General features: G+C 45.5%; 1 protein-coding gene across 1 annotated transcript; it reads right to left on the bottom strand.

The window, feature by feature from the left end:
- Positions 1 to 14,257: 14,257 nt before the first annotated feature.
- Positions 14,258 to 41,714, bottom strand: Ctr9 (CTR9 homolog, Paf1/RNA polymerase II complex component). The gene is made up of 25 exons (XM_051149234.1): positions 41,463 to 41,714; positions 40,312 to 40,410; positions 36,466 to 36,705; positions 35,939 to 36,056; positions 34,888 to 34,977; positions 31,789 to 31,937; positions 29,479 to 29,586; positions 27,138 to 27,245; positions 26,809 to 27,045; positions 26,515 to 26,604; positions 26,284 to 26,412; positions 26,006 to 26,189; positions 24,104 to 24,192; positions 23,340 to 23,525; positions 23,178 to 23,265; positions 22,883 to 23,031; positions 20,577 to 20,693; positions 20,345 to 20,490; positions 19,403 to 19,474; positions 18,855 to 18,990; positions 18,608 to 18,751; positions 17,762 to 17,919; positions 16,755 to 16,851; positions 16,421 to 16,533; positions 14,258 to 15,221 (listed from the first exon to the last, which is right to left on the bottom strand). Exons 1-25 carry the CDS (start codon positions 41,505 to 41,507, stop codon positions 14,801 to 14,803), a joined length of 3,513 nt encoding a protein of 1,170 aa, XP_051005191.1. The 5' UTR covers positions 41,508 to 41,714; the 3' UTR covers positions 14,258 to 14,800.
- Positions 41,715 to 51,189: the final 9,475 nt, after the last annotated feature.

Below are 51,189 nucleotides of genomic sequence, written 5' to 3'. Positions count from 1 at the left end.
GAAGACAGAGAAAGCGGACATGGCCTGATGGAGCAGATCCAGCCCAGACAGGATGACTCACTGGCAGATAACTTGAGGAATATAAGTGGTAAGTGGCCAGACTAGCATAGAAAATTAGTTCGAATCATACCTGCCCAGTTATTGTGCTAAAGCTGTTTTAATAAATTGATAGGTCTTGATTGTTGGGGGTTGGGGAGGCTAGCCGGGTCATAGAATAGCCTTTTAGAATTAATAAATAGTCCACAACAGCTGCTGGCATAAACAAACCAAAAGTAATGGTGTGTGTGAATGAACAAGGGTGCTTTATTTAGTTCTCAGAAGAATTCTTTGAAGAAACTTACAAGTCATCCGTTTTAGCAATGAAAAATTAGAAAAAAAAATTATGTTAACAATATCTATAACTTGGTGGGGAATAACCTTTTAAAGAAGCTTAAGGTTTTGTGAAGCTTAAGGTTTTGTGGAGCTTAAAGTTTATATAAGCTATAAGATTATAAAATCAGACAGATGGAGGGCCTTCAAGGAGCCTTTGTGAAACCCATGTTGGGGGGCTGGAGAGATGGCTTAGAGGTTAAAGGCACTGACTGCTCATCCAGAGGTCCTGAGTTCAATTACCAGAAATCACATGGTGGCTTACAACCATTATAATGTGATCTGATGCCTTCTTCTGGCCTGCAGATGTATATGCAGGCAGAGCACTGTATGCATAATAGTCAATAAATCTTTTTTTTTTTTTAAGATTTATTTATTTACTTATTTACTTGTTATTTATACCGTGTTCTGCTTGCATGTACCCCTGCACACCAGAAGAGGGCACCAGATCTCATTATTGTCTCATATTGTGAGCCACCATGTGGCTGCTGGGAATTGAACTCAGGACCTTTGGAAGAACAGACAGTGCTCTTAACCTCTAAGCCATCTCTCCAACCCCCAAGAAATTAAAAAAAAAAAAAAAAAAAGCCGGGCACAGTGGCACATGCCTTTAATCCCAGCACTCGGGAGGCAGAGGCAGGTGGATCTCTGTGAGTTCAAGGCCAGCCTGGTCTACAAAGTGAGTTCAGGACAGGCAAGGCTACACAGAGAAACCCTGTCTCAAAAAAAAAAGAAAAGAAAAAGAGAAAAAAAGAAAAAAGAAAAAAGAAAGAAAGAAAAGGAAAAAGAAAAAGAAAAGAGAAGAAAAAAAGAAAAAGAAAACCATGTCAGTATGAAAATCCATAAAAGAAAATGGCAGCGTGGGGCAAGGGGGTGTTGCCAATATGTTTGTTTCAAACATGTATAAATTAATGGTAAACTAAGAAAAAAAAACAAAACAAACAAACAAAACAAAAGGAAAAAACATGCCATAGACACCTCAGGAGCTGACTTCAAATAGGTCTTTAAAGCCCTGAGATAGAGACATCATTTATTTTAATTCAGTCAGTAGAAAAACACAGCTGTTTGAAAGTCATGTCTGCCAGGAGCCTAGGAACAAAAACTCTAAATCCCATGTTTTCTTCTTTCTTCTCCCTCTCTCTCCCTCCCCCCTTTGTTTTTTGAGACAGGGTTTCTCTGTTTATCCTTGACTGTCCTAAACTCACTTTGTAGACCAGGCTGGCCTCGAACTCACAGAGATCCACCTGCTTCTGCCTCCTGAGTGCCATGCCCAGCTATGTTTTCTTTTCTTAATGCAGCAGTTAAAATTGGAGTTTATGCTGGGCAGTGGTGCCACATACCTTTAATCCCAGTATTCAGGAGACAGAGGCTGGTAAATCTCTGTGAATTTGAGGCCCGCCTGGTATATAGAGTAAGTTCCAGGAGAGCCAGGGCTACACTGAAAAACCTTGTCTTAAAAAACAAAACAAAACAAAAAAAACTGGAGTTTATTTCCAAACACAATGAGAAAAAAACCCAGATACAACCGCCTATGCTAACCATTTTGTGGTATTTTGCTTGTTTGTAATGCTGGAGAGGAAACGGGGCCTCACACATGCCAGGCAAGACTTTTACTGCTAAGCTACAACCCCTGCCTTAGCCCTTCAATTTTTAATTTTTAAATTACTCTACAGAAAAGAATGAAAACCCAGCCCTCACCATTTCTTTCCAGTCACACAAGGCCCTTGCAGCCACTTGTTTTGAACAACAGTGTTCTGTTTGGGGATGACACATCCCTCTGAAATCCTTCCGACCACTGCTGGTTTGTCCTGTCCACAAAGGCCCTTGGAAGAGTTGGTTTTTAAAGGACTTGGACAGATTTAGGCACTGTTCTGGCAACTTGACTGTACAGTCTCAAGAGGCATCAGAAGCCAAAACAAGCATTTTAAAGGAACACTTTAAAATATCTATGTATTTGCTTTTTTTGTGTGTATGTGTGAATTTGTACGCACCCTTTGCTTTCAGTACCTGTGGGAGCCAGGAGAGGGCATCATCCCCTGGAGCTGAAGTTACAGGTGGTTATGCGCTGTACCGTGGGTGTCAGGAATTGAATTTACATCCTCTTCACCACTGAGCCGTCTCTCCAGGCCAGGACATATTTCTTTCTTGTTGTTGGGTTTGTTTGTTTGCTTGCTTTTGTGTGTTTGTTTGTTTTTGAGACAGGGTTTCTCTATGTAGCCTTAGCTATGGTGGCACTCACTTTGTAGACCATGCTGGCCTTGAACTCAGAGATCCACTTTCCTATGCATCCTGAGTGCTGGGATTAAAGGTGTGCACCATTACCACCTAGCTCATATTTTTTTCTTTCTTTCTTTTTTAAGGTTTATTTATTTATTATTTATATAGTGTTCTGCTTGCATGTACACCTGCACACCAGAAGAGGGCGTGAGATCTCATTATAGATGGTTGTGAGCCACCATGTGGTTGCTGGAAATTGAACTCAAGACCTTTGGAAGAGCAGACAATGCTCTTAACCTCAGACCCATGTCTCCAGCCCCTCATACTTTTCTTTAAGATTTATTTTTATTTAATAATCTTAAATCTTAATTATAAATAAATCTTTAAGATTTATTACTTTTTTTTTTTATTCGTTTATTTGAGACAGTCTTTCTCTGTATAGCCTTGGCTGTCCTAGAACTCTCTTTGTAGACCAGGCTGACCTCAAGCCCAGAGATCCACCTGCCTCTGCCTCCCCTAGTGCTGGGATTAAAGGTGTGTGCCACCACTGCCAGGGTACTTTTATCACTTTTTTGTTGGTTGTTTCAAAATAGGGTTACTCTGTGTAGCCTTAGCTATCCTGGACTTGCTTTGTAGACTAGGCTGGCCTCAAACTCACAGAGATCCTCCTGCCTCTGCCTTCCAGAGTGCTGGGATTACAGGCATATACTACCACGCTTGGGTACTTTTGTTTCTTTTAATTATGTTTACAAGTATGCATCTGTGTGGGATTATGCGCATGGGTGAAGGTGCCCATGGAGACAAGAGGTATCAGCTCTCTCTCGAGTTGGAGTTACAGGAGCTTGTGAGTTGCCCAGCATGGGTGCTGGGGACTGAACTTGGGTCCTCTGGAAGGGCAAACAGTATGAGCTCTTACCCACTGAGCCATCTCTCCAGCTCCAAGCACTTTTGAAAGAAGTACAGTGAATGAAGAGAGTCCCCACCTGCTGGGAAAATGGGAAGGCTAGCTGTCCTGGTGCGAGGCCTGGAGCTCAGGATAATGTTTACAGCTGAATAGGGACACGGATTCCCAAGGCCTGGACTTCATTTAAGCAACACAACGGTGATGGTCCCTGAAAAACCACGAGAGCAAGCCACTGGCCAGAGATTTTGTGTAGAGTTTGAGTGAAATTATTTTATGAAATGTGAACAGATGAAAATACTAGTTATTAATATATATTAGTATAATATATGCTTTTAAATGTACACTTTAACATAACAATAAATGAAATATTTGTAGCAGAATTATTTCACATACCTTCCCCAAAGGCTTATACATTTGAGTTAATAAAAATTATGTTAATTATGGATTATTTCACATGCCTGTGTGTTCATATATATGGGTATGTGCAAGCCATGGTGTGTGTGTGTGGAAACCAGAAGACAGCTTGAGGGTTCTCTCCTTCTGCCATTTGGGTTCCAGGGTCAGGCTTGTTGGCAAGCAAGTGCTTTGCCTGCTAAGTCATCTCTCTGACCCTCAAAATACTTCTGAGCAGAGAAGGGACCTTCATGCTGTTGCTTCATGCCACATGGCTACTGTTTTACAGCTCACACGACTACAGTGAGTCCAAAGAAGTAAATTTGCTAGGAGAATTCATGGTAGAGGAGAGGAGGAAAGTACTACAAAGGCCCACACTATTGGGAGCCACGGGTCAAATTCCTTCCAGAGATTCCATCTTTAGATAAGTGTTGTTTTGTTTAGTTTGAGTCTTACCATATAGTCCTGGCTGGCTTTTGATTCTTCTGCCTTCTGATGATAAATCCCAGGTGACTGGGATTAGCCACCAGTCTTAATGACTGGGGGACCTTGGAAAATAGATATAAAAGATACAAAATCTGTTCTTTGCTGTGGCTGGGCCCTGGAAACCTGACTGGGAGCAACAGTTGATTAAGCAAGACAGGCCAAGCACAGAAAGCCGTGATGAGGTAGGCCTGGGAGCAGGTGGAGAAGAGCCAGCAGCCTGGATCCTCAGTGCACCCATGAGGATGGTAGGTTGCTCTCACTGGAGTGTCTCTGTAGGGGACAGAATCAGGGGAAGCCTCATCAGTTTAAACACATTGACAGTAAACTCAGAGTTGCCGGTAAAGTGCTGGTTGGTGCTGCACTGGGGGCAGAAACCAAAGCACTTCCTCTTGGTGTTGTCACTTAGCCAAAAGTGGAGCCAGACTTGAACTCTCCACTTTGCTCTCCCCGTCGTTCCTGTCTCTCCGCTGTATTCATCTGAACCCGCGTCTGTCTACGTGCTGTCCTTTGAAGCCGTCTGTCCTCGTCTGTGTGTCTGAGTGTGTCTGTCCCTAACAAAGGGCTTTGCTCTCTCTTTTTAAAAATTGAGGGGCCGGGCGTGGTGGCGCACGCCTTTAATCCCAGCACTCGGGAGGCAGAGGCAGGTGGATCACTGTGAGTTCGAGGCCAGCCTGGTCTACAAAATGAGTCCAGGATGGCCAAGACTATACAGAGGAAACCCTGTCTCGAAAAACCAAAAAAAAAAAAAAAAATAAAATAAAATAAAATAAAATAAAAATTGAACAGTACCATGAGCATCACATGGGGAAGGAGTCAGGGATACTGTGCAGTTTTATAAGGGATGAAGTCACTGACTAACGGATTCGCCACTGACAAGTAAATGCTATCAAGTAATGTCCAAATGCTGCCCTCGGCTTTTATGGTGGCCATTCATTTTATAAGACCACTTTCAGCCTCTTTCCAACAAATGCTTGTCATAACACACATACAAACATGCATGCATTACTATTGGGTCAGGGGCATGGAAGGTACATATCTTAAAATTGCAGCTCAGCATTAGTTTCAATGTGAAAACTGATTATGTGGGAAATCCAAGGCAAGAAAGACTGTCTTAAAGGCAGGTTAAGCAATCAAGCTGAGGACACAATAGGATGGTAGTCTTTTTTTTTTTTTTTTTTTAATTTATTCATATTACATCTCGATTGTTAGCCCTTCCCTTGTTTCCTCCTATTCCTCCCTCCCTCCCACTTCCCCCCTTCTCCCCTCCCCTATGTCTGTGATTGAGGGAGACCTCCTCCCCCTATATATGCTCTTAGAATATCCGGTCTCTTCTTGGTAACTTGCTATCCTTCCTCTGAGTGCCGCCAGGCCTCCCCGTCCAGGGGACGTGGTCAGAAAAGGGGCACCAGAGTTCGTGTGAGAGTCAGATCTCACTCCACTCAACGGTGGAGAATATCCTCTTTGTCAGCTAGGTCTTGGTAGGGGTTCGAGTTTACTACCTATATTTTCCTTGGCTGGTGCCTTAGTTTGAGGAGGACCCCAGAACCCAGATCTGCCTGTCATAAGGTTCTTCCTGTAGGTTTCCAGGACCCTGTGGATCCTACTATTTCCCCATTCTTCCATGCTACTCTTGCCTAAAGTCTCAATAGGATGTCCTCTCCTCTGACCCACTTTCCTGGTAAGTAAAGTTTTTCATGGGATATATCCCTTGAACTAGTGTCTTGATATAAGTGAGTATATACCGTTTGTCTCTTTTTGCTTCTGGGTGAACTCACTCATTATGATAATTTCTAGATCAATCCCTTTGTCCACAAATTTTGGGAATTCCTTGTTTTTAATAGCTGAGTAGTATTCCATAGTGTAAATGTACCACAGTTTCTTAGTCCATTCTTCTACTGAGGGACACTTAGGCTGTTTCCATGTTCTGGCTATTACATATAAAGCAGCTATGAACATGGTTGAGCATATGTCCCTGTTGTGTGGCAGGGCATTTTCTGGGTATATTTCAAGGAGTGGGATAGCTGGGTCTTGAGGAAGCCCTATTCCCATTTTTCTGAGAAAGCGCCAGATAGCTTTCCAAAGTGGTTGTACTAGTTTGCATTCCCACCAGCAATGAAGGAGTGTTAGGATGGTAGTCTTATGTGACCTCAAGGTATATAACGAACTTCGGCTGTGAGGTCCAGCAAAAGTCTCATTATCTTAAAACATAGGGCATATTTCAGGATAACTCTTCACACGAAGTGTGAGTGCACAGACATCCAGGACGAGAAAGATGGCAGCTGGTTTTTTTTTTTTGCACATACTGTTCACTGAAAAGTCATCCTTTTGTCAGCATCCATCCAGAGGAAGGTCTTACCATTACCCTGAGCCTGACCAAGGCCATTGGTGTCCTTGACATGACATGAATGCTCATTCATACAGAGGTACACTCACTCCCCACCGTTATTAAATTCTCTGTCTGGTGGGGACTTACCAACAGACCATTTCCATTAGTAGTGTGAGGATCTGTAGGGCCACACCAGAAAGCCACACATACCATAGTTTCTAGTATCACGTGACAAAGACCAATATCCAAGTTAATAACCCTGTGCTGGCCAAAGAGGACCAATTTAAGTTTATATACTGTGCACAGAAGTCTAGTCTGGGGTGTGTGTGTGTGTGTGTGTGTGTGTGTGTGTGTGTGTGTGTGTTTGCCACCAAGATGACGTAAGTTTCATCTTAGGGACTCAACAGGGTAGAGGGAACGAACCAGCTCCTGCAAGTTGTTCTCTGCCCTCTCCACATGTGTTTTGTGGCACACAGGTACCCTTTACCTCCAATTCTGTGACAAATGAGAGCAGTGCAATTGAGAGAGAGAGAGAGAGAGAGAGAGAGAGAGAGAGAGAGAGAGAGAGAGAGAGAGATTGAGAGATTGTCAAAGCCTCATGCTGGGAATTCAGTCCCCAGGCACCATACAGTATTTGGAGAGAACCACCTCGCACACGGTTTCCTCTGACGTGTGCACTATGGCATACATGATGCCCCTTCTTCCCCACAAAGAAACTGGAGATGTAGTTCAGTGACAGAGAAAAATTGTTGCTTTCCCAGAGGACCTGAGTCTAGTTCCCAGCACCCACGCATGTTAGGTGGCTTGCAACAGCTATAACTCCAGCTCTGGGGTATCCGATGTCTCTGGCCTCTACAGGCACTTACACTCATGTGCACCACTCATCCCCATAGACAGACAGACAGACAGACAGACAGACAGACACACACACACACACACACACACACACACACACACACACACACACACAGGATTAGAATAAAATGAATCTTAAAAACAATAAGGAATTTCCGGAGCAAGGCAAGTGCACCACCCGCTTTGTGTTTTGTATCTTGTATTTGGCACTGGGATTTTCCTGCTTGTCCAGGAGAGGCTGGTTTGTTTTGTTTTGTTTTTTTTTGTTTTTTTGAGGTAGGGTCTCACAACGCACCCCAGGCTCATCAGGACCTCACTATTTAGCACAGACTGGCCTTAAACGGACAGAGATCCTTCTGCCTCAACCTCTGGAGTGCAGCCTACAGCCACTACACCTGGCAACACTGGGCCTTCTAGGTGAGGCACAGTTTCCTCTCACCAGCCTCCCATGAGTGCAACGCCACTCTATGTACAATCAATCCAAGCTCTTGCTAAATTAGTTTAAAATGGGGTTTCTGTGATTTGCCACCAAAAGCTTTGCTAATCGTACAGGACTATAGAATGTGGCATTTTCACAACTTGTCTGTGGCTTCCTTCCTTTCTCTCTCTCTCTCTCTCTCTCTCTCTCTCTCTCTCTCTCTCTCTCTCTCTCTCTCTTTCTTCTGGTGTTTCAAGGCAGGGTTTCTCTGTGTAGGCCTGGCTATCCTGAAACTCACTGTGTAGACCAAGCTGTCCTTGAACTCACAGAGTTCTGCCTGCCTTTCAAGTACTGGGATTAAAGGTGTGCATCATCACCTGGCAATCTGTAGACGACTTCTTCTTCCTCTTCTTCTTCTTCTTCTTCTTCTTCTTCTTCTTCTTCTTCTTCTTCTTCTTCTTCTTGCTCCTCCTCCTCCTCCTCCTTTTCCTCCTCCTCTTCCCTCTCCTTCTGTTCATTTGAGACAGGGTTTCTCTGTGTAGCCTTGGCTGTCCTAGACTCACTTTATAGACCAGGCTGGCCTTGAACTCACAGAGATCTGTCTGCCTCCACCTCCCAGAGTGCTGGGATTATAACCATGTACCACAGTGCCCAGCTTGTCTGTAGACTTCTAAAAGTAGGCTTTGTATGCCATGGAAAAGACTCATTGGTTTAAAGATCTATTTGAAAGACAAGGTGGATGAGAAGGTGAGCTCAAATTCAGCAATAAAATATCTGAAAATCTGGTCTCTTAGGGCTGGCACATGCCTTTAATCCCAGAACTTGGAAGGCAGAGGCAGGCAGATCACGGAGAAACTCTGTCTCAAAAAGCCAAAACAAACAAACAAACAAACAAACAAAAAAAACTGATCTCTGGAAGCCTCATGCCTACCTAGTTAATTGTGGCTTTCTTTTTTTTGTTTGTTTTTTGTTTTTTCTTTTGTTTTGTTTTGTTTTTTCGAGACAGGGTTTCTCTGTGTAGCCTTGGCCATTCTGGACTCACTTTGTAGACCAGGCTGGCCTCGAACTCACAGCGATCCACCTGCCTCTGCCTCCCGAGTGCTGGGATTAAAGGCGTGCGCCACCATGCCCGGCTATAATTGTGGCTTTCACAACTAAATACAGATTAGTTTCTGGAGAAACAACAGTATCGAGGTTGGATCAGCTTCAGCATACATAAGCACACAAAAGTAGATAGATAATTAACATAAAAATTTTTGATTAGCTCAGAGTCAAAGCCTCTACCAAGAATAAATATTTAAAAGCAGAAAATATTACCAGAAGCTTTTCTTCTACAGAGCAGAAAAAAAGCAAGAAAAACGAGAGCCAAATACATATATTTATAGGCAAAGTTGCAGCGCATTTATCTATAGTTATGAGATTTTAGGACTGAGATAATAAATACCATTTTTAAAAAGATTTATTTATTTATTATGTATACAGTGCTTTACCTCCATGACAGAAGAGGGCATTAGATCACATTATAGATGTTTGTGAGCCTCCATGTGGGTGCTGGGAATTGAACTCAGGACCTCTGGAAGAGCAGTCAGTGCTCTTAACCTCTGAGCCATCTCTCCAACCCCATAAATACCATTTTTAATTATTCAGAAACATCTCAAACACTTCAACTGCAGCAGCTTACACATATTACAAATATCAATGGACACTGGGGTTCTGAGAATTCCTTCCCTGGAGAGTCAACAGCATCTATTTCCTCCTTCTCAGATCCTCAGAACCTGGGAAAGCAACAAGTTCGTTGGGCTTACAGAGCATGGGGGAGGTGCTAGTGGCAGGAGTGTGGGGTCCCCAAAGCAGTCTTACCCAAAAGTCTTCACCCAGCGTGGATTGACGGTTCCCTCATAGCACGCTTCGGATCTTCCACAGCGTGTTCACTCAGGCAGCTCCGGAGACCATGAGACAGTGTGCAATGAGGTCAGAACCGCCTCCACATGGCTGAGAGGAACAGCAGGAACCTCAGAGGGGGGTCCCTGATCCTCTCCACCACCCTTCTTTCTTTCTTTCTTTTTGCTTTTTTGAGACAGGGTTTCTCTGTGTAGCCTTGGCTGTCCTGGCCTCGCTTTATAGACCAGGTTGGCCTCGAACTCACAGAGGTCTACCACTCTCTGCCTCCTGAGTGCTGGGATTAAAGGCATGTGCCACCACACCCGGCTTCCACCGCCTCTTTCTTTGAGGGATGTTAACAGTTTATAAGCCCAGTAATGACAGAGTCACAGCTGATCCAATGAAGGTGGTGCCTGTCGTGCTCAGAGGTCTAAGTGGTACAGAGAGGAGGAGGAAGGAAGAGATTTTAAAAGGATAGCCTATGAAGGAGTGTCTGAACTTGCCCCAGTGGTCCAGACAAGTTGTGCGGGAGGATCAGGACCAAGCATTCACCTGGTCATTGTTCTGGGATTTCACATCCTCATCCCTTAATCTGCGTATAATCCTCCCAAGCCTTCTGGGAGTCCAGTGTGCTCTCCCGCTGTACGGAAGAGCTGGCTGCTTACCACATTTGACAGCAGTAACTTTGGGAGAGGTGGTTAAAGCTCTGGGTGTAGAATAAAATATTCTTTCTTTCTTTCTTTCTTTTTTTAAAGACAGGGTTTCTCTGTGTAGCCTTGGCTGTCCTGGACTTGAAAATATTTTTTCTTGCATTAAATGACAACACAATTTATTTTTCAGTCCAGCAGTTCTGGTTTTATGGTTGTTGCTGGTCTAGTTCTGACTGACCAACAAAAGACAATGAAAACTTGTTTCCTCAAATGAGGGTTTCTCAGATAGATCTCTTGGTAGAAGAAACGTTTTGATGCCGATAGGCCAAGAAGTCAGCTGGGAAGATGAACGTGCCTGAGGTCACACAGCTTCTGAGCAGCCAGGAGTGAGATTCTTACCCCAGATTCCTGGAGTCTTGTAGCCCAGGCAAGCCTTGGCCTTCATGCATGCCAAAGACCCAAGCAACTTACCTGGCCCCCACCCCACCCCTCTGTCCCACCTCACCCCCCCTGCCCCCTCCCTACCCACCCACCTCTTCTCCCGCCCTCCCCTCCCTGAGCTTCACTGACTGCTGCTTCTCCACAGCTGCTGACAATCAGCCCTACTAAGGGAGTGGAGCTGACCTGCACCCGGAAGCAGGATCCTAGCCCCAGGGCAAAGGAAGACCAGAGCTTCTGTGAGCCCCACAGGGCAGTAGGAGCCAAGCAGGGCCAGTTAAGTCAGTCATGGGTCTTTTGTCAGAGGGCTTTCCCACTCTGGAACACTCCTGTAAGTGACTGTCCAGGCAAGGAAGGAAGTTGTGCCTGATAGTGTCTTCTGAGGCAGGCAGTGTGGCCAGGGTTATGAGAACATTGCTGTTCTGGTGGTCTGGGGACACAGAAACAGGCTGATGTGGTGTTACCCAGAAGCGCTCTGAGGCCAAATCATCACACAAAGGTGAATGCACCATGCTAGACACGTAGGAACAGAATGTCAGAACTTATTGACAGCGAATTCACAAGGTTTAGTGTTTTAAGTGATAGAAATTTGTCACGTAACTTGTCTACGTTGGTAGCCTGGCTGAGAAAAAGGCAGGCTCTTTTATTCCAATCTAATTTTTATTTATGCTCATATCACAAATAACACAGTAAAGGTATCTGCATATTTTATATTGTCTTAGTTACTTTTCTACTGCTGTGATAAGACATTGTGACTTAGGCAACTTATAGAAGAGAGTGTTTAATTTGGGGGCTCACAAGTCCATGACCATCATGGTGGGAAGCATTGGCAGTAGGCAGGCAAGCATGGTGCTGGAGCAGCAGCTGAGAGCTTACATGTGACCCATAAGCACAAGGGAGGGAGGGAGGAGGGAAAGGGGGAGGGAGGGAGGGGGGGTGAGGTGGGACAGAGGGGTGGTGTGGGGGCCGAGTAAGTTGCCCCCAGAGAGAGAGGCCCACCTTCCCCCAGAAGAAACACACCTCCCCAACAAGGCCACACCTCCTGATCTTTCCCAAACAGTTCCAGCAACTGTGGCTCAAGCATTCAGCTGTATGAGCCCATGGGGGCCATTCTTATCCAAACCACTATCTGCACATAAGGCTTACAGAGTGAGTACAAGTTAAAGGGATCGCAGCAGCGTTTGAGAGAACTGGGAGTCTGTAGTGATGGTGTGCCTGGAGGGAGCTGCTGGAGTCAGGTCTGTGAACAAAGCTGCAGTGTGCAGCTGCTAGGTGAAAGAGCAAACCTGTCTGAAGCAGGATGTAGGTTGGAAGGCAGGAAATGGGTGACCAGGTCCAGGTCCAGCAGGGCAAGCAGGAGGACAGGTGGCAGTCAAGTAGGCCTTGACAACAGCTGGGGACCCAGCCCAGCTGGGGCTCCAGGGACTCAGCGTCCTCAGTCCTTGACCCACACACCTAGCCGGTATCAGACAATAGGTTGATGTGAGGCCATGCTCCATCACCTTGGAGGCCAGGTAAGACAACCACACTCTTTCCTTGGTTGGTGTGTCTCATAAAGTCTTACACCTGGTACCCCTAAATTTCTTCCAGACAGGGTTTCACTATGTAGCCCTGCTGGCCTTGAACTTACAGAGATTTATTTACCTGCCTCTGCCTCCTGATGTGAATTTAATGCTTCCATGTGCCCCTGTAGTCTAAAGTCACTCCAATCCGATTTCAGGGCTTACAGGGTGGCACCCTTTTTTATCCTGGGGAGTAAGTCATTTCATCAGTCTGGGCTGGATGGGTGGTGCCTGGCAAATGGTGTTTCTCAGTCCACCAGAGACTGCTGTCATCTCTCTCCTTCAAGATGGAGCAGGAAACTTTGTTTATAGGGAATTGGAGAAATGGTTAAGTGCTTATGAGTGTTTGCGGCTTTTCCAGAGGGCTGGAGTTTACTTTCCTGCACACACAGCAGGTGCAGCAACCTCTAGCTCCAGCTCAGGGGGCCCAATGTCCTCTTGTGGCCTTCAGGGGCATCTGCATGCATGTGGTGTACATATGTACACAAAGGCACACATACACTTTTTTTCTTTTGTTGTTTTTGAAAGGGAAGTCTCCTAGAGCAAGGAACGGCTTGCCATGCCGGTTTTATTCTATATGGACATGACTTGACCTTAACAGAAGCCACACTCTACATGTTATCTCTGGCTTTCCCAAGGTCTGCCTTCCGGGGGTCTATTTACTACCTAAAGTAAAGGGAATTGCCAAGGATGGATGCTTGTCATTTGGGGACAGATCTGAGTGGAACTGGTGTTTTGGAAAGTGCAGAAAGAAGTGACCAGAGACCTGCCTTCTCATCTGCACTGCACAGAACTAGCTGTGTGACCTGCACCCAGGCAGCTAACCTGAATCGCAGGCATCTGGGGAGTTACTGCCTCACAGGTCGTCCACCAATCAGTGCTGCTTAGTGCCCTCTGCTCTCCTGGAAATCTTGCCTGCTCTGCTTTCTCCTTGGTGTCTCCACGTTCTGTAGACAGTAGCACACTCTACTTCATGCCACAGAGACAAGCTTGTATTTATAAGTTTTTTTTGGAAGAGGGTTATCTTACCTCTGCATTCTCAGCTCATTGTCTTAAGGTGCATTTAATAACTCTTGATTATCAAAGCTTTCTTACAATGGTTACAAAAAAATACATATTACTTTCTTTTCCCCCCCGAGACAGGGTTTCTCTGTGCAGCCTTGGCTATCCTGGACTTGCTTTGTAGACCAGGCTGGCCTTGAACTCACAGCAATCCGCCTGCCTCTGCCTCCCAAATGCTGGGATTAAAGGTGTGCACCACCACCACCCGGCTACATATTACTTATGAAAAATAAAAATACACCGGGGGTGAGGGGTTGGTGGCACATGCCTTTCATCCCAGCACTCAGGAGGATAGCCAAGGCTACAGAGAAACCCTGTCTGGAAAAAACAGAAACAAAAACCTAAATAGCCAGGTGTGGTGGCACATGCCTTTCATTTCAGCACTTGGGAGGCAGATCTCTGTGAGTTTGAGGCCAGCCTAATCTGCATACTGAGTTCCAGGACAGCCAGGACTATGTAGAGACCTTGCCTTAAAAATCCAAAAACAAACATTCATAGCCTTCTTGTGTATTTTAAAAAGCCTCCAGAAATCTGCCACAAAGTACAAAAGCCTTGAGGAAACTGCCTTTGGTTTGGACAGTTTCCCAAATCTTTGTTTAAATGTTACTGAGTTAAACAAGGGACGCAGGGCTGCCCACCACGGTTGGTAAAGGCTTTATTGAGTGGTTGGGGGGTGGGGGGGTGGGGAGGGGGGGGAATTCCCATCCTAACAACAGAAAAGCACTTCCCACACTGTACCTTCCCCAGGGTTAGCAACTCTGCCTCATGGCTGCAGCCTCACACTATGAACACCCTCCTTTCAAGTTCAGTACAGAGACATCTCTTCCTCCAGAAATAAAACTTTCAGTCTCAACTCAAAAGGGAACAAAGGCATATATCTCGGTTTCTGCAACATTTGATACAAGTTTGCAACAAAAACCGTACATAGCAGCATGCTGCCTACCGGAGATCAGGCTAGCCCGGGCAAGCCTGGTGGGAATGCTTTAGCATCTGTGCATTGCTGCAGTTTTCACATATGACAGGTGGAGCTGCCTCGTAATGCAGGTGCTGCACGGCTCCAGTTTCATACACTGGACTCTAGCACAGGAAATGTATTTTGGAGTTTAGCAAATATACAAATAGAAAAAAAAAACTGCCTTAAGAAAAATGTCACAAATGACTAACCATCTGAAATGTTCTTATCACAGCTTTTATATATTATAAAGCCCCCCTCCTCACTGAGTCTTTGATGAAATAACCCTAGTCACTGTCGTCTGACCCATGTTCCGAGCCTCGGTCTGATGCCTCATTGTTTGAGCCTTCTGGTTCCGATTCATTTCCAGAGCCTCGGCCAGAACCCTCATTGTCGGACCCTGGCTCCGATTCGCGCTCCGACTCTGCGCTTGGAGAAGCGGGGCGCGAATCATTCTCGGACCCTCCGGAGGGGCTTCTCCCTGACTGCATAGACTCATTGTCTGACTGCTCAGAGCCGGAGCGCCTTCTCTTTCTGGATGGCTGGTCACTGTCAGAATCCTCATCCGACTCCTGTCTTCCTGACCTCGAAGGGCTGCCTGCCTCGCTGCCAGACTTGTTCTGGTTGTCATCTGAGTCGCTCTCAGATGAGGCGCGTCTATTGGGCCGCTCGTCATCGTCCGAATCGCTGTTGCTATTCCTGGGGTGTCTGGAGGAGAGAGGTGTGGGTGAGACACTAGAGCGGCCAATAGCACTTTCTGTTCTGGGTCATGCCTGATGTCTCACACGGGCTCCTGAGATACTTGTTTTGTGTGCTGTTCTGTAGACGTGGGCTTTTAATTATAAACAGATCAACAATGAGCGAGCACAATGAGGACGTTTAATTGATGCAAACAGCACAATTAAATTGGCCTTGGCTATAGGCACAAGCCTGGCAGCAGCTCGGCCTCACAGACTCGGTCTCTGAAGAGTCTGCATCTCTTCCCCTGGACCTGAAGTCCACTAGCAACAGCCTGGGGGATGCATCGTGCGGACAAGGGCAAAGCAATCCAGAGCTGTGTGAGCCAGTATTTTTAGAGCATCCTCACAGACCTTTCTGTTGCCACCTCTGAGCAGCCAGGACTTCTCCCCGCGCCACTACACTCAAACACCTCTTCTCTTACCAAATGTAGCTACCACTACCAATCCCAGGGTGGGTGTGCTCCCCAGAGCAGTAGATGGGAAGGTAACGTGGCCACATGCAGCCCTCTCAAGGTGCTTGGGGTCTGAGGTAGCCTCATCATCTGCCCTCTCTCAGGAGGGCTATAAGTATTGGCTGAGTGAAGAAGAGATGGCTGTAGGGGACCTCAGGGAGAGAGGTACAGGATGCGCTCTTCCAGGAGGCTAAGGGTGGGTGTGTGAGTAGGCGAGGCAAGCACTAGCCAGGAGTCACTCATCAAGGCTGTGAGCTCAGGGTGAGCTCCCTACAGGCTGGCTATGCTAAGCCCACAAGGAAGGCAGAGGTGCGTCATCAGGCCCACAGGAGAAGAAATGGACACTCAATTCCTCATCTCCACAAGGCCAGGCTACTTGTAGCACTGTTAGCCACTTAGTGCTGGGCAGCAGGATCACAGTCTGCTTAGGGCTGAGTGTGCCACCTGGGGAACGTCAGCTAAGTCAGCTACGGTTTCTTCTAGCTCCAAGACAGCTAGGTATGGAGGGTCATGCAGAGGACAACGCCAGCTTGAGGCTGGTGAGGAGACAGCACACTGACCTCTCCCAGTCATCTCTTCTCCACTTTTGTTTTTCCTAGGGGCCTAGTTAGCAGCCACTGCGGCTTCCCACTGTTAGAATTTACCCTGGGAAATTCTGGCCTTTCTTCAGACTGGGACTTACCCACCATTAGGACTCACCAGGAGGGGTTCTTACCCTTCATCTGCAATTTTCAGTTTATCCTCATCTGAAGAATCATCACTGGACGATATGATGGCTTTGGATTTTATTTTTCCCTTCATTGAAGGCGGCAGGCGCTCTGGCTTGGGCTAGAGAAGGGCAGGCATGACCTGTTAGCTGGGTTCTCACATTATTGGGAATCTTATCAGACCAGGTTTTATTATAGTAATGGAATCCACAGGCACCAGTGAAAACAAGCATTTGTGATGAAGAAGCTGACAAAGTGGCCCCACCCCCTCACAGGCAGGAGAAGAGCACACTGAGCCTTTCACACACACACACAGGGCAGGAAGACAGCTCTAGAACTTACAGGCTTCTTTCTCTCTGTTTTTGGTGGGCGGCGCTTCTTTGGTTTGGGGCCGTTTTCTGTTTCATCGTCATCAGATCCATCTTCTCCCTTTGGAGGTCTTGAACAGCAACAGCAGGAGTTATCAGGAGGCCCAGCCTGCAGGTCTGAGGCTGCACTGCCACCACAGTAGTGTCCCTCTGTACGGACGCTGACCTCAGTTACACTATGCGCTCAAGGGCACAGGGGATACAGTCTGCAAACCAGTGACATCTGCCACTAACTTGTCACTGTGCAGCTCCCTCCGCTATCTGCACTGCAATCGTGTTTGGTGCAGTGGCTGAGGGAGAACCGACCTGGTTTTGGATGTCCGAGTCTCTCCCCTACTCTTCCTCCCTTCCCAGTTGCTACCAAGATCCTCACCACAGCTACACAAGTGATGGTCTGAGTAGATTCACAGGTTCTTTCTCAAAGATAACTGGCCAAGGGATAGGAAGGGCAAGGCTGGGTACCACAGCCGAAAGAAGACTCCTAGGCAGGGAAGAGTGGGGCATCCTGGATCTTACGCAGACAGCACTGGACACTGCCCCAACCATTCACTCACTGCAGAGAGCAACGCTCAGTGGCTGCCAGTACTGCACATGGAGTCAGTGCAGCCTGCCATCCTGGCTGCTCACTTCACATCCCATCTGTGGCCAAAACACATTACAAGAAAAGAGAACTGGGTGTGGTGTGCACACCAATCATCCCAGTGCTCCGGAGGCAGAGACAAGTAGATATCCCTGTTTAAGGTCAACCTGGGCTACATAGTAAATTCAAGGCCAGCATGGGCTACATAAGGCCCCATTTCAAGAAAGAAAATGACAAGGAGGACACGGTGCTTCTCAGCTGCCTCAGGGACGACCTAGAGACACATGCAAATTATATACTTGGGTTTTTGAAATGGATGAAAGCAGGAAGCAGTTGGGGAAGACAGAGTATAAAAGGTCTCTCGCCTTTACAGACACTTAGAATAGTAACGAGGACACTACCTTCTCCTCCTCTTCTTCTTCCTCTCTCCACCGTCCTCCTCGTCACCCTCCTGTTCACTGCCACTGCCCTTCCTTCTCTTCTTCTTTTTGGATAGAGGGAGGTCGTCATCGGTGTCGTCATTGACAAACTCATCAAACTCACCTCCTTTCTTAGAACGCTACAATCCAAGAGACCACAATCAGCCCCTTCCAGGCAGTGAGTGCTGCTCGGCTCAGGAGGCCTCTCACAAGTGAAGACCTTTTACTAAGTCACATGGAAGAGGGGCTTGGCTGGGCCCGCATTTCCAGCACTCGTCCTGAGAAGTCCCATCAACTGCCTGAGAAGTTGGCATAGGTTAAACACATCTTCAACTATAAATGCATTTAACCCACTTAAGCCCCCAGAACCCAGAACGGCATTGGTTGTTTGTGCCCATGACTCTGTGGCTGTCTGGGAGCTGTGGGTCTTTGTAGCAACCAGCACCACAAAAGAATTTCACACCAAATCTCTCAGCTTGGGAGAAGACTGAGACTCAAAGTACAGTTCTACCGAATGGTCGCTTTTAAACCATTAAGTCAAACCACTAGAGAGCAGGGCCCACCTGCTTGCTGAGGTCCGCGGCAGATGAGCTGCAGAGCACGTCCGTGTCAAGCCGTGTTCACCCACAGCACCACATATACCAAAAAGGTAGGGACCACTGCCCACACCAGACATTGCAGCCTGTGTTGGAAGACTATCCAACAGGACTAAGAACTAAGTACTGAGCCAACTGAACCGAGCTCTTCATCTCAGAAAGCCCAAAGGTTGCCTCTGAGGTCAGGGGGGGGGGGGGTGGCGGGGGGGGGGGGGGGGGGGGCAGAGCTTACCCGCCCTCCTCCACCTCTTTTCTTCTCCTTCGTTGCTTCAGTCTCGCCAGTGAACATGAGGATATTTTTGGTCTTCTCCACATACTGGGCCCGCTGCTCCAAAAGTTTCTTTTGCTCTTCCTTTTCTCGCAGGCGTTTCTCTTCCTAGGGGAAGGATAGGGACTGATGAACACGCTCTTATAATGAGCAGAGCAAGCGCGGAGCAGCCGGAGGGAGGACTGGCGCCTAGCTCAGCGTGCGCACACACCTGCTCTTTGAGAAGCTTCTGCCGTAAGAGCTCCTTCTCCTGCTCCTGCTTGGCCCGCAGCTCCCGTTCTTCCTCATCCTGCTTGCGTGCCCGGGCCACATGGTACTGGGCCTGGCTCAGTAAGTCAGAGCACTGCCTAACATTTCAGATGCAGAGACACAGCGTCACCGATAGGAGTGCCTGTTTTCCTTAAAGCCACATCAGCACTACCAACTGTGCTAAGTTCTCCAACCCCGAAGTTCTGTCTTGATTCACTGACATAACGTGAGTAAAGCAGAGACATGTTTCTCAGTGTGAGAGGAGGGTCCTGAGTTCTAGCCTGGCTGCAGAGTAAGATCCCACCTCAAAAGGACAACAGAAAAAAAGAAAAAGCATTTCCCCACCCCCTAAATATGCTACATCAATTTCCTCAAAGTCTGAAAAGGTGCTTGGGTGAGGGACTCCCCACAGAGAGGAAGTAAGGGAGCACCGTGTCATGGCGACACTCTCCTAACGCACACCCACGCTGCTACTGCCCACACAGCCAGCTTCTGTCAACAGGGCGTTACCTGGCTTCCGAGGCTGCAAGGGCCAAATCGAATCTCATTTTATCTCCTACTTTACTCAAGTAACTGAAGTATCTAAAGGGAAGGAGAAGGTAAAGCTATTTCACATAATCCCCACATCAAGGCCCTCAGCATGTTTAACAGACAGTTCATCAAGGAAGGCAACATGTATTTACTACTGTCAGTAAACTAAAAACTAACCGTAACCAATAGGTAACAAACAACTGACTCTACTAACTGTGTCAGCATGGTGGGTGGGGCTTAGGTCATGAGAGCACTGACACTTCATGAGATGAGGCAGGGAGTATTAACAGAGATGAGCTCAAGCACAGCTCATCAACCAGAGAGGTGAGGTTTTCACTTTACCACACACTGACTTGCTAAGTCTTGTAAGGTCAAACACATCTGAACTGAGCTGAAATATCTGAAGCAGTAGGTGATAAGATTCTTTTTTGGTGACAAGGGTTTCTCTGTGTAGCTTTGGCTGTCCTGGACTCACTTTGTAGACCAGGCTGGCCTCACACTCACAGAGATCAGCCTGCCTCTGCCTCCCGAGTGCTGGGATCACAGCGTGCGCCTGGTGCAAGTGATAAGATCTTAATCTTAGCTGGATGAAAGCAACATCCCATTAAGATACACTGGCGCAAAACTGAAACCAACCCAAGTGAAGACCAAACAGCTCACATGTGTAAAATGCTGGCTCATGCTGCTGAGAGATTATTGAAAATCTAGGATCAGGCTTCCAGAGGCCAGTGTGGCAGGACTCTGCCTGGAATCTGGCGCCACATGGCAGCTGTGTGCTTTGGCCTAAACCAAACTGTTTTGGACCTCTAATGCTTGCTTTCCTCAATGGTTATTATTATTATTATTTTGAGGCAAGTCTTTGTTTGAGACTGTTTTAAGGAAACAAACCATTTTAAAGCCTTTCTTCTTCAAAAGTCCTACCTGTGTGCAAGCTCCAGCTCCTTCACAGCATTAAGGACTTCCTTCAGATTACTTTTTTCATCTTTCAGGACAGAGGTAGCTAATCTTTGCAAGACCAACGCCACGTTAAACATCAGAACCGTATCACTGGGTGCCACATGTCTGGCCTGTAACCAGAAAGCAAGCAAGTTAACTCCTTATGCTGAATGTTCAGGAGCAGAGGGCGGGTGGGCGGGCACAGGAGTTCTGCTACCTTCAGCAGTGTCTGCTTGCACTCCTGTAACTTGCCGCACTTGAAGAGGGCACGGGCCAAGTAGAGCACGACTTCAGTGTTCTGGTGCTTATAAAACTTTCTGAGGCAGTTCTCATACTACAGAAAGAAAATGTTAGTTAGAAGCAGCACAGCCGGGCAACGGTGACACCCGCCTTTAATCCCAGCACTTGGGAGGAAGAGGCAGGTAGATCTTGAGTTCAAGGCCAGCCTGGTCTACAGAGTGAGTTCCAGGACAGCCAGGGCATCACGGAGAAACCCTGTCTCGGGAAAAACAAAACCAAAAACACCAGCAACCAACCAATCACAGCAGGGATGAAGTGTATGCTGTGTCGGGCTCTTAAAGTTTTGAGAAGACACTCCACTCTGGTTAATTTCAGAAAATAATCCAGAGTTGATTTCTGACATTAGCCAGTTTACATTTTTACAACATGAAAATCTGATCACAGAAAAACTAGACTTAAAATATTTTCACTTGGAAGTTTGGAGCAGTGCGGAAAGGAAGAGTAAAGAGATTTAAGTCTGTCTGTCTGTCTGCCTCAGACTTAGCTTGGGAACCCTTTCTCCTGTCTTCAGTTCACTAACTAGAATCAATTCCCTGGCCACCATGACACGGCATACCCCTGGATCCTGTGCTGACCTGCTCTAACATCTTCCTCCGCGTTCTGTGGAAACTAGTGGTAACGAGCATAGAGAGTCTCACAGGTCAGTTAATTTGTTGGTCAGGATAACAAATGAGTATCTGCATTTTTTTTCCCCTCCACATTTTACTCTAATGTGTAGCATGCATCTCATGTGTGTAAGGGGACGTGTGGATGGAGAGGCCAGAGGGTGATGTCAGGTGTCCCGATCTATCACTTGCTACCTTATTCCATGGACAGGATTTCTCACAAAACCTGGAGTTTGCTGCCACACACCCTTGTTTCCTACCTCAGTGATCCTCCTGTCTCCACCCCTGACAGCAGCACCGAGATTACAAACAGCTACAATGGGTACTAGGAATCTGAACTTAGTCCTTGTGACTATGCAGCAAGCACTCCTCCACACTGTCGTCTCCCCAGCCCTCAGAGGTAATATTCTTATATAAACACAACACTTTTTTACCACAAGCATACATACCCTGCTATAGGTAACTGACAAGGCGATTACTTGGAATATCCCTAATGACTAATTTGCATTTCTAGAAGGCAGTGCTGCCACCATGCAGATTGGGATGGCTTATCTCCAAGAATACAACCTCTGGGTTGTGCATGCAATCTGAGCTGAGTCCCTCTGACCAGCTAGCTTAGTTCCTGAAGCCTGGGCTTCTCTTACGTTCTCTCTGCTCAGGACCTCTTCTTTTAGACCATACTTTAACTTGAGACACCAAGAGCTTTGTCACTTTAGTGTACTGAGAACACTGACTATAACTTTTACTTCAGTTCAGGCACTCAGCAAACATGAGAAGCTAACATAATTCTACAGGTACAAGCTTTGTTTCTATTTTATTTTTTTCAAGTTTGTATTTCTTTTTTTCTTAAAAGAGAAACAATGGGCAAGGTAAGTGGCTTAGTGGTCAGCGGTTAAGAATGCTTCCCGCTCTTCCAGAGGACCTAAGTTGGCTCCCAGCACCCAGGGTCAGGTGGTTCACAACAGCCTGGAACTCTAGCTCCAGGATTTCAAAACCATCTTTGGCCTCCTCAGGCATCTGTATACATATGGTATACTTTCCTACAAAACACACACACACACACACACACACACACACACACACACGAGCACAAAAATAAACCTTTTAAGATAAGCCATTTAAACTGAGGGCAGTCAAATGACTGTAATCCCAGAGCTTGGGAGGCTGAGGTGGGAGGACACTTAAACACAGGAACTTACAGTCAGCCCGGGTAATACAGAGAGACTGTATTGTCTCCACAGCAACAACAAAATCACCTAACTGAAGCTCAGTTCACAGACTAAAAACCACCCCTCCCGCTTAGTGGATACTTGTTTTACATGTTAGTGCCCAGCTCTTTTATACTGGAAGTTCACAAAACTCTCTGAGGTTACGACACCTCCACTTCACAGAGAGGGAAATGGGTCACAGAGGATCTTCTCTGCCTGTGGCATGCGTTTGTGGAACCGGGAGGGACTCACATCTACCTGGCCTTGTTGTTACACGGTTATAAACCTCTGACCAGACACTATCAAGGGAAATGGCATGAAATTCCATGACGGGAGCAGAAGGGTTACGGAAGCGGTGGCTTCACATGACACACATGACACACAAACATGTGGAGAGGCAGAGGCGTTACCATCTGAACGGCACTGATGTACTGCTTCTGCTCCACGTAAATGTGTGCCAGGTTCAGCCACACATCACTGATGTCTGCTGTCGCTTCTCTCACTTGGGCAAACACATCGCGAGCTTCACGGAAGTACCCTTTGTGGGCCAGAACAGCTCCTAAAGGTACACAAGACCAACAGTGACAGTGTCCCAGTCACTTCCTGAACAGCTGAAGCAGCTGCACTCATCAGAACCCCCACATTTACGAACACCTGCAAAGAGTTAATTGCACCGGCTGGTATGGACCCAAGGCCTCTAGTCACCTATGCCATTGGCAGCGTACAAGTTCTTGGCATCGTTCCTGAGGACTTGCTTGTAGATGGCCAGGGCGCGGTCTTGATGACGCTTCTCCTACAGGAAAGTAGAATTACTGAAAAATTCAAAGAGATACGAACACCAATCTTGCTGAAGGAGACAGGGATTACCTTTTCTCGGTCTCGGGTTGGCTGATGCAAAGTCTGGAGCCACACATTGCCAAGGGCCAGCATAGAGTAGGTGTCACTCTGTGTGGCTGGCTGTTTCAATATCCTCTCAAACTTCTTCTGGCCTGGACCCCATTCTTGTTTTGCCAGATGGAGATTACCAATCAAAGACCAGGCATCTGGGTGGTCCTATGTAAATATAAGGAAGTACATTTTACAGCCATCTTTCTCACCATGGCTAATGGCTACAACACAATGTGGTTTTCAGACTGAGAACTGAGACCCGTTAGTGAGTTGCAAGATCAATTTAGTGTCTGTATCAGCATACAAAGTGCAACAGAACCGACTGAAGTAAAGACAGTGAGAGCAACTAACGACACATAACCCTGCCTGTCAGGGCTCTGCTGCAGTGTGCAGCCTCTTCTGTGAGCCACAGTCAGCTCAGATGACCTAGGAAAGCTGAGACACTGACTCAGGAAGCTGTCCTCGGCAGGCTCCAGGGCCAAGTACCCGTGACGGGATGCCGACAAGAAAGAAAATGGAAGGAAAATAATTTTACATATTTAAAAAAATGATCCCGATTATGACATGACTAATTATACAAACACATATACTCATTAAAGTCTTTAACAAGTGAAACACAGAAAAAACAAGCCACTGAAGCCTGAGATGACATGGTTACTAGAAACATCACAGCCATTAAACGAGCAAGCTGATTTTGAAAGGTAATGGGTGAAAATTGCTGAAACTGAGTCCACACCACCAACCTGATTGATCTGAAGGGCTTCCTTAAACCAGTCTGAAGCTTCATAGAAGTTTCCTTTATCTCTGGCCATGGCTCCGAGGCGCAGATAGCCTGAAAGTGCACATTGAATTCTTCACAATCTCACATGTGAAGGAGCCTAACACTGAAGTGTGACGTTTGGGATGGCCGTGCTTTGTTAATACTTTCAGACAGAAGAGAAACCCACACACATGAAGACATATCACTCTAAGTACACAAAAGAGAAACTGCATCACTAGGTCAGCCTTCCTTTTTTAAAAGAAAAAGCATTTTATTTAACTTTAATTTATGTGCATTGGTGTGAGAATGTGAGATCTTGGAGTTACAGACAGTTGTGAGCTGCTATGTGGGTACTGGGAATTGAACCCAGGTCCTTTAGAAGAGCAGGCAATGTTCTTAACCACTGAGCCATCTCTCCAGCCCCCTTTTTTTCTTTTATGACAGGGTCTTACTATGTAGCTCTGGCTGGCCTTCACTTCACTATGTAGACCAGGAAAGCCTGGAATTCAGAGATCCAACTGCCTTTGCTTCTGGAGTGCTGGGATTAAAGATAAGATGCCCCACCACACCTGCCTGGGACCTCTACAAAATACAATAAGGACCACAGCACACAACTCCCGGTACCCAGACAGTCATCTGCTCTCAGAAATGACTGCTCAGTCATCACAGAGTGGGATGACTCACACCCTGGCTGGGCGGACTGCAGCAGCATGAGGTTTCCTCACGACACTCAGGATGGTCCACAGTTTGAAACTTATGAATTATTTATGGAATTTTTCATATGCTATTTTGAGAGCAGAGTTAAGTATAAGCAAATGAAACTACAGAGTGAAACCTTGAAAGAGAAAAGCACTGCAGAGCATATAGGTTAATTTTAAGATGGCAGTAATTTATAGTGACTCAGTTGTAAAAACTCAAACTAGGACATTTTACTAAATTGTTTCAAGGAAAAAAAAACCACTCTTACTACATACCATATGATGTAAAAATGTTAGCACAGGGGCTGGAGAGATGGCTCAGTGGTTAAGAGCACTGCCTGTTCTCCCAAAGGACCCGGGTTCAATTCCCAGCACCCACATGGCAGCTCACAACTGTCTGTAACTCCAAGATCTGACACACTCACACCAACGCACATAAATTAAATAAAAAATATTTAAAAAAAAAAAAATGTTAGCACAAAGTCAAAGAAGGGCCCTTACAAACTATACCCATGATAAAACACGCCAGGGAGCAGCTGAACTCGCTGCTGCTGAACATGACTCAAGGGGCTTCTGTTGATCTGTGTGTTTTCCAGCGTAAGTAAATGAAACTACAATTTCTGTTTTGTTTCACTTTTTACTTTTAATATGTACTGGTGCTTTGCTTGCATGTACATCTGTGTGAGGGTGTCAGGTCCCCTGGAACTGGAGTTACAGGTGGCTGTGAACTGCCATGTGGGTGCTGGATCCTCTGGAAGAGCAGTGCTCTTAACTGCTGAGTCAGTCATCTTTCCAGCCCCTTACTTCACTTTCTGAGACAAGGCCTAACATAGAGCAAGGGTGCCTCAAACCTGCTAGGTAGGGAGGCCGGCCTCGAACTCCTGGACCTTCTGCTTCTACCTCTCAAGTGCTAGAATTATAGATGAGAACTGCCACTCCAGGTGCATCCTTTTCTCCCTTGGAGAACAGGGAACACTGGATTTCCACTTTTTATTTTTTTGGTTCTAACAAATTATTGGTTCTAACAAATACTTTCTTTTCTAAATAAGGTTTTGCTGTTACTATGGAGATTTAGGAATGTTCTCTCTCTCTCTCTCTCTCTCTCTCTCTCTCTCTCTCTCTCTCTCACACACACACACACACACACACACACACACACACACACACACACAAGCCTAAATTCTTACAGTCTACGTAGTTAGGATGCTCTCGTAAAATATTTTTGTAGAGTTTCTCTGCTTCGTGGAATTCACACATGGCCTCGTAGAGCCTGGCTAAGTTGTAGGATGTAGTGACAGAGATGGCATTGTAATAGTGTTCGTCATGCTCAGCTTCTGCCTTTGCACGGTCCAGTGAGGCCAGGAAGTATTTCTGTGAGGAAGAGACACTGTTATAGCATATGGCTGAGCAGAGTGCCTGCAGCTTGGTTAAGCATAGAAAAAAGGGAAGGGTTTTGCTTCCTTACCTTTGCTTCGCCTAGGTTTCCAAGTCTGAAGTGGAGAGCCCCAACATTATTCAGAATCTCAGGAGGGACGTCAGCCTGCACCTTTTCCTGCAGGATGCGCGTGGCTGTTCCGTAGGCTGAGAGGGCACCCTGCATGTGTATGGGGGCCAGAGTAAAGGTTTGCTCACAGAACAAAGGGACACACTGCACTGGCTCGTTAAGACATGCCGTACGGAAAGCAGACATCTATACCTGTATGTCAGTCTGCTCTAAGATCTGGGCCAACTCAATCCAAGCTTCCACATCGTCAGGATACTGTTCTGTGACCTTCTTCAAATGGCCCTGGGAGAAATGAGACCATTAAAACAATGCTGTCCAAAGTAAAACAAAACAAAACAAAACAAAACAAAAACAAACAAACAAACAAACCCAGGCTACCACATTCTACTTAAGAAGCCAAATGTTTGGTGTTCAGCGAACCACACACATCTCACAGCTGTACTAGCGACAGCTGGAGGCTCGGGGTACCTAAGGGTTATAACACACCTTGGCTATGTCTCGTTTCTCCTGATCTTCTGAAGCAGCATAGAGAGAGCCAAGGATTTTCATCGTTTCATAATTGTTAGGATAAGCCTTCAAAACTTTCTCAAAGCACTGAGATGCATTCTCTTTGTCACCTCGATAAATATACATTTGTCCCAAACCAAAAAATGGCAGTACAAAGGAGGATGAAGCAAACTGTGTGGCTTGATAGTAGTACTGAAAGGCTTGATCATAATCTTCCTGAGAAATGAGAATAAAACAAGAGCAACGACATGTACAAAAGTGGTCAGAAGATTGAAATCCTGTTAGCAGAAAGGCTATAATGGCCTCACCTGAACATGGAATGAGCGAGCCAGCTGGTAACAGCTTTCGGCTTGCATAGCCTCCACCTCTGTGTTGTGGAATGCATGGAGAGCCAGGTGCTGCACTTTACTATAATCCTGCATTTGATAACAGAAAATCAATTTAGAGATGTCAGAAGATGCTTGAACAGTGATTCATTTTAACTAGTAGCAGTTCATTTAGTTATAAGGTATATTTTCATCTTCTCCCTAAATAATGAATAATCAGTTTATAAATAATGAATGAACAGGTATCAGCTTAATGAGTAATCATTACGCTTCTACAACCGTGAGAGTAAAGCACCAATCAGGAACAACGCAGCATTAGCTCTAATCTAGTAACTCTGCCTCAATTACTCATCAGTAAGATGGGCACAGTCTGGAGACACCGCTCACTTGGTAAGAGCTATGCAGTCATGAGGCCCTGAGTGCAGATCACCAGCACTCACATGAAAGCTGCACCCAGCAGCCATGTGTCTGTAACCTTAGTGCTGCGGGGCAGAGAAAGGGGGAGCTCAATGGCCAACCAGCCTAACGGAATCAGGGAGAGTTCTAGATTCAGTGAGAGACCATCTCAAAAAATAAGGTGAGAGGGATTAAAGACATGACACAGCAGTCAAGAGCACTTGCTGCTCGTGCAGAGGACAAACCCACACGGCAGCTCAGTGTTCTGTAATTTCACTTCCAGGGGATCCAGTACCTTCTGACACTATGTGGTGCAGACACACACATGCAGGCAAAACACTCATAAACACGCACACACAAAATAAATACAACCTTAAAAAAAAAGGTAAAGGGTGATTGAGGAAGATACCTGACATCAACCTCTTGCCTCCATACAACTGTGTACTCACATGCATGTGTACATGTGTGAGTGAGTGCGCGCGCGCGCGCACACACACACAGGAAAGGAAGGAAGGAAGGATGGATGGATGGATTAGACTGCTTATCTCATAGGGTAGATGTGACCATTACAGAGGTAAGTACTGGGAATGCTCTCTACCAATGCTTGGGATTAGTCAGCATTGAGTACATACGAGTAACAACAGGAACAGTATAGGAGCTCACATTAGTAAGGTTGATACATTTTTGTCAACTTTTATGTAAATCGTTACACAAATATTTTAAAGTTTAGAGTACAACTTAGTCCTTGGTTCTAATATGGCAGGTTAAGCTTTCCTGTTTATTGCATAAAAGCTTTGCCATTGGCGGGTAAAGAGACGGTTTTCTCAGCAGTGTAGCCTCTGGTGAGCTGCCCACAAGCTTATAAGCAACCTCTCATCCAAGCTGCTACAGCAATCCTAATTAGACTCATTGGGGCACCAAATAAAAGACAAAAAAGCAGAGGGACTGACTGGAAAGAGGAAAGGATCAGCAGGAGAGGGGATGAGAGGGAAGTGGAGACATATGATCAAGGTATATTACATACATATATGAAAATGTCAGCGAAACCCATTAAGTATGATTAACACATGCTAACAAAAACCTTACAAATGAAAAACTTTATCAGTGGCATCTTGGATTTGGTTATGTTAAGAAACCTAGCTCTTACCCCCTCACTCTCTTTCTCTCTCTTACGTCTTTCTCTGTCTCTGACTCTCTCAGGCAGGGATTTAGCAAGCAACTGCAGCTGCCAGGCGCAGGTCAGGAGGCCTGGCTGTCTCTGTCTCTCTGGGGTACCCCTCCCCCTTTCATTCTCTCCCCACCATGCTCCTTTAATAAACCTCATATAATCTAAAAAAAGAAAGAAAAAAAAGGAAGAAAAAGACAAAGAAAAAAGAAATCTAAATACTGTGGCTTCCACAAAATTGGTGGAATTGATGGACAAGATCAACATATAAAAATAAACGAAACCACCACTGACTCTGCCGCCTACACACCTACTGCCAAATTCTATGAAGCAAGTGAACCCTACCTGAGCCTAACGCGGCACCTGCTGTAGCCTACTACATGCTATGTCCCGACTTCTCCAGAGGCGAAGGCTTTCTCCAACCCATGCCTTGCCTCTTTCACCGCTCGGCACTTCCTCGTTTCTGTGTGAGCAGAGGCCTTTCCTTCCACATTTACGTGTGCTTACATGCCTGTTCCCTGGAGTGCAGATAGCAGTTTTACTCGTCGGGTGTCCGATCACAGCTGCACACAGTGCACAGTGCCGACGCATATGAAGTGAGCTCGTGGATGTACTGCTCAGCGCCAGGCAACTAATACAAGCTCTAATTTAGTAATAAACAAAATGACATTTCCAAATTTCTTCCCAAGTTAAAGAAAATCACATACTGACTATATCCAGAAACATCAGACTTGAAAAAAAAATCAAATGAGTAATTTTTACCTTCTTGAAGAAAAAGTGGTTTGCCAAGTGGTTCAGTACCATCGGGTTGCTAGGATCGATGGTATAGGCTCGGGAAAGGAGCTGCACACCATTTTTGATGGAATCAGCCTAAAAGACAACAATGTAACAGAGGGAATGAAGACATCACTTAGCTAGCACGGCCCAGTCTTCTTCAGTCTTAGGGAATCAGGCCCGACAGCTGTAGTCCAACACCATAAGATAGATTGCTATTCTCTGTCAAGGACTTAAAGTTCTAAATGATATAAATAAAATCTTAAAAAAAAAAGAAAAGGGGGACGGCTGGAGAGATGGCTCAGCAGTTAAGAGCACTGACTGCTCTTCCAGAAGTCCTGAGTCCAATTCCCAGAAACTACATGGTGGCTCTCAACCATCTGTAATGTGATATAATGCCCTCTTCTGGCCTGCAGGTGTACATGCAAATAGAGCACTTATAAATAAAATCTTTCAAGTTCTAAATAAGGAAATAGCAAAGTGTTATTAAAATTTAGTTTTCTTAACAAAAGTATATTTGGTATCAGTCTTAATAACTTATGCTGACTCTGAGGACAAAGAATAGAAAATGTATTTTTAAGGCCTAGTTCTTTTTACTGCTATGTATGAGCATTTACCTGTACACATGTGCACCATGCGTGTGCAGTGGCTGTGGAGGCCAGACAGAGGCATCGGATTCTTGGGAACAGCTTTAGCTGTGAGCTACAGTGTGGGTGACGGGAAGGAACCACACGCAGGTCCTCTGCAGGAGCAGCAAGTGCTCTCAGCTGCTGAGCCATCTCTCCAGCCCCCTCATGATTTTTTATTATTCATTTGTAATGAAGCTCCCATTTTAACCTCAGTATTTGTTTTGTGTGTGAGTATGAGGTGTGTGTGCCACTTTCCTTCTTTTTCTTTTTTTAAAATTTATTTTTATTTTATGTTTACTGGTGTTTTGCCTGCATGTGGATGTGTGCGTGAGGGTGTCAGAAGCCCTAGAAGTAGAGTTACAAATAGGTGTGAGCTGCCATGTGGTGCTGGGAATTGATTCTGGGTCCTCTGGAAGAGCGGCCATCTCTCCATCTCCTCCTCCGTTTTCTTATTCAGGTCTTGCTTGAGGTTGTCTACTTCTTAGTCTTGCCTCAGCTGTCTTCTTGGTGTGGCAGCCATCTTACCTTGCTAACAGCACACAGCTTCCTTCCTTTCTTTATAGCACATGGTCTCACCATGTATCTCTGGTGGCCTGGAGTCATCTACGTAGACCGAGATCTGCCTACGTTTGTCTCTTGACTGCTAGGATTAAAAGTATGACTTACCATGACTGGCCTCAGAGTAGATTTTATAGTTGCTGAGACATTTTGATTTCTGGAAAGAAAGCTCCCTTCCCTTTTCCCAACCCCAGGTGACAAGTCATGATTGAGGTAAACTAGATAGTCCATTCTTCTTCTCTAGAGACGGGCCTGAGACAGAGATTCTCACTGGGGACAATGTCGGTTTTTGTCATCACTACTGTGGAGATGGTACCAGCATTCAGTGGTAAAGGCCAAAGAGGCTAGCAAACACCCTGCTATAGAGGAGGGCAGTAACGCACGTAAAGACAACTCACAGCTCACTGGTCAACAGAGCAGACCCTGAGAGACACTGGCAACAGTTTGGACAATCAGATAAAGAAGTGGGACAGGAACTGCTTTCACATATCAGCTGGGACTTCTGAGAGAAAGCCCTAGAAAGGAAAGCCTCTTGCTTCCTTCCCTCCTGTGAGACTAATGGAATAAACAGACGTCCGGGGCTGCAGCAACCATCTTATGACTACGAGGTGACAGATACAGGGGAAAAGCACACATTAAGGAGGAGTTGACACAAAGCTACTGAAAAGATCATAGTCTGATGACATTGTGGTGTCCAATGTGAGACCTTAGGCACTTTGTTTAGTAAACTATAGCCATGTTGTTTAAGTCAGTTGTGTGTGGGCTTGTTACTTTGTCACAAGCATCCCAGACAGACCTAGGGAACTGCAATCTCTCATCTGAGATCTGAACTTGACAAAGTTCTAGAGCCATTTTTGAGGGGTGTGTGTGGTGTGTGTGCTGGACTTAAAGCAGATCACACGGCAGGGACCTTACCTAAGCTGTGAGGGCATCTTCTTCTGGCTATACCATAGAAACGTGCTTGCTTTTGGGATGCTGCCTGCAGCACAGGCACTACATTTATCTATGACCTGAAATCTGCATTCCTAAAGCATAACTCATCCCTGGAGTCCGAGAGAAGGGACAGCAGGCCCGATGAGCCAGGAGCTACAGGCCGTCCTTTCTCCCTTACCTCTTTGTTGTTGAGTTCCAGCACAGCCAGTCCAACCAGTGCTCCCACACACTTAGAGTTGAGTTCCAGGGCTCTGCTGAATGCTAGCCGAGCTTTTTCCAGTTTGTTAAGTTTGACAAAGCAATGGCCCATTCCTAAACGAACTTCAGCTAAAAAAATAAATAAAATCAAGTCATTTGGCCTGTCAACCTAGGACACATTAAAAGAGTTCAAATTCTAGTGTCTGGACTCTTTAAGACCTTTTGGCATACCAGAAACTTGATTCATTAGTAGTCAGACCATACCGTTCCAGTGCTTGTCCCCTCTTATGGGTACCACTCTCACTATACAACAGAATAGCTCTAATACTGGCATTTTTCTAATCTTGTAGCACCTGCTGCAGTAAATCACCACCACAGGAGGCTCCACCTATATTTAACAATTATTATGTGTACGTGTATGCACACACATGAATCTGAGTGCACATACACACTGATGCATGCATGAATAACTCTAGTATTTAAATAGAGAACAAGTCTGTGTCTGAGTACCTATAGTTAATGCCATTCATGTCGGAGCTAGGCTGATACAATCTAACTCACTACAAGGTCCTATCAGAACACAAACACGTCCCTCCCTAAGGCTGCACTCCACTGATCACGGGATCCTCTGCCATCAATTTGAAGACACCATGACACTACTGCCTCTCACTTTCCCTGCATTACACTGTTCTCCTCTCTGGATCACTCTCAGGCATATTCAAACATTTTACCATCTTACAGAAAAGTCTCTTGATCGCACTTCCTTTCTAGCTGCTAGCCCACTCCTGTTCTTCCAGACAACAGAGTCCTGAACTGATGACACACTTGCTGCCTCTGGTTCCGGGTCCTCTGGCATCCACTCTGAGGGGCTACGGCCACCACTCCACTAACGCTGTCTTATCACGGTCACTGGTAACTTGCACTCTGCTCATCAATTCTGCCTGTTTTGCTGCCTAGCCACACAATGTGACACAGCCTACAGCCCTCCCCTTGGGAAATGTTTCACATTTGGCTTCAAGGACATTACTGTGAGTTTTTGTTGTCTCTGGCTGCTCCTCAGGCTGCTTTTCCAAGTCTTCCATTGTTCTAATCTCTATACTTTAGAGCAGCTATTCTCAGCCTGTGGGTTGTGATGCCTTTGGGGTTGGATGACACTTTCCCAGGGGTCACTGAAGACCACTGGAAAACACAGGCACTTACATTACAATTCATAACAGCAACAGAATTACGAAGTAGCAACAAAATAATTTGTCCTTGGGGTCACCACAACATGAGGAGCTGTATCAAAGGGCCGCAGGGTGAGGAGGGTCGAGAAGCACTGCGTTAGAGTGTCGCAGGGCCCTCTTTCCTGTGTCTTCATGCACTCTGCAGGCTTTTGCTCTATCAATGCACTGGTGAATTCCAAGGTGATCTGTCCATCACACACTTCTTCCATGAACACCACGATGGACGTCTGCCTTCTTGTGCCTCAGGCAGGGATTTCAACCTTTTCATGTCTAAAACTAGTTTCTCTTGGACTGTTTTCCAAATGTAGTAAAATGTAGCTCCACTCATAAAATTATTTGTTCGGCTTTTGGTTCTTGCTCTTTGCTTCACATGTCACATTAGCTCTTCTTTCAAAACACTACAACATGACCACACGTACCACCCACTGTTACACCCCTAGGGGTGAGCTTTGCTCGTCGGTGAGACTGCTAGCCTTGCCTACTCACCCCACAGCCTACTCTAGTCTGTGTGCAGTAGTTCAATGGTACTCTTTTGTTTTTTTCTTTCTAATTTGTTTTATGTGCATTGGTGTTTTATGTCAGTGTGAGGGAGTCAGGTCCCCTGGAAGTGGAGTTACAGACAGTTGCGAGCTGCCACGTGGGTGCTGGGATTTGGTCCTCTGAAAGAACAGCCAGTGCTCTTAACTACTGAGCCACCTCTCCAGCCCCGCAGTGGTACTCTTAAACCTAAGACAGATCACAGAATCCTTTTGCCCAAAGCCCTCCAGCGTTTCCCATCTCTGTCGAAAGCTTCAAGTCTGATATAATCTCAGACACTCAACATGAAAAGCGGTGGGCAGTGTGTTTGATCTCACTTTTTACTGCTTTCTATCCATCTCCATTCTGGGTACACTGGCTTCCATAGTGTTGCTCAAACTTGCCAAGCAGTGTTCTGAGGACCTTTGTACCTGCTGTGTTTTCCAGGATGACTCTCCCATCAGTCTGCATGATCCTTGGTTATTTTATCCCTCTATAGCCCTGAGGAATTTCCCTTTGTAAGAAACTCCTGATGCTTCTCATAGCCCTATTTGCTTCAAGCTCTCAAGTCTTACCAATCCCTTTGCAGTGTCTATTTTCTCATTTACTTCACTGGAAGGCCACTGACATGAGGACAAGAATTTCTGTCTTCTGCTTCATTGCTGCGTTCCCTGCATAGGACAGTGCCTGGCACATAGCTGATACACAGCAGAAGACATACTAAATGAAAAACACTTCGGAAGCAAAGCAGCACAGGTCAAAAACAGAATATAATCTGGCTATTTACTTATGGTTTCTTCAAGACAGGGTTTCTCTGTGTAGCCTTGGCTGTCCTGGACTCACTTTGTAGACCAGGCTGGCCTTGAACTCACAGCGATCAGCCTGCCTCTGCCTCCTGAATGTTGGGATTAAAGGCATACTCCACCATACCTGGCCTGTTTAGGTTTTAAATAAAACACCAAGAAAAAATAATCTTGGCGGGAGGCAGGGTTGATATTGGATGTCTTTCTCCATCCTTCTCCACCTTATTTATCCATGCAGCATCTCTCAATGAAACCAGAGCTCCCCAGTTCTGGTGAGCGTAGCTAGCTGCCTTGTGCCAGCATCCCATCTCTGCTTTCCTGAGTGCTGGGATTACAGGTGGGTACCATTCCTGCCTGGCTTTTTCATGGAAGCAGGAGGTCCAAATTCTAGGCCTTACTCTTGGGCAGCAAGTACTTTATCCACTGAGCCATTTCCCCAACTCCAACAAAATAACTTTGATACCGCCATTTCATTACTCAAAACGTATCTTTTTATAACTGGTCATAAATAGCTTAGAATTACCATTCCCCTACCTGGACATCCTGGGTTAGTCCGCAATGCTTTTTTATAGTATGCGAGAGCTCCTCTGTAATCCTTCTTGTTGAATGAAATGCAAGCTTTCCCTGTGGTGATTTAAACAAACAAACACTGTTGATTATGTTCTTTAATTTATATCTCAGTAAGAAATAATTGAAAATAGTGAATTATCATATTAAAAATGGCTGGCACAGTGGTACACGCCAATAATCCCAGCACTCGAGGAGGCAGAGGCAGGGGAATCTTTGGGAGTTCAAGGCAGACCAGGCAGTCTACAAAGCAAGTCCTGGACAGCCAAGGCTACACAGAGAAACCCTGTCTTGAAACAAACAAAACAAAATTAAAAAGTGTTCTCCATTGGTCATGTATTATTCTAGTCCTAAAAGTCTTTATGTAAAATAACAATATAAAAGCTATCTTGCAGTTATCTCTTTGGAAGAAAATAATAACTTTTGACTGCTGTGATAAACATCAAGACCAAAACAACACGGGGAGGAAAGAGCTTATTTCAGCTTATAGTTTAGTCCATCATGAAGGGCAGTCAGGGCAGGAACTGAAGCAGAGGCAACGGAGGAGTGCTGCCTACTAGCTTGTTCCTCCTGACTTTTTTTTGTACCACCTAAAACTACTTGCCCAGTGGTGGCACTGCTCCAGTGGGCTAGGCCCTCCCCTATCAACTATCAATCAAGAAAATGCTTTTCCCATTTGACTCTGTCTTGTGTCAAACTGATAAAAAACTAACCAGGATTCTCTATAGAGACCTACATATACATACTAGCCTATTATATTTATATATATTATAATTATACACTACACACACACACACACACACACACACACACACACACACACACACACACACACACACGCGCGCACACACACACACACACACACGCGCGCACACACACACACACACACGCACACACACACACGCACACACACACACACACACACACACACACACACACACACACACACACACACGCAGAAAGCTCCTGGCCAATGCTGACCAACTAGCACCTAAGGCCCCTGCTGAAGATCACTCACCAAGAAGCGCTGGAATATTGTTTGGAGACTGGTTAAGCACAAAATGAAACTGTGCATCAGCTTGGTCCATTTTGTCACCCTCGAGCAGGCAGAAGCAGGCTCTTCCCAACAAATGGTTCTGTAATGACAGATTTTACTAAGACTACAGAGAATTCACCAAAGCACAGCATTCCTCTGTCAGTGGCCAGAGCAGCTAGAGCCACCAGGAAGAATCCTAAGCATAAAAGAGAAGCTCACCCTGAAATGCAGATCTGCTGGTAACAACAAAACAAAGGTCACAATTTTAAAAATCTGCTTCAAATTCACCCGAGAATACTGGGATTATAGACTCAATGTGTACATACATACTAAATCTGCCTAAATTTAACAGTATAAGGACCAGTGCAATTCTGATTTTAATAAATCCATCTTTTTTACTATATCAACAATTATTTTAGTAATTTGTTTTCACAAAGCATCTGCTACACACATACTTTGCTTTCATGTGGTATTCTGTGCTCTCAGAAGTGACAATGAGGTTGCCTGACCTGATCATACATGATGATTTTATCAGCCATGGTGTACAGCAAGGTTGCCTGGGTAATAAGGTCCTTCTTATTGTCCTTGTTCTTTTCCTTCCGAGCCTGCTGCACATAGTAGGCTGCCAACGTGTCCAAGCAAGTCATCTGGTCTTTCTCATGGTCTCGGTAGTCCAAATTACCATCTATGCGTGCTGCCTCCAGCAGCTTCACAAACTCCTCTGTTTTCCCTTGCTTGTAGTACTCCAGCTTTAGGCAAAGGAGGAAATTAACAAACACTAAACACCCATCCACATGTACAAATCACAGAAATGTTTATAGAACTTTTCTTTGTAATAGCAAAAAACTGGAAGCCAAATATTAATAAATGTACCGATAAAGCAGCTGTGGCATAGCTGTGATACAAAGGAGTGAACTACTGATAGCTACTACGACAGAAATAAGTCTCAAAATAATTACACTCAAAGAAGCCTGTCACCAACAGAATACATGCTGTGTGCTTCTACTTCTTTAAGACCCTAGAAAACGCCTAACAACAAAAACGTACGTAGAGCAGATCAGTGCTGGCTGAAAACACAAGCCTGGGAAAGAACAGTGGAAGGGACTTTGGGGCACTAGACACACTCACGGGCCCCAGCTGACAGACTCAGGTCTGAGCAGTACAGTTCACACATGAGCAGTTTATCCAAGCCAATGAGACTTGAATAAAGCTATTAAAATTGGAATCACAAAAGATAGTTCTGTTTCTTGTTTAGTAATAGTTTAACCCCAGTACTGAGGAAGCGGGGGTGGGGAGAACGGGGGGGGGGTGGAGAGAGAGAGACAGACAGACAGAGAGAGAGAGAGAGAGAGAAAAGAAAGAAGAAGAAGAGGAGGAGGAGAGGAGAGGAGAGGAGAGGAGAGGAGGAGGGAGGGGACCTGGGAGCTTGTTGGCCAGTCACTCTAACTGAAATGGGGAGCTCTATGTTTACTGAGAGACCCTGTCTCCAAAATAATGTGGAGCCAGATGTGGTCAGTCACAGTTTTAATCTCAATCTGGGAGACAAAGCAGATGGAGCTCTATGAGTTTGAGGCCAGCCTGTTTATATAATAAATTCTAGGCTGACTGGGTAGTTGTAAGAATCAGAGGAAATGTGTGCAGCCCCTGCCATGCTATGTGACCTATAGACAATGGTTAATATAGAGTGGCTATCCCTTTTGTATTATCCATGAAGCAAATGCCTAGGGAGGGAATAATCTGTCCTAAAGTCACTGATAATTTCGATAGAACCAAAACCAGAGCCCAAGTTGGTTCTGTTTTGTTTTGAGACAGTCTCTTGTAGCATGCTAGGATTCTAATTCTTCTTCTCTGTGGGGGTTAGGGTTAGTATGTATGGTGTATGTTGTCCTGGTATATGCGTGTGGAGGCCAGAGGTCAACATTGGCTGTCCACCTTTTTCTTTTTCTCCGTGACAGGTCTGACTTGTTGTTGTTGGAAATGGTATCAACATGTAGCCTGGACTGGCTTCACTTTGCAACCTTCCTGCCTCATACCCTGAAATGCTGGGTTTCAGAAGTAGGCCACTACACCCAGCTGGGAAGATTCCTTTAGAGAAGACATTTCAGGAAACAAAAGCAGAAATCTTCACACAGAACTATGACCAAGTGTTTGCACAGCAAAGGAAAGAGTCAGCAGAGCGAAGGGGACGGCTTACAGAGTGGAGAGTCTGGGCTAGCTCTTCACCTGACAGAAGCCATCTCTAGAAGTCGCAAAGAACTCAGAAACCAACTAACAAATGAAGAAATACAAGAATAAGTAAGTCAATCAATACAGGCCAATGATATGACAGATGCCTCCCAAAAGAGTAAGCACAGACTACTACGTACATGAAAAATGTTCAGCATTCTTAGCCATCAGGAACGTGTATATGAAAAGTACACTGTGAACTGGGAATAGTGGCACAAACCTGCAACCCCAGCACTTGCGAGGTGAAGGCAGGAAGATCAAGAGTTCAAGGATAGCCTCAGACAAATACCTGGTTTGAGGCCAGCCTGGGCTACATAAGATTCTGTTTCAAACAACAACAACCACCAAATCAGGCATGGAAAGATGGCTCAGCAGTTAAGAGCGCTTGCTGCTCTTACAGAGGACCTGGGATTGGTTCCCAGCGCCTGAACGGCAACTAACAACTGTGCATCCCTCCAGCTCCTGGGGGCCACAGTCTCTTTGGCCCCTGAAGACAACAGGCATACGCGTGGCACACAAGGAAACATGCGGGCAAAGCACTCATACACAGGAAATATGAGTACATCTTTAAATGGCGATTACCCATAGTAACAACAATAACAAATGTTGGCGAGGATGAGGAAAAGCAGTAGGAAGTGCCGCAGTCTAAAAGTAGGACTACCATACGACCCACCTACACCACTTCCGGTCTTGTATCTGAAGGAAAAAGTCAGCACACATAAACACTGCCTGCACACCCACTTTTAAAGTTCCTGGTTCACAGGCTATGGAGCCAGTATAGGTACCCATCAATGGTAAATAATGGTAAATATACTATACATGTAACAGAGAAGCGAACCATGTCATTTTCAGGAAAATGGATGGAACTAGAGGTCTTATACAAAAGGCTAAGCATTGTACGGGGTTTTGGTTTTTTGTATATGAAGCTGGAATTGAGAAAAGAGAAAGAGAGAAGAAAAGACAACCTCAAAGTAGATGGACGGCTAGCAGGGCAAGGGAGTGAGGGTGGTTAGGAAGGCAGCTGTGACCGATGCACTGTGTGTGTATATAGGAACGTCTCAGAGAAATTCAGGAATATGTACACTGCACTAACAATTACACAGTTCTTAAAATAAATACTTGGAAGACTAAGCAGCAAGACTGAAAGGTCAAGGCCAGCCTGGGCAACTTAGTGAGACTCTATCTCAAAATGAAAGGTAAAAACAGGGCTGGGGAGTCAGCTTAGCAGTCTTTGCCCAGCGTTTGTAAGGACCTAGGCTCAATCATACGGGATACTTGAGCAAAAGATGTGTTCGGCTCCAAAGCTACGTTTCCGACCATCATGGCAGGGCTAGGGAATTCTTATGCATCTTCATATGAAAGCCACTTGTGTTACAAAGTCTAGGAATAATGAGTACAGACTTTGTCTTACTATTTCTCATAAAAAGGACACATGGAGTAAGTAGAGAGTTGAAAGTTTTAGGCTCTCAGGTTAGACTTTGCTGAGAATTCCCAGTAGTGTTCGTATTATGGAGGCAGGGACAAGTATGACAAAACAAAACAAAACACCCCCCCCCCCAAAAAAAACCAAAAACCATAAGGCCAGGATAAGTTTTACACCAAAAGGGCTTTTTTATGGATTAGCTTGGAGCCTAATCACTTTCCAGAATGTTTTAGGGGAAATGTTATGGGAAGCAATGTTTATTCCTTCTACCTATAAATAAGCCAATTTTGCTGATTATCACTAAGTAATTAAAACCTCAACCTAGAGAACCAATTACCTTAAACGAATCTTGCCTTTATCAACGGACACTAACTTACCAGTAGAGCTGTACTCAGGAAACTGTCCTTATTGTTCCACAAAGGATAATATAACAAATTGTCTTTTCATTTTGGTTTTTTGTTTGTTTGTTTTGTTTTTCAAGACAGGCTTCTGTAGCCCTCACTATCCTAGAAGACCAGGCTGGCCTTAAACTCAGAGATTAACCTGCCTCTGCTTCCCCAGTGCTAGGATTAAAGGTGTGCCCCATCATGCCTGGCATAACTAATTTTCATACAGATGATTTAACCACGTACAACAGATTTAACCATGAAAACCAAAATCACATATTTTTCCAGTCAACGAGAAAAGCCGCTATAGGAGTACTGACCGCCAAAGCAATCCATATGTGCAGCTGAGTGTGTTCCTGCTTCAGAATACTGATGACTTCATCGCCCTCCGGTAGCTGATCGAAGTCAAGTTCAATGACCTAAAACAGAAAATAAATGCTTTGTTTCCTTTCTAAGTTCACAGTTTTTCTCTTCTGTGTTTTGTGAATGCTCATCATTGTGCATAGACAAAGGGTGTGTACTTTCAATGGGGATGAACTAACACATGCTCGAAATTAGGAAACACATAGCGAAATAGGTTCTAGTCTTGATTTGGTCAAAGCACAGAAAAGCAGACAAATCCTGTTAGTAGTCTTCACAGCACTAAAACTATAAAGTTCACAACGACTTGCTCACTCAAAACCAAAATGAAACCTTGGATTACATATAATCCAACAAAGCGCTGAGGCCATGGGTCTGAGACCTTGAGAAATACTACGGAGGCCAGGCAAAGTTGCATGCCAACACACACATAAATCATGGAGGCAGTATCGTGTGTCACATACATGCCTGAAATGTGGGCACCAAAAATACTTTTTAAAATGTTCTGGAATATACCCAAGACCATTGGATTCTAGAAACAAATTCTACCTCGATCAAAATTAAAAGTGTGAAATAGCCAGTAAGACTGAAGTAAAGCTGGAGCTTTACTCAAACTGCACGCCACCTATGGAGGAGTGGGTCTGTTGCCACTAGCACGCAGGAGTGGCTAAATCTCGGGGTCCTTATCTCGCCGAGCGAGCTGTGTTAACAGTGCGCCTAGACAGACTCTTATCCGAAGGCCATGACAAACTCTTATTCGAAGGCATTAAGAGCAACCTCATAGATTCCCCAGGGAGGTTTAAAAAAATAAAAGATCGCAAGTTTGAGCAGCAGGTAGGAGGCTTCGAGCCCTGCTCTGTAATCGCTGAGGTTTACTCGGCGCTCACACCCCTGCGTCCAGGAATTAGGAAGACAGCCGAGGGCTGTCAACAAGGAGCAGGCTGCAAGCGAACTTTCCTGAAGTTCTTGCAGCCCGAGAGGTGAGCAGCTACGAGGAGCCTGGGCCCGGAAGCTCGACAGCGGCTCTCCGCGGAAAAACCAAGCGGGGCAAAGTCGGAGCTGGGATCGTGCAAGTTCGCAGCTCTCCCCCGCTCCACACCTAGGCACCCACCTCGTCAGTATCCCGGAGGGGAATCTCGATGGAGCCCCGCGACATGGCGAGCTCTGAAAGCGGGCGCTTCTCACCCGGCGACTCGGCAGCTCACAGCCCCACGGCTTTCAGCCGTGCAGAGGGTACCACACCTCACTGCCCGCGGAGCTGCCTGAGCTGTGCCTTCTCCTTCCCTGTCCGACGCTGAAACAACGAGCCGCGGACGGCGACCGGCCACTTCCGGAGGCTCCGCCCCCCGTCCCGGAAGCACTACCAGGAGGGCGTGTTTCACGCGAGCTCCGCCCTGCGGCTCTGTCGAGTCCTTCTTCGGAAAGACTGATAGTTCAGAGGTTGTCGCTGTGTCGGCCGCAGGTGACCCTAGCGCTTTCGGGAGAGCAGCGCCTGCCGCTAAGTCGTCCGAATTGAGTTATTTCCAGGCCTGTGCCGGGCGGGTGGGTGTTGAGACAAAACCACGCCCCTGTGGGCGGGGCCTCTGATGACGAATTCTATGGGCGGTGCCCCTCCGGGCCACCTAAGCTTCTTGAGGGATAACTCAGTCTTTTATCTGCTCTGCAATCGTTTCGTCTTTGGCAGCCAGTTGGTGCAAATCACACTGGTGATATCTTTCTCACTAGTCTGAATAGACATACTCAGCGAATTCTGAAGTTATTTGTATATGGTTACTCGGGAGCGATGATGTGGCGAATGGAGGTCAGGGGACATCTCCTGGAAATGAGATTTTTTTTCCTTCTGCTCTGAAGGTTCTGGGGATCGAACTCAAGTAGTCAGAGTTGGAGCCAGGCAGCTTTACCCACTGAACCATCTTGCCGGCCCTATTATTTTTTTGAGATAGGGTCTCATTCTGTGCCCCAGGCTGACCTAAACTCTCGACCTCAACCTTCTGACTAGTGCGGTTAGAGGCATAACATATGGCCTTTCATAAATTTCTTTATGTTCTTATATTTCTTTGGGAGCACAATTAAAAGGAAATACTAGATGTGATTTAAATAAAATAAAAATTCAATTAAACCTAAATAATGAACCTATAGAATTTGATTGAAAACATTTTAGCTAATGATTTCATTATAGAAATTAGTTTTCTATGTTTGGAGCAAATAAGGGAAGAGTCTTAATAAATAGGTGAATAAAAAGGGCCAGTTTAGCTGAGCATGGCCGTGCATGCCTTTAATCTCAGCTCTCAGAGGGCGGATGTAGGTGATCTCTGTGAGTTTGAGGCCACCCTGCTCTATACGTCGGGTTCCGGGATCGTCTGGGGCTACATACTAGAGAGATCCTGTCTCAAAAAAAACCGAAAGTGCTTTTGGAGATATTCCCTGCTCTTCCTCCCCATTTCCTCTGTTGAGCCAAAGCCACTGTTATCCTTTTCCTGTCTTTACTTGATTCTTCGTCTACTTTGACGCCAAGCTCCAACCCAGTTTCAGCCATACAACACACTTAGGTTTAAAAGAATACCAGTGTGTTTGTTTTTCCTCTCAACTCCCTTAGAGCCCTTGAGGAGAAAATGAATTAAACTTTTGTTTTTACTTAATGGTTGTGTAAATGTTTGGATCAGTGCCTACTGATATAAATGTAATTGTAACTGCATATGTAATTTTAAAAAGTTTTTTTTTAAGACAAGGTCTCACTATGTAGCCCCAAATGGCCTGTAACTCACTATGTGCATCAGATTGGTCTCAAACTCAGAGATCTGTCTGACTCTGCCTTCCCAATGCTGGGATTAAAGGTGTCCACCACCATGCCCATCACAAGTTAAAAAAAATTTTTTAGCGGTGCGTGGTGGCGCACACTTTTAATCCCAGCACTCGGGAGGCAGAGGCAGGTGGATCACTGAGTTTGAGGCCAGCCTGGTCTACAAAGCAAGTCCAGGACAGCCAAGGCTACACAGAGAAACTCTGTCTCAAAAAACCAAAATAAATAAATAAATAAATAAATAAAATTTAACAGCCAGATGAATTTTAGTAATATATTTTATTTAACTCAGTAAAACAGGTGTATTATCATTTCAACTGATAGCCAGTATGAAAGTTGAGTTATAATTTACTTTTTTTTTTTTCTACCAGGTCTTGGGAATCCAGCATGTATTTTATAATTTAATTTATTTTATTTTATATGCATTGATGTTTTGCCTGTATGGATGTGTAAGGGTTTCTGATTCCCTGGAACTGGAGTTGCCGACAGTTGTGAGCTGCCATGTGGGTGTTGGGAATCACCTGGGTCCTCTGGAAGGGCAGTCAGCACTCTTACCCCCTGAGCCATCTCTCCAGCATGCATTTTAAATATATATACTTAATTAAGTTGTTAAACTTTATTTGGCTCAGTATTTAGATTTCCAACATTTCCAGTCGGAAAAGGAGTCACATGCCTCACTGTTCCATAACTCCAATTAATTACAATTAAAGTCAATCCTATACTTGGATGAGCAATATTTCAAGTGTCCAAACATGCAGCTAATGAATACTGTTTGGGACAGTACAGTAGATTCTGCTTAAGACATGACTTTCTAAGACATGCTTAGAAAGTAAGAAGCACATAAAAGCACACACACTGTGGTAAGTGGTCGGAGTTATTCCACATTGCCCCAAAGCTACCCTGATAAGGAAGTCTCTGTCAGACATTTGGTCCTCTAAGTGATAATGTAGAACCGGATACTTGGTTAATAGGGGAGCTTGATTTAGCTTGGGATTTGGAAGAAGCGATAATGAATATGAAAATTAGTGTGTTTGGGTGGGCATGTACTAGAGAGAGGAGTTTGATGAGTCCAGAAGGAAGCCATGAGGCTGGACCATAAAACGTGAGTGGCCAGTAGGGAAGCTGAAGACTTCAACTTCAAGCATGCCGAGTGTCAGCCATGTGGAGCAAAAGCTTCTGCCATCAATCAGGCCATGCTGGTGTCCCACAGCAGGAAATGCAAGATACTTTGTGCTCTGAAATAAACCAGTACGGGACAGTGTTTAACTACCTCGAGTCTCTAAAGAGGAGCACAGCTAGCGCTTCCCCACTGATACTGATTCTCTGACAGAACAGTTTAATTTCTGGTTTTCAATGTGAAAGCTTGGAGATATAAGATAGAAGATTATGTGAGAAAATGGCCCTTTCCCCACCATGAACTGGTCAAGTATAAGCCTGGAAACTCTGGTGTGTGTACATTTGATGAACCAGTCCTTTTAGGTTTGAGCCCACTTAAAAACTCTTGCAAGCATCTTTTGCTTGGTTTTTCCGAGACAGGGTTTCTCTGTGTAGCCTTGGCTGTCCTGGACTCACTTTGTAGACCTCACAGAGATCTGTCTGTCTCTGCCTACCTGAGTGCTGGGATTACAGGCATGCGCCACCACGCCTGACTGTGTTTTATTTCCATTTGTTGTTGTTGTTATTATTGTTGTTGTTGTTGTTGTTGTTGTTATTATTATTATTATTATTATTATTATTATTATTATTATTGACAGAAGGCAGCTTTGGGGAGTCTCTTTTTTCTTTCCATCAACGGCTCCAGGGATCAGCCTCAGATGTCAGGCTTTTCCATCAAGGGCCTTTGCCCATGGAGCCATCTCACTGGCCCACAGATGTTTTTCCTAAATGCTTCTATGTCTGAGAACAGCAGCTCGGTTATGGGTACCCACTCCCACTCCCCTTCCTGCTCAGTCTTACTTTTATTTAAGTTTATGTGTGCCTATATGCCACACGTGTGAGGTGCCTGTGGAGGTTAGAGAAGGGTGTTGGATACCCTGGGACTGGAGTTACAGACATTGCTCTTCTGAGTTGCCCAGTGTGGGTGCTGGAACCAAACTTGGTCCTCTGGAAGAGCAGAGCAGATAGCAGTAAGCGCTAAGCCATCTCTAGCCTTCCCATCCACCGCTCCCTGGGCTTGGGTTTTTGTCTTAGGTGCAGTGTGACTGAAAAGTTTTAAAAGATATGTATGCATCAGTGAGAGAAATCGATGAGAAAGTTGACTGTGGCTTTAGAAGACTGTGCTCTATGGTTGAAAAATGGATTAGAAGCCGGGTGGTGGTGCACACCTTTAATCCCAGCACTCGGTAGGCAGAGACAGGTGGATCGCCGTGAGTTCGAGGCCAGCTTGGTCTACAAAGTGAGTCCAGGAGAGCCACGGCTACGCAGAGAGACCCTGTCTCAAAAAAACCAAAAAGAAAAAAAGAAAGAAGAATGGATTGGAAAGTGAAAGCGGGTGAGTAGATTGCTTAGGAAAGTCCCGTCCCAGTGGCATGATACAGTGGTTTAAGGTGCATCTGTCTGGCCATTGACTGATTGGTTGATATCTTGAGTATCAGGACTTCTCACTACAGTGGATATGGAGGAAAAGTATCAGGCCAAGAACGCATTCTGGTTTTTGCATGATTTACTGTAACTTTTATTCACCTGAACCAATTGTTGTTTCAGTCTTATTGTCTCCATCTGCTAACTTAGGCCTAGTCCTGGAAGCTTCTAGCCTCTGAAAATCTAATCTAGGCCTAGTATGTTTTCAGCCCCTGAGACTTACTGCTGAATAAGCTCACTCTTTCTAGTTCTTTCTGTACTCTGGCTGCCTGGTTCAACTCAGATGTTCTGGCTCAAACTCCTCTCCAAATTGACTGATTCAATCTGGCTTCTCAGTTTCTCACTGAGTTGCTCTGCTTGGCTTCAAACTAACTCTAGCCGTCAGTTCTAATCTTCTGGCTCCTTCTCATTCTCTGGCTCATTCTGTCTTCACCTGTGTCTGGCTTGTTCTCTCTTTAACCTGTCTCTGTAAAGCTCTCCTGGTAAAAAAAAACTGCCTCTGAATTGCGTGAACTGAACTGCCATGAATTCAGCTCCACTGCACTGCCTCTCAACTCAGTGACTCAACAGAACTGCCTGAACAGCACTGACCAGAACATGGAGATCTGCCTGCCTCTGTCTCCTGGACTAAAGAAGTTCTGGATTCCAGCCGGATCACACCGACCTAGAAGGTCTTTGGATGGGATCTCTTGCCCGAGCAGCCATATTCTGAGTTAAAATTCCTCTGCAGCACCAGCACTAGGTGAGTGAAATGTTCCTAATTTAGGAAAGAATAATAAAGCGCAACTCTGAGGCAAGGTACATAAATCATTAGCTGGCTATCAGAAGTGCGTTTCACACTGTCTCCGGGACAGCCAAAGACAGATAGCAGATTGGCAGCTGGCTATGAAGCCCTGAAAGACAGTTCCTGCCTTGGAGAAGTAAACCTGAGAGCTACTGGCAAATAGGTGAGATTTGGGGGCATGGAAGAGGTTGGGGGGGGCGGGGAGTGTGGTGGAAGCAGCAACAGCAACAGCAACAGCAGATCTCAAGTTTGAGACCTTCCTGGTCTACAGAGTGAGTTCCAGAACAGCCAGGGCTACACACAGAGAGAAGCCGTGTCTTGAGAAGCCAAAAACAAAACAAAACCAAAAAAACCAACCAACCAACCAACCAACCAAACAAACAACGTGATCGGCCGAGGTAGTCTAGAGAGAGCGTGGAGCAGGAGCAGCAGGGAAGGGTCCAGGCCCTAAGGAATTTCAAGCGCAGAAAGCATGAAGACACAGCGGTCAGTCAGCAAAGGATCACGGGAGGAATGGAAGGCGGAGAGCTGTCTCCCTGTCTCCCCATCTCCCGCAGTCCTGACAGTGAGTGCCACCTGACTGAGTGCAGCCAGCCTTCAGGTTTCCCCTGACTGCCTCAGACATTGATTAGATCAGATGCTTTGAAGCTGTGGGTCCAGTTTCGGAGGGATTTCAAAGGTCTTATCTCATTTAGCTTGATTGCGCAATGTCTAGTCACAAAATGCTGAGCTTCACAGGGGCTGGGGCGCACACCTTCAGCCCTGGCCCTCCGGAGGCAGAGGGCGGTGAATCCAGATCAGCCAGGGCTAAAGAGTGAGACCTCATCCAAAACAAAGCAAATAAACAGTGAGACCTCATCCAAAACAAAGCAAATAAACAGCGACAGGGTGAAGCGGCTAGCTCGGTTGGTCAGTGAGCGTGTCAAGTGCACCTTCAGAACAGGCTGTGAGGGCTAGTCTCTGCTGTTGACACTGCAGTCTGTGGCCGTGTTAAACACACAGTGAACCAACCTGGAAAACAAGCTACTTCATCTATTGGTACACAATATCTCACTGTTAAAAGGCATAAGGAATGTTTCATCTTAACAAAGAATTTTCTAGCTCTTCATGTAGAGATCTTTTAAGTATCAGTACATAAAAGGAAATTGTTTTAGGCAGTTTGCACACATTGTTGAGAAGGCTTGAGAGCTGTACATAGTTTGCTGTGGCTTAAGTAATAAATACCTCAGTCTGGATGACTTAACAGAAATTCATTTTCTCACAGCTCGGAGAGACTGACAGTTAAAGGCTAAGATGTTGGCAGGGCTGGGCGCCCTCCTCCCCCCGACCCCCAGGCATCTTTTCTTGGCTTGTGTGTGCTTTCTTCTCCGTGTTTCAGTAATTTCCTCTGTGTGTCTAAGTTCCTCCTGCCTCTCGTATAAAGACATCACTTATATTGATTAGGAGTCACCTTAATTACCTCATTTTATTTTATTTTATTTTTGGTTTTCCGAGATAGGGTTTCTCTGTGTAGCCTTGGCTGTCCTGCACTCGATTTGTAGACCAGGCTGGCCTCCAACTCACAGTGACCCACCTGCCTCTGCCTCCCAAATGCTGGGATTAAAGGCGTGCGCCACCATGCCTGGCTAATGACCTCCATTTTAATATACCTTGTCAATGCTTCTGTCACTAAATATATCCTAAGTATTGGAACCTCAGACTTTAATGTGGGAATTTTGTTCCAACAGATTACAATAACCAGAAAACTTTGCTGCTTAAAAAAATGCCTAAATTTGCTGAATTAAAAAAAAGAATGCAGCCAGGCACAGTGGCACATGCCTGTAATCCCAGCACTCCAGGAGACAGAGGCAGGTGGATCTCTGTGAGTTCAAGGTTAGCCTGGTCTACAAAGCAAGATAAGGCTACACAGAGAAACCCTGTCTCGAAAAAAACCCAAAAACAAATAAAATCTAAAATGTCATTAAAAAAAAAAAAGAATGCCCATTCTCAAAACAAAACAACACAACAACAACAAACTCAAACTCAAACAACAACAACAACAAAAAGCTTGGCTGAGTTGTCTAATGATGGGATATTTAAGCCTTTGCTAAGGCTCCCATAGAGTGACAGGTGAGAGCAGGGTCTTATTCCCATACTCCAGGGGCTTGTGCTTTGACATTTCTAAGGACACAGACTTAGAGCCTCAGACCGATGCTACTTTCCTTAAAAGAACAAGTAAAAGGAAAGGCTGAAAAAAGGTCCTGCCCATACAGGCCACCGCTAGGCCTGAAGGGATTAACGTCGAGTATAGGGGCTGGAGATAAGATGGGGGGCAGTGGTTAAAAGCACTTGCTGCTCTTGCAGAGGACCCGGGAGCTCCAGCTCCAAGGGATCAGATGCCCTTTTCTCATTTCCAAAGGCGCCCCAATATGCATGCAGGCACAGAGGGCCGGGTAGAGAGGGGAGGGAAGAGGAGGAAAGGGGAAGGCAGGGAGAGGGAGGGCTAAATGTGAAATAATTTTTTTTTTTAAAGTATAGGATGCTGGTTGAAGAGGTCTGTGTCTCAGTTTCATTTGCCTGGTCTGGGACTCTCCAAGCCAAGGTGTAAATGTAGAAATGGTCCCTAAGTGTGTGCTACCTTTACAGTGCCTGGGCAGGTTACTTAACCTCTTTGGTTGATCCTTATTTCTTCTGGTAGTAATTGAATAATAGTAATAATAGTAGGCTATGAATGTTTATTTGTGTCAGAATAGTACATACTGAAAGTCCCTGATTTTTTTCAGAACAGCCCCATGGCGTGAGTACTGTGGTCTGTCAGTGGTGGAGGCGATGGCAGGAAGGTGGCAGTTACACCTGTCTGCTGCGATTGATGGGGAAATGGGATCAAGTGTAGCCTGTTTGGTCAATGCTGTTTCTACGTCGTCCCCTGTCCATGTGTCTTTTGTGTTCTCACTTAAAGAGGGACAGTGCCTGAGCTCTTCTCTACCTGCTCTCCTTGTCCCCAAAGAGCCACCAGGTCCCCTTTTCTTCTTTTAAAGACTTAACTATTGATGGCTTTTGAAGGAGGGAGGTAAGAAAGTCAGCTAAACTCGGCTTCAACAGATTTTTGAGCAGAATAGAATCTTGACAAGAATATGCTTTAAGGCTAGGGACAAGTGAGATCACGACACCACGACAACTTAAATGTTTTGGCATCTGCTGTGTGTTCCCTCTGCTCTGGGAAGTCTTCTGCCAATATGGGTTCCCAGTGTGGTGGACCCTGCCATGGCTGCCCCACAGCCATCTGTAAGTCTAGTTTCAGGGCATCAGATGCCCTCTTCTGGCCTCTATGGACACCAGGCTTGCACGTGGTATACAGACATACATGTAGAGAAACACTCATACACATGAAAACAAAAGACATACTGCCCAGTTCTGGAACTTGTTCAGGCAGAAAATAAACCACCAAAACAAGACAAAATAAAATGTCAACATACTTTTCAGGGAGACTCTGCCTATCTCTCCTGTGATTTGATGCCTAAAGACTGATTCACTGATTTAAGAAATTCTTTCCCAACTATCCTATCTGAGCATCCCCTCGATTATGTGGAAAGTCAACTTGACTATGGGGTTGTGGCTAGAGAAATCAATGGCTTAAGCAGAGTAGTAAAGTTTGCCAAACTTATCAGTGAGTTTTGGCCAAGGAGAGTTCAAATCCGGGTCACCCTGACATGCCTTCGCCACAGGGCAGGCTGCTCCCATACAACAGACCTGTTTACAGAGATTATTTTAAAAGGCATTGGAATTAAAATGTCAGCACTATTTTTATTTCAAATCTTTTTGCTTTGTTTGGAACGATCTCTTCCAACATTAATAGCATTTTAAAGTAACTTTCTGTTATGATGGGATGAAAGGGGAGCTCTTTGTTTTTTGAGACAGCCTGTCTCGACATAGCCTTGGCTATCCTGGTACTCAGTATGTAGACCAGGCTGGCCTCAAAAATCACAGAGATCCCCCTGCCTCTGCCTCCCCAGTGAGGGGATTAAAGGCCTGCACCACCATGATGACTAGGCTAGCAAGAGAGGATTTTAAGATTTGGAGAGATTGTGGGCAGCTGTGGTGGTGCACACCTTTAATCCCAGCACTCAGGAGGCAGAGGCTGGCAGATGGCTGTGAGTTTGAGGCCAGCCTCATCTGCAAAGTGAGTCCAGGACAGTCAATGCTACAGAGAGAAACCCTGTCTCAAAAAGGAAAAAAAAAAAAAAAAAAAAAAAAAGATTTGGAGAGATCGTCCTGTGTTTCAGAGACAAGCCTGGCCCCGGGAGCACTTGCTGTTCAAGCTTCATTGGGTGGCATAGTTAAATCTCAACTTCTGAGTGGCTCCCCAGTGTCTGATTCTCAGGAATGGATAACGTTCATCTTTATTGAGTGTCCAGCTGGTACTGACACTACTGGTCCAGGGCCCACACTTTGAGAACCTGGGGCCGGAGGGTTGTTGAGTCAGATAGTAGAAAGACCGGTTATCACTTCCTGAACGCTGGTATTGTGGCCAGCACTCAGTGTGCACAGTATGTCCAGTTACCATAAGAACTCCGCAAGTGAGAATGACCAGCTCTGTTTCAGTGAAGGACCTAAAGCTCAGAGGGTTCACTGAATTGTCCAAGAATACACAGTGACAGAAAGGACTTTCCTGTCTTCAGATCCAAGCTGTACTCA

Source organism: Acomys russatus, chromosome 7 (genome assembly GCF_903995435.1).
Source record: "Acomys russatus chromosome 7, mAcoRus1.1, whole genome shotgun sequence".
In the NCBI taxonomy this organism is placed as follows: domain Eukaryota; kingdom Metazoa; phylum Chordata; class Mammalia; order Rodentia; family Muridae; genus Acomys; species Acomys russatus.
This window is presented reverse-complemented; position numbering and strand designations above follow the sequence as displayed.

Bases quoted from the DNA above. Each gene is read 5' to 3' on its own strand.
- Ctr9 (XM_051149234.1), bottom strand. From the start codon at position 41,507: ATGTCGCGGGGCTCCATCGAGATTCCCCTCCGGGATACTGACGAG. The intron at 34,978-35,938 runs GTGAGTGATCTT...AAATCACCACAG, and splicing joins CAATATTCCAGCGCTTCTTG to GGAAAGCTTGCATTTCATTC. The intron at 15,222-16,420 runs GTAAGAACCCCT...TCTCTCCTCCAG, and splicing joins CTGAAAATTGCAGATGAAGG to ACACCCCAGGAATAGCAACA.